Source organism: Agelaius tricolor, unplaced genomic scaffold (genome assembly GCF_023055355.1).
Source record: "Agelaius tricolor isolate 1412-34295 unplaced genomic scaffold, bAgeTri1.0.p SCAF_18, whole genome shotgun sequence".
NCBI lineage: Eukaryota > Metazoa > Chordata > Aves > Passeriformes > Icteridae > Agelaius > Agelaius tricolor.
The window spans coordinates 9786947-9859035 of record NW_027269278.1 but is presented as its reverse complement, the minus strand read 5'-3'; the positions used below and the strand labels follow the sequence as shown (position 1 = coordinate 9859035).

Sequence of the window (72089 nt, the reverse complement as noted above, 5' to 3'; positions counted from 1 at the left end):
GTAACTTGTTTTCATTGCCATTTGTCCTGGAGCTTTAGACTTGGATGGGTTCAGAACTTTGAGTCCAGCTGAGATCCACCTCTCAGTCAGCACATCTGGCCAGTCACTAAGATTTGTTAGCATCCATTTAGACACATGCAAACCCTTCATGTTGTTCTGGTTTCTTTCTCACTTGTTTCCAATATTTAATGTAAACCTTGGCGTGTTTTGAGTTCAGGTTTTTTAATTGTCTTTCTGGAGGGACAAATTTGGTCTGACTTACTTTGGTTTACTTTAGTCTTCCTGAGCCCAAACTGGAAAAACACTGTGATTTGGCAAGGCTGTCAAGCCACAGTGATTAAAAAGGATGTGTCTTGAAACCATTGCTTCCTGAAAGGTGGAACTGCAACGTGTCCCCTCAGATTCACTCTCTCATTAGGAAAATGCAGTCTGGTTTCCCTCCTGCCATCAGAGAAAGGCTGATTCTGAAAGCCAGTGCTCACAAAAGTATGAGAAGAAGACTTGGATTCATTCTGCTTCTTTAACAAACCAGTATGTCCCTGTATTTTCCTGACACCTATCTGAAAATCTTTGCTGCACATTCATTATCCTGCTATCAGCTGCACTGAAACCCTAACAAGTGTCTCTGGCACGAGCTCTGTCTCCTACCCAAAACTCTTTGATGAAAACTTTAGATGCACAGGCTGGAATTGAGTTGGCTCATGAGGAAAGGCTGATACTTCCCAGAAATAAAAATCCCAGCTCTGTTAGTCACCAGCTGGATGTGGATAGAATTTGCTCATATTCCTAATAATTTCATATATGGGCATCAACCAAACCATGAGATGGTTGAAACTTGAAACCTCCTGCAGTGAAGCCTCTCTGGATTGAAAAAGAAAAAGAGCTGAGTGGGTCTCAAGTATTTAAGCTCTTGATCAAACCAGGGAGCCCCTGGCATGCTGGATGTGCCTGGCACATGACCTTCTGTCGTGCCACTCTCCCCCTCATCCACCCTTAAACTTGCAGTAAAATATTCAATATATTCATAATTTCTCTAACCCTCTTACTATTTATTGCCAGACCCTGAGGAAACTGTTCCAGCATCTCTTCATTTCCATTTCCCTGGCAGCTCTGTAACTACATTCAGGATTTATTTCTTGAAAGTACAGACTAAGTCCTAGACACAATCACACTACATCACTGCCCTGTGCAGAAGTTGTCTTCACATTCTGCTACATTCCCTGCAATTTTCTCTATTATCTTAACACTGAATTTTTATTTAATTACATTAATTCTTCTTTTATAGCTGAAAGCTTCTCTGATAACCAAAACAGAGATATTTGGGTTGTACATTCAAATGTTTTAATATAGTTCCATGTCTCCTGTATGCCTTCTGGAGAAATAGATTTAGACCAGCTAATACTGTCTGGATAATGGAGTCCAGAAGCCAGGGGAAATGAGCTCCTTCAGCATGTTTTACACAATCCAGAGCACGGACAAATAGCATTATAAGGCAAAATAATAAATACCTCATGTGATGCACTGCAAGTACTGCCTAAAGAGAAATACACATCTTTAGGATGTACATCTGACAGAGGCCTTTATTTGACAAAATCACCAAACTCTTTTCTGATGAACCCTCTTGCAGCCTCAACAGCTCAAATCTGCTGTTCCAGCTGCAGTGTTCAATTCCTTTGCTTCCCATGCTATAATCCCCTCCTTGAAACAGTCAATAGCAATTCCTACACACTGCAAACTGACCATAACCTCCTCATTTTAATTCAGTAATTACCTCAGTCAGAGAGCAAAACCAGGGTGCCCTTTGCCTTCTCAAAAACTGCTTTCACAGCCATGGAGCTGATTTAAAGAAAGGAGTGTGCAAAGCAGAGCTGTGTGTGTTTCACAGCAGCCTCCAGCACAGCCATCTGCAGGGGAGCTGCACTGGGGCATGGCACAGCCACAGGGACCACACCATTTGCAGCAGGAGGGGGACATTTCAGCCTGAGGAAAACGCCCTAAAAAAAGCAATAGACCTTGGGAGCTACCATAGGTATTCTGAATGCTTAAAGCTACATGATACGAGAGCAGACTGCACAGAAACAATGGTCCTTTAACAAGAAATAGTGAGTTTCCTACAAACCAAGGTGATGATCTCCTATAATCCTCTTCCACTACCATTTCCCCACCTTAGATTCCTCCTTCCTTATTCCCTCTGACTGCTAGAAGTCAGCAAAGACCTGATAATAAGAAAACCCCTGCTTTGTCTGCTTTGTCTTCGGACTGAGGTGATGGCAAAGATCCCTGCAGAAAACAAAGCCTTGCTGCTGATGAAGTCATTTTAAAACCATCTGTCGTAATTTACTGACTAATGAAGTGAAGGCTTGCTCTCCCCAGCCTCACTGCAATTTGCCATTTTTTGGCACATGTATAAAACAACACTTGCCTCCTCTAGCAGTCTCTGTGACAGTCTCGAGGTGACTGTCCAAATATTCCTCAACCCTGGCAAATGTAAAATCACCAAACTTTGTTTGACCCTCACTGAAAGACATTTCAATAGAGTTAGTTTTGCAATACTCTAACAGCAATTTTTCTCCCAGAGGCTGTGTGTTGGCAGTAAAGGACAAGATCACACAGAATACACAGCAAATCCAAGTAAAACTGGAGTTCATTGCAGAATTGATTGACTGAGGTTCAGATGCAACTCAAAAGGTGAAACTATGTGTTACCTCACCATCACCTCTTTTATCTTGTACAGCAATTCACTGTCCTTGACTTTGAATCCTTTCCTTCTTCTCTCTCTTTTTTCTTTTCTTTTTTTTTTAATGCTTGTTCATTTCTTTTGATGTCTGAAATAAAATCATTCTGCTGGAAATACTGCAGTAAATATGTGGGAATCCAAGCAGCATATTACTTGTAGAATCCCATCTGATTCAGGTACATCCCACTGACCTCATACCCCATACACTGGCAGTTAGATTTTGTTTAGAAACTTAAGAAAGAAAAATAATACAGAATCATAGAATGGTTTAGGTTGGAAAAGACCACTAAGATCATTGCGTCCAACAGAAATATGAGAAGAGTTTATTTAATTAAAAAAGAAATAGACTGATCTTGCCAGAATTTTCCACTTCTAGTTCAGGGAGGCTTATAGCTTGCCAGTAGCTCAGTCTTCATCCTTTGCATATTTTTCTTCCCTTATGTCTGTAGCTCCCTTCGATCCTGGCAGGTAAAATGATGTTGGGACTGTAAGCACTGAGGTACACAAGTATGCTGACATCAGGCATGAAGCATTGCACCAGGAGGCTGAAAAGCCTGTTTATAGTGTATCATTTCAAGAGTGGAATGCCATATATTTTCTTTGCTTTTTGTAGCTTTCTTCAAAAAGTCCTCATGGAGTGAGCTGCTGATTCAGCACTGCCTCCTGGTGAGCCGTGAGAGGGTGATGATGTGAAACTGAAACCCGAGATCCAGCGCTGGAACAGATCCTTAGATCAGCAGAGTCAGCCTTCTGCTATGGCAGAAAGCACATCCCGCAGGCCTTTGGATTGCTGAGGTTTTCTAAGGTGGCAAGCAGAACGCTGTTAATTTTCGCAGTTGGCGAGACAGCAGGAATAAGGCAGGGCAGGCTGTCTGAGCCCACCCAGGCAGGGCTGACCTGCCCTGGAACGCTTCCCGCCGTTATTTACGACAGCCCCCGTGGCCACGGCCGCCTCCTTCTCCAGCATCAGCTGCCAACTTTCCTCTTCTTGGCACTTAGTAAGGAGAAAATTCTTTTTTTTTTTTTTTTTGCCAGGTGAAATGTATTCACTGAACTCAGGGTATTTGGTAGTAAATTCTGGCTCTGGCTTTGTTTAATGCTACTTTGGTCTAGTGCAGTTTGTCCATCTGCTCCCGAGTGCTGCATCCATTATGGGTGCTGAGATGCTCGTTTTGCAGCTCCTGTTACTCCCTTCTCTCTCCTGAGGCGTTCTGCTGACTGATTTCAGAATACAAGCATGTTTTCAGATGCAAGGATCTGAAAATAGTTTCAATTCTTCCAAACATTGTCTGGACATTTTCTAGAAGGTTTTTCCAGCCTGTGTCATCTGCTTTGAACATGATTTTGGGGTGCTTTGCACCTCTGCTTTGAGTCCTTTGTCACAGGTTTAGTGTCACTAGTTCAGGACAAACCTGGTTTAGATGAAAGCAGTAGTTTTTCTGTATCCTCTACAACTGAAATTTCAGTCTGTATAATTTGCTTCAGTGTTTTGCCTGTAATTCACATTGTCTCTGCAGCAATGGAGCTGTGTCATCATGTGCTTTCAATGGCTGCCAACTCTCTTTCTTCTCCTGCATAGCTAAGAGGAAGTCAAGGTAACCTGGCAGTCCCTGATCTGCCCATCTGGTTTGCTTTCCCTTTCCTCTTTGCATGCTCCTGCCTGATTTGTGTCCAGTAGTACTCTAGATTTTATAGACTCCATTTAAATGAGGTTCTGCAAACCACTTCTGGCCAAAAGGATGCAACCTTTAAATCACCACAGCACACTGTAGCCATTTTTTTTCCCTAAAAATTGTGACATAAGGTCTTCCCTGGATGCCAGGACCACTCACAACTCTATTAACCAAAGCAAATGCCCACATTGTTTTTCTTCACAGTCTCACACACCTCTTCCTGAATAACAGCAAAAGCTGCCTCCAGAACAGAGTAGCTTATCATAGCAGCCTTTACTAAGGAGTTCCTATCTTTAACCTCAAACCAGAACTCACAGTGCAAGATAAAGTGATGCCAGACCGCACAGTTCATTTCTAAGATTGAGGTATAAGCTCTGGAGCCTGGCTCCATTCCCAGGCAGATGCCAGCCATAGCCATATCCTGCTCAGAAGGGTTGGCCAGCTCCAGTCTCTCTTGCTTTGGCTCTTGTTCAGCATTAGGTTCATAATAAAGCTCAGTGACAGATGCAACAAACCTCGCTCTCATCTACCTCCCATTGCTACCAGTGCAGTGTTATGATTTTTGTCAGATACTTCTTGACTCTTCCATCTCTTTCAGTGCTTAATGCAGCTTCTAGTGAAGCACTGCCATCAAATCCTACACTGACCCTATTCTAATCCTATTTTTTGTCATTAAGGCAAAAAATAAAACAGTTTAAATTGGGAATTCAGTTCATCTGAGTGCTCCTTCTCCCCTCATGTCTGTTCACATATACATAAAAATGACAGATGATTTTTTTTTTTATTTACACATAATGACAATTATTTAGCACTCCTCCACATTACTCCAAATTTGAGGCAAGCAAGTCAATAAACTGCCCATGCCACCTTCACAGCAGCAATGTGGTCTACACTTAAACAGTCTGGCAGGCGACAAAACATTCCCGACCCAACTCTCTTCCAGAAGTGTCCCTAAGAGGCATTTCCAGTAGCACAGTTTCAGATAAACCTTAACCAAAGTCTAAAACTGCTGTTTAAATGCAATTTAAACTCCACCTGCTGGCTGAGCTCCTTAATGGCATCATGTCTGCCCATACAGATGGTAAAGGGGCTTAAGGATGCTCCCCTTCCAGTGCTAAGGGGCTTAAGGAAGATCTATGATACATCCCATTAAGAAAAATACCAGGCAAGACTTTCTAAAGTGATTAATGGTCTCTATAGCTCTGTTTAATAGAAACATGTCTAAAAGATCTGATTTGTAAAATCACTAATCACATTTGGCAAAACCAACCCTGAAATACTCTGAAACACAAATAGGTCTAAGGAGAAGCAACAAATGTCCTCTGAGTCAAAAAAATGGAATGTATTTCACGAAGAAGGTTTGAAATAGGGGTTTGATGACCAGATGTTTTGTTTCTCATATCCAGTTTCCAGAGATACATTTTGAGTAACTGTAGAACACTAACTGTCCATACATACACACAGACAATACAATGCACACATGTGACAATAAGGGATTTGTGCAGAGTTCACTTTTAATTCCATTGGGACTCCTATATGCCTGTGTTTTCACAAAACTATACATTGAAAGAAAATTAGGATTTTGTTTTCATTTTTTTATTTCATTATCTTAAAATCAACTTAAGTGGAAAAACAATCTGTAGGGCAGTTTAAGAATATGAGGTGCATTCAGGAAAAATGTTGGGTGTTAGTAAAAAAAATCCATGTGTGATAGGGGTAATTTAGAATAAAACTATGCATCTTCTATTTTCTTAAAGCTAGCCAGACTTTAGAAAAATGTTATGGTATACTAATGAGACAGAAATCTCTGAGAATTCAGTGTATGGCATTCAGGGAAATCAAAAATTCATTTAAGAGGCATATTTCTAAGCTATGAGGGTTATTGACAATAATCAGTACAACCAGGAAGTCATCAAACACTGACTAGACTCTTTTCAAAACAGTGCATAAAAAGATATTTATTTTGTTTCATGTTCATATTTCATAATAATTTATTATCCAATAAACAGTTTATGTGACTGTATTTATATTACATGAATTGTTTGGAAAGTATTCACCACAAATATCACCCAGAGAACATTTTACTTTCCATAGCTCAATTTGTGGGGCAGGTCAACTGACACTTGAGACTAATTCAGCTTGCCTGGTTAATCCACAAGCTTCAGAATGACCCTCTAAGCACTTCCAAACAAATACCCTGGCCCATTTCTCTCTGATATTCACCCCAGTGCTTTCCATAAGCCATTTTTATGGATAGAAATGTCATCAGATGAATTAGCAAGAAGCAAGTAGACAAGAATAACATATCCTGACATGATTTGCAGGGCTTTATGTAAACACACATACATAACAAGAATATATATGTCACAGGCACCTGCTGATTCCTACTGTGCTTAGTGACAGAATCTGAACATGACAGAAAGATGGACCTGCTCAGTTGGTAATACCCTTTTAGCTTGATGCTGCTTACCTCTTCAAAAGTAGCATGGGAGGACAACCATAGTGCAAAGTTTGTTAGGGAAGAAAATAAAGAAAAGCAAAACCCAGCAATAATCATAGGGTTTCTCATTAACATGTGTACTCTTTAAAAGCTCAGGTTCTGAGTTGCTGTCAAGAAACCAAGAGTTTAGTTAGAAATAATTAGTTATGGTTCATACCCTCAGCATCTGCACCCCATCAGCCCGCCCAGCCTGTCTGGAATTAGCAGGAGCAGCAGAGGTTGGCCAGACAGGTAAGGCACTGCAGGGGATTTCAGCTGCCCAGAGCCTGGGGCTGCAGTACAGGTGATTCCCATAGAGGGAGATGTTGCTTTGTTTCTTCCTCACTTCAAAGTTTTTCAGTCCATGTCATGGGAAAAACTCCATATGCTCCAGTCACTGCACAAACACTTCCAATATGTAGATTTTTAAGATGAGCAAAGCATTCACCAGAATGTGTCAGTTATGTCTATTACTGAATTAAATTTTTCCATTCTCCTGCCATGTGGCTTTTTTGAGCCAGCATTACTGAATTTACAATTCCTGACTGTTTTCTTAACCTGTCCAAAGAAGCCCATGAGGATGCTCAGAAGGCTGGAACTGCTACAGACACAGGCTGAGAGAGCTGGGGGTGTTTAACCTGGAGGAGAAGGCTCCAGGGAGACCCATTGTGGACTCTCAGGACTTAAAGAGAGCTTATAAAAAATGGATAGAAACTTATTCCAAGGGCAGATGTCCTATCCTTAGTGACAGGACAAGGGAGAATGATTTTAAACTAAAGGAGGGGAGACTTAGATTAGATGCTAGGAGGAAATTTTTTTGAGACTTAGATTGGATGTTAGGGTGGTGAGGCCATGGCTCAGGTTGCCCAGAGAAACTGGGATTGCCCCATCCATGGAAGTGTTCATCTGGGCTGGATGGGATTTTGAGCAACCTGGTCCTAGTGGCAGGTGATTTGGAACGAGATGAGTTTTCAAGTTCCTTCCAACCCAAACCATTCTGGGATTCTGGGATTCCTAAAGAGGGATGGAAATGGAAACTGTTCTTACAAAGCAATGAAGCAGCTACTGCATTCCCAGGACTCTTTGGATCCTTCAGCAATAGCCAGGCTGACCACATCACTTGGCACTTTTGACATGAACATACTTTTGTGTCCATCACAAATAGCTGGCACCATCACTTCCTCATTCTGTACCTCCACACAGAGAACTTCAAAATAAACAGAATGTCTCTGATATAATAAATTTATGAAACTCAGGTTAAACTGAGGACATCACCCTCTGGTAACCTATGGTTTGCTATGACAGCCAGTGATCTTTGCATCTGCAAGAGAAGTTTTGTTTAATTTAAGGAGTAGGGTTTGTCTGATGAGATGGATGTGAAAGCACCTGATTTCACTGCTGTCTGGTATTATGGTGGACTCTAGTTCTCTTGCCTCCTTCATGAACCATATTCTATATAATGTCTGCTGTCCAGCACAGGACCTTTTTTAATTAATATTCCTCAGAGAGGTGATCTGATTTTGCTTTTGCAAGCAGAGAAATGGGTCTGCTTTAAAAATAACCTCTTATATGAAATGATGCATCATAGCAATCCCATGCAGAACAGCAGCTAGGAAATTATTCCATAGCAACGGCCACATCTTAATAGAAGATCATCTCCTGGACATCTCCCTCTGCATTTCTGCAATTACCAACTATGTCTCCTACCATCTGCAATTATATAAAATCCCTCTGGCAAATACAGCTATTGCTTACATGGAAAATTAATGTAGTGGAGCAATGAGACCTAATAACTAAATATAAGAAATGTGAGTTATTACTACATTACTATCTGCCAAGCTTTACACCAGCTACCAGGAACCATTGAGCTGATCATTATGTGAAGTAATTTTGAATTCTTTGACTTAATAATATAAATCATAGCTCCTGGATTTAATATTTTCTTTGCACAGTAATGCAGAACTTTCCCCTGCCACTTGCCATTAAAAATGTAGCAATGCAAGAGGCTGTTTTCAAAATCAGAAAGGCATAAATTGATTTGCTCAAAGGACAATGTGGGAGTCAGGTTATGTTGGCAGCAGCTGTGACCACAGGAGCAATGGACAAGTGTGGCTGTTCCCTGGGTACTCCAGGGTGCATCAGCCTTGTTTCAAAACACACTTCTACCATATTGCTCAGAAAGAGGTATTTAAGTTTCCTGATGCCCCTGTGTCATACTGCTGCTGGGTTATTTGCTTTGTAAATCAAAAAGCACTTAGATTCTATTTAGAAGAAGCAGGTTTTGAGGTGTGTCATATTGCAGGTTAATATTACACCTAATCTACAGATTAATAATGATTTTACAAACTTTGGCTTTTTCTTTTGTCCCAGCATTCAATAACTGTATGAATGACTTCCCAATCTTAAAAAGGTGCTAAGTTATCATAGTAGCTCTCATTTTCATTTTAAAAATGTAAGACATTTGCCTTCTTTTTTAAAAAAGTGACATTTTATTTAAAGTATTTTGAAAGCAATTAAACATTTTCTGACAGTGGGTATAAACATTGATAAAAAATTTCCGTAACTGACATTTTTCTAGAAGAAAGCAATGACAAATGGCATACATGTTTGAAAATTTGCACAAATATCATCTTGGGGAAAACAGTAATAGATCACCTGCCTAAAAAGATTTGGAACAAAGTAAATTATTGGTACTAACTTAACTCTGTCTACCAGCCTAGGAAAGAAATCCTAGACATCCACTTTTTGTGCCCTGGAAGTATTAATCTCACCATAACATATCAGCACCAGTCAGCACTTCTGCTACAGAACAACATGCCTGGCAAATTAATAGAGTCACCAGTGCCTTGACAATGTCGAGGCAGGAGGAAATGTTCTGAAGAGGGAGGATATCCCAATTGTCATGACTTGGATGTCAAAACAAAGATTGACTGTTTGAAAATGGAATTAATCCTGTTCACCTGTGGCAGATAAAGAAAGGCTGAGTGTAAAACAGCAGCTTAGTTCAACAGTCAGATCTCAGGTTTTGAACTGTGCTGAAACCAAACTGCAATACTTCAGTGGTCTAGATAGAGGAGATAAAAAGGGATCACAAAGATCAATGGCTCTGACTGAACCAAACAGGTAGCAAACATACCATGCTTCCAGCACCAATTTGTGGGCAACCTTAGTTTGCAGAACTTCCTGATCTTGACGGGCTAATTTTGAATAAGAGGGAAGCTGAGTTTCCTCAGAGTGGCTGGGAAATAGAGGGAAGTGAAAGCAAAGGCCTGGCCCACACACATTCAAGCCCTGTGATGTGTCACTCCTCGGGATGGTAACACCACCAGTGGATTACAGTGATCTGCTGGAAGGCCAGGGTCAGCCCTCTGGCAGTCACAGCTAACACTCCCCAGGGAGTAGGGGAGCTACTCTGGCAGTCACAGCTAACACTCCCCAGGGAGTAGGGTCCCCTGTGGGTCACATCAGGAGTGTGAGCACTGAGTGGATTCAGTACAAAGTGACTGTGCCCCTCTGATGGTGAAGGCAAGAATGGCACTAGCATGATGCACAGTACAGGTATATTTATCTCTGTCACTGTAACCTGAAGTTAAGATACATGGATTAGTCACACGGTCTGCAAAGAGAGAGGAGGCTGAGCAGCTGAAGGAGGTTCAGATAACCCTTTCTGAGAAGCAGGTCATGTCTGAGGAATCTGTACTTTCTTTTCACCATGTGAAGGTTGAAGGAAAACAGCAGGGATCCGCTGGTTAGGCACATAACACCCTGAAGGGATATTTCAGCAACCTGCAGTAACCTAGGACATGCATTCTCACCAACCAACAACCAATAGCAGTGCCAAAAGAGGTGACACATTTAGAATTAGGATAGCTATCCCAAAGTGAAAATGCTTACCTAAATTTAAGAGGATTACCCCCAACCACAGCCCTTCCTACGCTGGTCTACCCCCTCCCAGGTGATATTTCCTTCTCCACACCTCTGCTGCATAAACAAGTTAAGTGTTTGTATTCTCAATCACTCAGAACTGCAAATACTCCCTTGAGGTTCTTAGAATTGATTATCAAATCAGAGTGTCAAAATAAAATAAGAGTAAATAAATGTAAGAACATGAACTGTTTATATTAGAAATAAAGGCAGTGGAACTCCAGAAAGGTGCTTTTTATCATTCTATAGATAAATAAATAGATCACAACTGACAAAGAGAACAAAATCTAAGCCAAGGTTTATTTTAGTGATATAGTTCATGTAGAGTAGTTTCACAGGCTTTTGTAGAAACTTCTAGACAGTCATGATACATTGTGTGCCTTCAAAATAGGCACTCTTTGTAGATCCAGCAGATGTTCCATATAATAAATCTGTGTTTTGGTGGGAGGTGAGCCAGTCAATGCTAACATTACACATTATCAACAGCAGTCTTCATGCTAGCATCCTATTCCACAGACAAATTGTTCAGGCCCTCTGCAAACTCAGGCAGCTCCCACTCCCGAAATTCTCCCCAATGAGAAGGTTTTGAAAGATAAAATTGAAAGTTCTGAAGGCTTTCTTCAAAAGCGTAAAATCCATAGGCTCCCTTTCAAACCAGACTAGATGAACAATGATAGTAGAAGAGCATAGAAAGCAACCTTTGGGTTGTAAGGGACCTTAAAGATCATCTAGTTATAACCCACAAGTCCCTGCTCCTTGCAGCCTTCCATCAGTCCCATTAGACAATGTTGTGTGTTCTTTAATTTTACACAGGCCTTTGCAGCTCATATCAACAGAGGTATTTGGGGGAGGGTCGGTTGTGTGGTTTGGGTTTGTTTTTTGTTTTGTTGGATTTTTCTTTATTTAAATAAAGCTTGTGTGGGTGCCAGGAAAACAAAATGTGAAGAGCCAAGCACTGGAGGAACAGCTCTGTTGGGTGCTCTGCACAGCATAGGGAAAGGTTACTGTGTGGGCAGCACTACCAGCAAGAGAAAAGGGAGCAGGGCAGCATGGGGGAGGAAGAGGAGGAGGAGGGGGAGGTGGGAAGGAGATGATGTGTGTGGATAGAACACAGGGAAAGCAGAGTGTGTCCTCAGCTTCCTAAGAAGAGCCATGGCAGATGGCCTAGTAAGGACTGTATCCATATCCTTGGGTTAAGGGCAATCAGGCTCCTCACCCAGCAGGGAGCCTTTGTTAGGCAAAACTGCCCCACTGCAGGACAGGCAGGGGACAATCAGCACTCAGGGAGTGCAGGCAGGACTAGGCTGCATTTGACCGTGTGGTGCACTGAGAGGGAATGAGAGATGGCTCAGGAGACACTGAGTTTAGCTATGTTAAAAACCAGACCAGGCCTGGCCATTTGGATAGATGAGAGTGCTGCAATTATAATTTTTTTGATTTTTTGAAAGGATTTTCTCAGACCAACCACACATTTTACATAGGCTGTTCCCACTCTCCTGTTTTTTCTTTTTAACTCCCTTCTTCCTTTCTGCTTTCTATTTTGTATGACAAAGGCCCTGTGATGATATGCTGATATTCAGCAAAATAAGGAGAGCTGGAGCTCAGACTGGTTGATGAGAAGAGCAGGGGAGAAACTCCTTGTAATTTAGTAGTAATGGCATTATGCCACTTGTCACCTAGTACAGCTCTACCCATGAAAGAACAGCAAGGGACACTGGGGAGGAGGCTAGGGGCTGGCATTCTGCTTTATTCAGGGTACTGAAGAAATAGGATGCTCCATTCAAATGGCAGTGGCACAAGAGTCTGGGAGCATTAGCAAGCCAAGAATCTTCCGGGACATTCAAAACTCCAGCTGCTTCTAGTCCCACCATTGTAAACACAGAGGCAGTCTGTTGTGACTTGTCTGTCCTGCAGCCAAGATCCGCTGTGGCAGCTCCTCTTTTCCACTGGCAGCCGCTGGGCGAGGCAACTGGGGGAGGCAGGAGCAGAGAGGTGGAAAAGGGAATGCACCCTCGGTCTGGCACAGGACATGGGGGCAAGGGGCAGCAGCCACCCAGTGACAGCAATCCGACAAGGTGAGCTCAAGGACATCCGTGTGGCCCATGCACAAAGGCCTCCAAAGGCTCCATCTGGGGCCTTGCTAAAATGGCACTGAGCCATTTTTGTATAGCATGAGGAAGAAGATGCGTGCCCCTCACAGAACAACCCAGCTGCTCATTCGCTTCCCTCCATAAACTTCATTCTTCGGAGAACACAACGCGAGTCCCTCGTTCTGACTTTCTCGTCCTGAAAATTTGGGAGCGAACACGTTTGTACACAATGGCTCGGCCGGCAACAGCTGCGAGGGACCGGGCTTTACAACAGCCGGGCCGGGCCAGCGGCGCCTGGGGCCGTGCGGGCGGGAGGAGAGCCAGGAGAGCCCCGGCAACCTCCGGGATCGCGGCACCCGTGACCCAGCCGTGAAGGATCGTGAGGGGATCCATGAGGGGATCGTGAAGGATTGTGAGTGGAGCGTGGGGAGACGGCGAGGGGCCGGGGAGGGAGCGCGCTGGATCGTGCAGCATCGTGAGGCGGCCCCGCCGCGAGGGGCGGGCGGTGGATGTGACGCGCGGGCGCGCGGGGCATTGTGGGAGCTCCGCCAGCCCGTCCAGCCGATCCCGGTGGCCCCGCGGGCGGAGCGGAGCAGCGGGAGCGGCAGCGGGGACGGCAGCGGGAACGGGAGCGGGGCCGCCGCCGGCCGACCGGAGACATCTTGCCCGCGCCGTAAGTCACCGCCGTGGTGCGCCCGCCGTGCGGGAAGGAGGGGGCGCGGGGGGCTCTGTCGCGGCGCGGTGACACCCGGCGGCGGCGGCGGGGGGGCCGCGAGCCGGCCGGGCGCGCCGTGGGACGGAGGGGTGCCGGTCCCCTCCCCTGAGAGAAACCGGGAGTCGGTTCAGCTGCTCCTTGCTGTGCCTCGGGTGAAGCCGGGGGATCCACCCGCGCCCCGCGAAATGGTGGCAGCGGGGCTGTATTTCCCTGGAATCCGCTATGGAATGACGGTGTGGGGCTGGAAGGAGCCCGGCGGGGGTGCAGGAGCGGCCGGGGGTGTGGAGCCGCGGTCCCCCGTGTCCCCGCTGTTACACGCACGGACGGGCTCCGTCCTTGTCGTTCCCGCCGCGGGTCGCCGAGCAGGGGAGGATAATCGAGGGAGACTGCGAAAAGCACAAGGCAAAAAACAGCAGGACTCGTTTTCCGTGTGTTTCACTTCGGGATGAGGAACCCGCGGTGTAAAAGTTACCTGCCTCGTGTGAATGACTTGATTTAAAAAAGTCTAATGATGTGTTTTAAACCGTAAGCAGAGGCTGCTGAGAGTAGTAAAAATAAATGTTTGTCTGGAAACAGGGCTCCTTATTCTTTTAGGACTGTCACTTCTTGTAGAGGCTGCAATATGTCTGCCTGCGGGATTTGAGCAGCCCATACGGACTGGCTGGGTGTGGGTGTTCTCCAAGGGGACTGCGAGTGCTGCAGGTGAATGCAGGTTCCTGGGGCTCCGCACCGGCTCCAGCACAGCAGCGCTGGGACTCAGGCTCGAGGCTGACGTGTTTGTGCGTGCAGGAGACGGTGAGGGCAACGGACCCATTCTGTGACTCGCATCTCCCTCTAATCCTTTTGTTTCTTCTGTAATCTTTAAAAGTAAGTTGTAGGAGGCCCATGAAATTGTGTCTGAAGCCAGCAGTTGGATCTAGCTCCTATGCAAGCAGGATGGTGTGAAGCTGAGGTTGCTTCATTTGTAGAGATGGAAAGAGACTTGTTTTTGAAATATACTTGGATGAGACTTGCTATTTATCTCTTGACCATGCAAGTGAACAACCATTTTTTCCCCAGGACTGTGTGTGGCTGTCACTTAGCAACAGGTCTGTAGAGAACTTGGCAGATCCACTGCCTCCCCCATTCTGAAGAGTAAAAGAAATAAATTAGCGAAGGATCAAGAGTGCCATTAATAAAAACAGTACCTGGGTTCTCAGGGACAGCCCAGAGTTGAAAGACTTATGTTGGAACAAGACAATTACAGTTGCTTTGAAAATTATGTTTCAATGCAGTTGGGTATGAAAGATTTTGTATCATTAGAAAACTACCCAGTGTATTTGGGAGTTTGGGGCTTTTTTTTTTTTAAGTGTTGTGAAAGAAAGGCATTACATTGTTTACTTAGTAATGGTTGCAGGTTATTTTGCTACATTATGTTTTGTAACCTTTCACACTGAAATCTAGGCCTTCTGGGTTTCTGAAGAGGAACTTTGTTTTGCTGTGTTACCCTTCTGATTGCCAGTAAAGCCAAATGTTGACAGTGTAGATTAAGCCATAACTGATATAAAACCTAGTGGCAGGACTAGAACTTGGCTTAATGACAGTAAAGTCAGTAAAGTGCTTAAGCACTGCTTATTTTGTAGATCAGCATGAACAAAAAGAGAAGTCCACCACTGCAAGCTTAGTCTTAAAAGAAACCAGTGTGTTTAAATTTGTTCTTAGGAGTTGCCTAGTTCTGCCAATACATAGCAATGAGCTTTGATAAAAGATACTCTCTTGATAAGGTAGGTGATATAATCACAGTCTGGAAGAATAATCATGTACCTTTGCTCTCAGAGAAGTACAGACATATTTTTGTGCAACTCTGCCAGCTAGGATCAAAGCCTGCTGTCTGTTGCACAGAAAAGGTAGTCCTACCCCAGCAAGGTTATAAAGTAGGAATAAAGGAGCAGAAATCTGTAACTGATGCCACAAGTGGAGAAAAGAGCCTGCAGATAGATCCTCCATTGGGAGAGGAAATGTTGGCCCCGTGGGTAGTGCTGAGCATTAGGTTTTGTCATCTCAAGAGGTAAAACTGGAAAAGAAAAATGCAGTAGAAAGACTGCAGGGCTGGCTTGTTTGCTTGCTTGGGAAGGATGCTGAGAACACACAAAGAAGCCATAGTTCCTTACCCAGGCCCATTCTAAAGACAGGATGGTCAGGATTCAGCTCATGGTCCTTGTTCCAGGAGTGATGCAAGAATCACACCATTCATGACCTCCTTGATGGATCAAGTTCTTGCAATCCCTTCTCTCAGCAGTATATTATCTATTTTAAATTGTGTTCTGCATCTGAATTTTGCCTTGGAAGCATCCACATGAATTCTTTATTATGTTTTTATTTTCTTACAAAAATGTTAAGGGACAAAGTTGTTTTCAAAGTGTTATTTAAAGCAGTTTTTCTGCATTGATTTCACAAATGGTCCCATGACTTAAGGCCCTCTAAATTTGTATGCTTTCTATCTAGCATACAAAAACCTGTAGTGTATAATGCTTATTTCAGGCCAGTTCTCCCAGCAGTGGTCAGTGAAGACAATTGTATTTACGTTTTTCTGGCTATTGGTGGCAGGATGCCCAGCAGAAACTCTTGTCACACTCCCAGCACTGTTCTTAGTGGAAGTTTGCACATTAAGGGGTATTTGTTTTGGTGTTTCAGACCCACTGTGGGAGGGAGGGACTTCTGCCAGTTGAATACAATTGTGCAGCAGTATTTTGTTTAGCAGACACATTTTGTGAAAACGTTATTCCTCTTTGTTCCATCCTTTATGTTACTGCTATAGGAATTTCAATTGTCTTAATCTTCAACAGAAAGTAACACCTATTGTGCATCCCTAGATTGGGAGTGTTCTCTTGGTTTTCCAAATGAAAATAAATGTATGGTGCTACCTTCTCAGATGAGAAGTTAATGGAGTTTTGGAACAACTGTTTTACAGGTGTTTTTCACTCTCCTGTCTGTTTCAGACCTCAAAGAGTTACTGCTTTGATAAAGAGCTTGAGCTAAAGTTTGAAATCACATCAGATCAAGTAATAACTGAATGATTGGCTCTTTTTAGTTCTGTTGTACCTAGAAACCACTGGCAGAGACACTGTTGTGCCAGGCAAGTACTATTAGAGACCATTCTATACCATTTTATAACCATGCCAGAGTAGCTTCTGATTAGCTAAGAACAGAGCAAGTTCATTGTCAGAGCAAAGTCAAATGCACGTTTTCAGCACGAGTTCAGTGAGTGGCTATTATTATGGGACACAAATAGATTTAAGAGAGAATGGCAGCACTTACATTGTTAATCTTTTGAAACAATGGAAAGAAAATAGTATTGCAGTTAATCTCTTGTGATACAAAAATGAACTTTCCAGTCTAGTCTTTGTACTGAAAGAAAAATAATTATTACATCTTAGTATTATTCCTATTGTAGTAATGATCTTCTGGATTCCACTACTTACTGATATGAAGATGTAGACCTAAATTGAATCATCTCTTTGCTAAGTGCAGTTAATACACCAGTGTAAGCCCACAATCAGAACAGTCTCTATCTGACAGCAGTAAGAGTCATAGTAATTTGTTTAGTCATTAAGAACCAGTACCTGAAAACTGTTAATAACAGACTGGGTTTATTACTGCTGTTCAATCAAGGTGTCAAATCAACTGAACTAATGAAGTGCTGGTATTTGGAATTTGGGTATCACTTTACCAGGATCTTCAGGCTGTACTTTAAAAATTATGTGATGTTAAACCTTTCAGAAAAGCAGATGCCTTTGTGCAATTGAAGAAGATGGTACTTGAAAGTGTGGTTCTGCAGAGTATCTGTCTTCACACAGAAAAATATGGCCAACCAGAGTTACTCCAGCCAGTTTCAAAGACAAAAATGCTAATGATGATTTCACCGCTGCACCTTAAGGTTGTTTCTTAGGAAATGAATTTCTGGCTCGCAAAGATGTGACAGCAGAGGAGCCTTGTAGCTTGAATCCTTGCTGTGACCAAATTAATACATCATCAAATCTTATTTTTGCATTTGGAGATCTTAGAAAGCAGTGTGAATCTTGCCACAGTCTTTAAGGAGTTTCAAAAGGCTGTGAATCAAGTGCTAAATTCTGGATGTAGGGTGATCTGCATCCAAGCATGGCAGAGCACTGAAGAATGTATTATTAAATTTGATTTGAAGTCAAAGGTGAACTCAGATACTTGGCTCCTCAATGATATCCCCTAATTATCACAGTGATAATTTTGTGAACTCTCACATTGAAACAAAATCATTTTATCATCAAATATTTGGAGAGACTTTGCAACCTATTTGGTAAAATTCTCAAAAATTCCATTACAAAGGCAGGAGAGAAGAAAGAAAGGAAAGTACTGGTCCATTGACTGTGATTTATTTAAAAATATATTTACTTACTTTTATTATACTGCTCAAATCTTGTCTGAACTATGATGCATGTGATAAGGTTGCCTTCGGTTGCCTCTCTGATCTGTGGGCTCCCAGTGACTCAGCAAACAGCTCTAGTTCATTAGTGCTGGCAGCATTCCAGAGTTCCTGGTGTTACAAAGATAAACCATTTCAGAACATGTAAGGCATATAGCTTTCTTTGGGTTTTGATCTGTTGCCATGCTCTTTGCATTTCACCTCAATACATTTTCTTGTGGCTTTTGCAAGTGAAATCTCTTTCTGTTCTCTTTTTTGGTGGAGAGCTGGAAATGGGGAAGAGGCATTTGAGAGTTGGTTGGGCCATCCTGCAGCTCAAAGGCAGGACAAACAGGTTCTGCAAAGTAATGATCCTGAATACACAATTAAGCTCTGGAAAAGGTTTCCACGCCAGGCTCTCACTTTCACCTTCCAAATGGTTACATGGTTGGTAACAGTAAAAGTGGTACTTGAAACCTAATTGCAGTTTTCCTCCCTCCACCCCCCAACATCTAAGCAATCTGAACATACATGTAGCAATGGGATCCTTGAGATGGGAAGGTCTGAAACTCATCTGTATCACATTTTACCTTTAATACTGAAAGTTTCAGAAGTTCTTGGTTTTTTTCATTATGCAGCCCTATGCACCAGCACCTTTCAGATTCAGGTAAAGTTTCTCCTCAGAAATAAACTTACAGCTAGAAAGATCTTTAATATTCAATATAAGGGCATCAGGTGAATTGTCAAGATGGTCACATTACTCACATTAATATTTAGGATACCCTGGACCTAAGTGCATAAAATAAAGAGAGAAATTAGCTGTAGAATTTGCAGAGGTGATAAAGTAAGTTTATGAAAGAAAAAAAAATATATCATTTTATATATGGGTTGGTGTTATTCTGTATTACTGCCTACTTTACTAATGCTTTGGTGCAATTGTTGCAGCAGCTGATAGCTAAAATTATATTCTCCCAAAGAAAGAAAACATTAGGAAGTAAGGATTTCCATATTCTCTTCCAGCTGTTCTGATATCCCATAAACTCACTAAATGATTAATAGAAATTTACTGCTTAAAGCTTGCAGGCTTTCTCTAGAAAAATTACGGTTTTCATCACTAACCTCTCAGTTACAAACCAAATATCTTGCAGGGCAGCACAGATATTTCTTATGCCACTTTCCATGGTGTTTGATTCAATGAACCTCTTAACATTTGAGGTTAAACATCTCTAGTACTGTTGATGACAATGGATTATGAAATGTGAAAATAATTGCTGGCAGAAGGTCTATAGACAAGTCAAAGCCCCACCCAGCCTTCCTGCTAACAAAGACAGAGCTAGCTAGATGAGAAAATGCAGTTAAATGGATGTTTTTTAAATCATTGGTGAGCTGCATTTGGGTCATTTCTCAAGGCAAGAAAATTGGCTTTTGTCCTCTTCTTCACAGAATAATGGCTGTTACAGAGCTGAGTCCACAGCAGATGAGAGGAGAAGGAGCCCTTTTGATGGCTTCCCCTTTCCAAAGATTCCTATCTGTTTCTGGACATGAGTTTCCTAACATAGTGTGACTTTCATCTGATCTATGAAGATGGGATTGTTTTGTTTAGCTTTAAAAACCAGTAAACTCATTGCATTTAATTGACTTAATGTGCCATGCAGGTGTAGATTCTGATGAATGGAATGTGGGAGTGGAAAGGAGAAGAAACCTCTGATACTCATATTCCTTTAGCTATCCTGACTGGTATTTCTTTGGCAGTTATGTAGCCTGAATCTTACTGGCTCATTGAGAATTGAAGGCCTGCAGGATGTATCAGCACAGAACAGAAATTGCAAAACCTAGAAGTGGGGTTGATGAACCTGTTTTGCCTAATTCTGAGATCACTTCATTGTGGATTCAGGCATGTGAGAAATACAGTTAGGTTCACGAGGGCAAGAAGAGAATTCAGGATAAAGAAGTGAAAAATAGAGGAAGTAGAGAAATGGTGTGATGGGAAATGGTGTGAAAGGACTAAAGGGAGTTTCATTGTGGAGTGTATAAACACATCAGTGAATTTGCCATGTGTGTTAGGTAGGAATTGTGCAGTGAGGGAAGAAGTGGGGTGCACAGAGGTGTGTCTGTATCACTGATGCATTCTGTTGGTTTCCCTGGAGTTCAGATCTGAGGGAGGGGAGAGATGGGGAGATGGGCTCTGTCTCCTTTCCTCTGAGGTAATTTCAAAACCCAGTGAGTTGCCTAAACCTTCAAAGACACCTTGAGAGCCTGTGAACCCTCCACCTCTTTGGATTTGTCAGTTTCTATTTACAGCCGGAGCAGAAATCAAAGAGAGGACAGAATATGTTTGACAGCTGTATCAGCAGTAGGTTCCCTCAGCGAGATAAACTGAGATACAGTTGTCAGATACGTGCTGGGTGTTCAGAGCACTATGCTGTCAGGGAAAGGTGGCAGATAGAAGATTGTCAGGTTCCTGGAGGGAATGTTGAAGCAATATGGTCTTCAATGTAAAGATGGCTGAGTTTTCTAGGTTCAAATCTCAAGGGGGTTATTTCAGATCTTTCTAAAAATAGAGCATCTACTGTACAGGAGATGTATTTTGCCATCCATAGGCCTTTGTTCTGTTAATTCTCACACATATGGAAAATCGAGTTTTTTAAAGGAAGTGAATACACTTTATGAAAGCTTTAGTGGATGTGGTTTCTCCTAGTTTGGAATGTAATTATGCATGAACCTAACTGCCCTACCACAGCTGTTCAAATGCCCTACCAAAAGGTTTTCATGGAGATAAGGGGGCTGTGTCAGTCTCCTTGCAGAAAGCATCCTCTGCTTCAATGCAGGAGTTCTATTTTAAATCCAGTACCTATCACTGTCTGCTCCATTAGTGGTACTGGGTTTAATCTGTTAGGAATTTCACAAAAGTAGATTCTTAGGAAATAACTTGTTTTATATATTTTCTGTATAAAGTTACACCAAATTACAATGGGAAGTAAACATTCTGAGGGAAATTATTTTAGATTCTTGTTGTGTATACTCTAAAAAGTCTTGTCTGTATGTTTTAGACACTGTAATGCATTGCCTACCCCAGAATGCTGATTTGCCTTGGAATTCAGTGTGTAGTCTTATAGTATCAGTCCTTACTAATAACCTTTTATCTTTTGTTCCTTTTTTTATTTCATTCTAAATATAGAGTGCTGTTTCAGACCTGATACAGACAAGATGTCCAGCAGGGGTGGAAAGAAGAAGTCAACCAAGACTTCGCGCTCCGCAAAGGCTGGGGTCATATTCCCTGTTGGAAGAATGCTCCGCTACATTAAGAAAGGCCACCCAAAATACAGAATTGGTGTTGGTGCTCCTGTGTACATGGCTGCTGTACTGGAATATCTAACTGGTAGGTTTTGCTGAATGATGTGAAATAGTAGCAGTAAAAGTTAAAGACAAACTGAATTTAAACAGAAAAGAACCCAAACAAGCAGAAAAAGTTACAGCTGAAGTGTGTGTTTTGCATCACACATCTAAGCCAAAATCAAGGTACCCTCACCCCTGCCTCAGAGCTTTGATGACTTGTTCATTCTAGCATAGAATTTGCTTTCACCACTTGTAAACATACCCTTTCCACATAGTCAGAGTTCCCACTACCATCAGTGTGTGTGGACTACATTGTTGCACTTCTCCTTGCTTTGATTTTGTGCCTGATGAATTTGTTTGGGTTATAATTGTCTGTTAAGCATATACATTAATTTTAAATAGAGAGTTTCTCCATGTTTACACAGGGCTGAGACTGCTTACAGCCTTGTTTAAACATTTTTGTTCAATTTGCAGATTTCTTTTCAGACTGTTTGCAATTGCAATTTGTTTGATTGAGTCTGTGTATACATGCAAACTCTTCATCTGCCCTGGATCTGTGTAGCTTGTTTGCATACAGTTGTAGTTCTTGTTCTGTTCCCTTCATCATATCAGAATAAGAATACCTTAAATAACTATCTCATCTTCTCACAGGACAAAAGTATTGTTTTTCCTCCATTTAGAAATAAGCTTCAAAGGAATAAAATGTTTTGCCCAATGACACAAACAGACATGCAAGTAAAGATCTTTACATAGCTGTTTTGTCTCAAACAAAACTTAAGACATTGCAAGTTTACCCACTCCAAACAACATTGCAAAAGCAGTCTTTTGACAGAAAACCCCAGCTGTAATAGCATCAATATATGGGCTTTTTGCAATAATGGTTTTCTTAAAATAAAATTGCATAAGAAGGTTCAGTCACCTTCACGTGGCCAGACTGATGTCTAAGTATATACCTGTAGTGTAGGGATCTAGCAAAAAGCACAAGTGCCAGATAGATGAGTGTTTGGAGCCAGATTCTATTAGCATGACTAAGGAAAAGTTTAAATTGGATCTTATTTCTCAAAGCAGTGTTTCTTTTTCCAGTGCATCTGCTTGTGTCGGTGTTCTTGCCATAGGTTCAAGTGTTTCAATGGACAGGAGACTTTAAGCTGTATTGGTGTGCTGAGCCTCTAAAAGGTACAGGTTTTTCTTTGACTCAAGCACAAACTTATAAAGCATTGACTTTTCTGGGAGTATTTAAAACTGAAGCAGCCTGACCTTACCACAACATTAGATATGTTTTATAATGGCTCTTGATGTTGAAGGACAGAAGATTTCTTCCTATAAAGTTTCTTCTTCCCTTAAAGATGAAGAAGATTGGTAATATTACCAAATAATTAATAGAGTGCTTGTTTTCTGTAGGGTATTCATACCATCAAATATATTTTTTTTTCACCTTCACTTGTCAACATTCAGTATTATTTATTTGGGCCTTTTCTTTAAAAGAATGCTTTTAAACTTCATAGATGGCCTTAAAAATTAATATTTCCTTTAGCCAGGTTGCTGCTTACAGCAATAACAATTCAAATAAAAGGCTTCTTAGGGTGAAGGGTGCTTTGAATGCTGTCCTTTTAAAGAAACAGAGCAATACAGGTGAGCTTAAGGCTCTGCTAATGAGCAGCACATGTTATGGGTTAAATGATTTAAAGTGTTGACTGAGGCAGTGATAGTTTAGGCAGTTAAGAATTGGCTGGGGAAATAAAGTTGTTTTTTTAACTGCTGTGCATCTTGGGAACTTGTCTGAGGACATTACCAACAATAAGAAAAAAAAAACCCAAGAAAAATAACATATATCACTTTAGGAAAAGCAAAAGGCAGGAGGAAAGATTAGCTAAAGGAAAAAGTACTTTCCTTCTTTATCCCTTTAACTATTTTTAGGCAGTTTTGCTGTTGTTTTTCTGTCTCCTTTGGAAGGCTAGGTAGATAATCCTAGTAACCTGTCAGGTATCTCATAGCTTTCTCTCATTCCTGTACATGGATGTGTCTCAAAAGCACAGAGTCACCTTTCTTTCCACAGTTGGTACTGGTTTTATCATAGAATTATTTGGGTTGGAAGGAACCTTGAAGTTCATCTTTTTCTAATCCCTTTTCCATGGACAGAGATACCTCCCACTACACCAGGTTGCTCCAAACCACATCCAGGCTTTGAACCATCTTGGCCATTTCTAGGGATGGGGCAGCCACAGCTGCTCTAGGCAAATGTGCCAGAGCCTCAGCACACTCACAGGGAAGAATTTCTTCCTAATATCTAATCTAAATCTATCCTGTTTCAGTTTGAAGTTATTCCTCCTTGTAGTCCCATCACTACAAGTCCTTCCCTCTCCAGCTTTCTTGTAGACCCCTTACTGTTTCAGTCTGGTGAGTATTTTTTTTTCCTTTCTCTAAGTTTTTCACACAATGTATAGTATAATTTTTAAGCCTTTAGTGCTCAGTATGTTTTCTGAACTTCAGGTCATTCATCTTTTTCAGTGTAATTCAGAAACAGCCCCTTGAAATGGAATGCTTGGAGATTTTTGATTTGTGTTCTTTTTACCTCTTGGCAGTTATTACTTCACAAAACCAGAGAAATCCTGACTTCTCTCCAGGAGAGTTTTTAAAGATCCTTATGTTAGCACATGGTCTGAGACCAAAGCATTTCAACCATTTCAAAGTAAAACCAGGAACGTGACATAATAGGAAGGAGACCATGTGAACTGGCATGCTAATAAATTGGCTAAATCAAAAAGCAATCCTGTGTATCCAGGAAGAAGTATAAAATATCAAAAGGAGTCATAGGAAAGAGAAACTTCAGAAACAAAAACAGGAGTGGAAATGACAGAGACATGACCTAATAGAAAGGAACCTACGAAGGTTTAAAAACTGGTTCATCAGTGTGCAGAATATGGAACCAACTGTATTTGTTTAGAAGGTGAGGTGCTAAATTTTGCTGGCCTTTTCTGAGGTTTAACTTCAATGTAAATCTGAAATTAGCCCATAATGTGGTCAGATCTGGGATTTTTTGATTTGAAATTCTGAAATGCTTCCAGCTGTTCAGACTTGAAGGTCTGTTCTGGATTCATCTGGAGTTATGACTTACCATTTTGTACTTTGAAAGTAGCTTATTTTTATCATTTATCTACAACTCCTCATCAGAAAGTAAGAGTGAACATTCTGTGATTTTGTATGTCCTTACATTTCAATACACTTCACATTTAAACAAGTTGCACAGTGAGTATCCTCCTTTTCTTACTTACTCACTAAAGGTTCTTGTTACCTAGAAGTAACATCAGAAAATAATTCTCTCATTAGCACAAGCAGTGTATCCACTTTGGTTTCTTAAGCCAAGTTGCTTATTGTTTCCTGTTTTTATCTATGGAAATAATGTGTTATGTCCACTGCAAATAGAATGCAAGTGTGTCTTTCATGAGTAAAAGTGCAGAAAGTACCTTTGAGTGTTACCAATACTGAAGTAGGTAGCTGTGCTTCCGTTCTTTACACTGGAGGAATAGAGTGGATGCCAAAGAACTATAAATGCACAGTTCTTTCTTTTCCTTCTTTGAAGCAGCAGTTGAGGCAGTGCTTCTTGCCTTGCAGGGAATAGTCAGAATAGTGGACCAGTTCTGCAGCATAAGCAGAAATTAATTTTAACCATTATCAACAGTTTTCAGTGGGCACATTCTGTGTTGGTGATTCCTATTGTCCTCTTTCCTTATTGCACTTATTTTCTAGTGGTTCCTTGCCTATTTGTCTTTCCAAATGTGGACTTCAGAAAACTGCAATCCCCCCCATAATTTCTCTGCGAAGTAGTGCATCAGTATCAGTTTATGTCAAAAAAGAGCTCTAGGTCAGTCAAGAGAATGGCCACAGACTTCATCTGGGGCATTGCAGCCACTCCCATGAATTTCAGTGGTTTGTATTTGTCAGAACTGGTCCTGCCATACATCTCATCAAGTGTGGTCTTTGCAGGTGTAGAGCTTGCACAAGTTACAATACATTATTCAAGCTTTCTTACTAATGGAAAAAGATACTCCTTTGCCCTTGAAAAACAGAAATCTCTTGAGCATATTTAAAGGCAGAAAGAGCCAGGCCTGTAAGTGATTTCTGCTCCCCCCTCCCCCATCATCTGTTCTACACTGTAAATAATTTTCAATTGCCAAAATGTCATAGCAAATGAGGAGAAGGAGAAGTTTATAAAACAGCAGGAGCACAGGAATACAGAAGAAATGAGACTGATTTATACTTGTTACCTACATATGAAGGTAGGAGAAAATGTTAAATACCTGTTTTCTCCATTAGATCTTTTTCTCAGCTGTGTTTTTGGGTTTTTTTTTGCACAGGGGTACTGTTGATCTTATATTTTCCTGAAATGTAAAATAAGCACTTCTTGAACCCCGTGGTTAGAATTGCATCTGAGGCATTCCCATGTTTACCCGAATTTTAGTTTTCAATCTTTCTGATGTCACCAGAATCAAATAATGGGAGTTCATGTGCTGGAGCTCAATTCATTGCATTTTTATCTTGATGAAATTTCAATGTGGGAGACATTTTTGATCCAGTTGCTGATTGGCTGCAAAAGAAAAGTCCTTCCTGAGAGCAGTAGGTGTAACTGCTCACTTCAGATGCTCGCTTTGCAATGTCCAAGCTGAGCAGATTGAACTGCTTTTCACCTCTTGTGTTCTGCTCACTGACCAAAATCTTCACAGGGTCACAGAGGAAAACAATGATTTGCCCTTTCTGTCAAAGCAGATGTTCCACTGAACTCCTGCTTGGAAGCAGAGGGGAGCTCAGGGGTCCACAGTAAAAAAGCTTTAGGTTAAAAGCAGATTCAAGTTCCAGGCAGACTGAGACTCCCGTAAATAACCATCCTTGGAGAGTAATGAAATTTAAGAGGATAATTAATTGACCATGTCTTTTTGATACCATTGAAATGTGCATTCCCTACCAAGATACATTTCTTCTATTTAAACAGGCAGCTTTAGAAACACTACTTCATTTTATGGTGGTGTACCACAAACTCTGTCCCAAAGACACCAGAGATAAGTTAGGGGCTCATAGGACCTGTGCCTTCCCTGAGCAAGCATGAAAATACCTCTTTGTATGTAGTGTGCTTTCAGTATGGATTAATACTGCACCTAAAATACAGCAGGGTTGTTTATGGCAATAACCTCACAAGCAGAGACCTTTTGACTGTATCAGCATAGGAAAACTCCTTTGTGACATTATTTCTAGATAAGATTTGTGTCATGCTCTCAAGTGTCATTATCACAATCTAAAATTGCTCTACCTGTAAGAAGTGCAACTTCAGATATAAAACTTTGCACTGTTATCTACTGAATGACCAACTTTCTGAAATATAAATGCATGAATCAGTGTCTTTTGAATGTATATTAATTAAGAGTTTTCTTTCACTGATAAGCAGCCTTATAAGCACTTAGGTATGTGTGTCTGTCTTATTGTGTAGTCCCATAAACTTCCATGGATCTCTGAGTTACAAAAGCTTACTCAGTACAAAATTCCTCACCTGATTACAGTCCTGATGTATTCTCCAAGCTGCACAGGTCAGGTTTGATGAAAAATTATAAGAACCACCAAGTGTGTTTTCTTGTAATAAAAGCTCTAACAGTGCATACTGCTATGTCAGCATAGTTCAAAGGGTAAATATGCAACATTGTGACATGTGTCACAAATTTTTTTTATTTTATTTTTATTGCAAGAATGTACAAAATGCTGAATGGGGCTGGTTTAGTTTTTATGGCATGGTCAGTGAATATTTTCTCCTTTGAAAATGTTAAATTTTTTGCAATATTTCAGTTATATTTTAACTAGCATGAAATACTTCTTATTCTAGTAAGTAATTTCATCTGTTTATGTGGCTAAGTTACAACAGAGTAGTGACTCTGTCTATATATTGCTGCTCAATTTAATACTGCTATCAGCCTTGTTTGGAGGAATGGAGTGTAAGAGTAGTGTAAAACAAAACTGTGGCTGATTTTGTTACACAGTTTTTTCCTACCCATACCTTTGTCTTACATGGAAATCCTTGTTGAGAAGAATAAAAGAATCTATAAAGCTGAAGTTTTTTATTCTTTGGCCCTTTATTCTTCGAATGACAGTTGTAGGACAACTGGGTAGAAGCAGGAAGACATTCTGACTCTACAGTGTATTTACCAAGTAGTTTCTTTCCTCAGATATTCTCAAATTTTAGAAGTTCTTGCATCAAGTATTGTAAGCGTGATTTTTTTTTCACCTTTTTTCCATTAGGATTATTTAGAATGCCTGAGTTCAGATAATGTTCTGTCTTTGGTCTTCAGTATTTTTCCAAAGTGTATTTTTCCCTGAATTACCTTTAGAAATGAAATTCCATGTGGATTCTTTGGTGCTGTCAGATGAAATGCTCCATTCTCAGTATAAACTTCGCTGGGGAAATATAAATTTAGGGGATATACAGAGAAATACAATATTTCTAAACCATACAGGAGATACTTTTCTCCCAAATTGCAAAAATGTCTGTGATATAGTAGGCTTTGTTAGTGCATGATGTTATGGTTACTAAAAATGGTGCTAAACCTTTCTGAATGGGTTCAGAAAACAATTAGACACATCCATAGAAGTAAAATCTGTTGGGGAACTAAACAAAAAGACAGCATTTCTAACTTGGGCAACCACTCAGCTGCACATGGCTGAAATCAGAGCGAATGTTCTGGAAAATTCACTTTCTCCTTTAGTGCTCCAGCCCACTTGCAATTGGGCACTTGGCTGAGGACTGGAGATCAGGCTGGATGTGGGCTTTGCTCCAAGGAAGTTACAGCAAGTCCTCTTGATTTCTTTAATGTTTAGAAATGCAGCATTAAAGACTAAGCCAGGACCCGGTCTCAGGATGTGAGTAGTCTCTTGTATTCTTTAACAGCCAGACCAAAGCATACATGGAATCATTTAGATTGGAAAAGCCCTCCAAGATCATCAAGTCCAACTGTTAACCTGGTGCTGCCAAGTCCAGCACTAAACCATGTCCCCAAGTGCCACATGCTGCACTTGATCAGGTAACGTCTGGCAGCAGTTACTTTAATCATGTTTGAGTGCATTTCTAAAACATATGTAAGCTGTTATGAGGAACAGCAAAGTGTGCTGCCAGGTAGAGGAAGCTCCACTGAAAAAGAATAAAGGCTGATTTGAGTTACATCAAGGTTCTTGTGATTCTTGTGGAGAAGAGCTAGGCTATCTCTTTAAATTAGTACTCAGGGTGTGGCCATTGTTATAAATAACAGCTGAGTTGAAATTCAGGTTTCCCTGAATATCTTTTACAGATCAATAATAAACAAGAACTTAAAATCTAAGAAAAAATAAAAAAGGCAGTTAAATAACATTGGACTCCTACAAAAAAAATAATGGATGGTATTAAAGTGTAGAAAAAAACTGAGGAGACATGTAAGTCAGATCAGAAGGCTCTAAGTGGAAGTGGCTTTTGTGGCCTGAATTTGTGTTTTATGTAAACAGCAGTCTGTCATCTGCCTCACAGAAATGCAAAACTTATAATAACTTGGCAAAGTTAACAGTTTTTCCTTTAAGAGTCCTAGTTTTGATACAGCACAGACACTCAAGACTGAAAGGATTGGGGTTTTTATCACATCCTAAGAGAACGATTGCCCTGCTGGGAGTTAAGGTTTCATCAAGGCTTGTTCAAAGCAGTAAAGTTTCTTGAACTGATTTTCACTGCATCAGATTTCCACGACTTTGAACCAAGGCTGAGAACTGTTTTATTGGAATGCATAAGAGGGAAAGTGTTGTTAAATGATTCTACCTTCAATCTTGCAACTGCAGATTCCAGGGGGATTGGGTGGAATACATGGAGAGAAGAATGCAGGAAACTCTTAACAGCCTTGGTTGATTGGGGTTGATTGGGTTAAAACCTTATGAAATCATGTAGAATTAATCTCAAGTCAATAAAATGCTGATGGGAAAGATGATTAGTTTGAAGTACAATAAGCAGACTCTTTGTCATTTGGTTGAATCTGTAGCAAATATGTATTTTTCTCAGTGGAATTATATCAGCATTCATTTTTCTTTGATTTCTGGATATTGTTTTTAATTTTCTTTTGAGGAGTGGCTTCACAATTTTTTAAGAAATCCCTGACTTGTTCCTGTTGGAATTTGCATGTTCAGAAATTGGCCTTGTATCAGCACATCACCTGTTAGTTGTTAAGAGTTTAATTTTCAAAGATATGATTTCATCTCCCTGAAGACAAGGTGGACAAAGAGATTCGGTGCAACAGCAATGATTTAGCTTGCAATGTAAATCAAAAAAAAGAAAAAAGAGAAAAAAACATGTTGAGGATGAAGTCAGACCAATTAAATTTACTGTTTACATTGAGAAAGATTACAGCATGGAATGCATGATAAACTAAAGGCTTTGTTATTTAGGCTTGAGAGGAGTTTTAGTCAATAATGACCAGTAATATTTTGTTTGAAAACTAGTGATAAATGAACTAGAGCACTCTCCAGGAGTGGGAGGAGAATGCATTTGCTTTTGTAGCTTCCAGGTCTGCAGTTTCTACTGTGCCTCTGTTCTGGCCTAATAGTAATTAGTTTCATTTTAACCATGTGTTGTGTTCTATTCCAGAATAGAGAATAGAATTTGGAAGTGTTGTGAAATACCAATGTAACAATACTCAGGGCAGAGAGCAGCCCCCTGTGAAACAGGGAAATGCAAGTGGTGAAATTGGGAAGTTAGTAGGGCATCCAAGAGATGACCAGGGTCTCTGAAAGTAAAGGATGAAGAAAACTGAAATCTGAGTCCTGAATCCTGAGTCCTTCATCCAGGGTGAGGTTTCTGTGGAGACTTCTGACACTTTTTGGTTGTGTTTGAGTAGGAAATGTCTTGAGAACAGCTTTTCCTGTGGTCTTATCTCAAGCTTAAATATGAAGATATACAACCGGTTTGCTTTTCTCCTTTAAAAATATTTAACTGAACTTAAAAACCTCAGCTGAAGAAACACAGTTTTGTCCAAGTGCTGAGAACAAGCTTAGACCAGTTTTCACTACCCATATCCCAGTTCTAACTATTACCAAGAAGTTTTTCAGGTGATCTAAATAAAAACTGCCTTGGTGATAAATTTTAGATAAAATTTCTTAACTTTTAGGGTTTCCCACTCAACACTTCTACTTTAATAATGACTGAAAAGAAGAAAAATATTAATCAATTAATCATAACTATGTCTTTGAAATCAAATTGATGTGCTCACAGTATAGTCAGATTTCTGAGGCATCTTTTTTTGCTATCAAACAGCTGTCCATACATGAATGTATCACATGCTGGCATTGCATTCCTAATTAATTTTCTTCTCCTAATTACACAGCTCTCATACCTTTTTCTGTTTTTTTTTTTTTTAATATCCATACTTAAAGCAGTAAATGTTGGTTTGCAATTTTGTTTGAAATTATTCAAAAGCACAGTAAAAGTCATTTGTGCAGATGGAGTTTCTCTTCATATTAAGCTGATTTCAGTATGTAGTAGTTGAAGGATACCTTACAAACCCTATATTGAAAAACTTGGGATTTTTCTTCATTTTTTAAAAACTAGAGCTCTTCATGTTCTGTAGTTCAGTAAAGTGAGCCTTGCAGTTGCCTGCTGCCTGAGTGGTAGTGATGTAATTATTCTCTAGGGGGGAAATGCCTTGAGTAAATATATGAAACGAATGGAATAGACATTATGCAACTTCCATCCTTTTTGTGAGGCCTCATTTTTGTAAAACAGTTTTGTTTTGGTCTTCTGGCTGGATAAATACAAGCTGAGTGAAACCTGATGTCATGGAAGCTCTTAACACTTTCATTTACCTCAACAATTCTAAGCAAAGCTTTCTCTCTTGACCCTGCTTGGTTGCTGGAGTTGATTTTTAAATATCTGTTTTCTCCCACTGTGGGAAGATGGCTTTTAATGAAACAGAACTCCTCAATGACTCAGACCTTTGAACCTGGTAGAATGACACTTCCAAAGTGATGGGTTGACCTAAGAGTTCAAGTCCAGCATCAATTTTAAATACTTTTTCCCACCTACTCATTTTTCCAGGTAAATCCACAGTTACTCTTCTGAAAATTGGAGAGAGATAGATTTTCCTCTAATTTAAAATTGTTTTTAAAAATGGGCAAAACACCATTTAAATCTCCAGAATTAAACCAGCATTAAACAGATGTGAAAGTAGTGCTGTCTGCAAGAAAAATCCAGGCAAGTAGTCTGAATCCTGTCTGCATCCAGAAAGTCTTCATTTCCAGCTTTTCTAAGTGCTCTGATCTGTTGGATTTGGATTAGGTTTGTCTCTTGTCAGTTCTAAATCAAAAAGATGTTGCCTATGTTGGCTTCAGTTTGAATACCTCCTAATCCTGTTTTTAGATGGGAGAGTCCCCCTCTGACCAGACTTGTGTACATAGCTGAGTTTGGCAGTTCTCAGTGCTGTGGGTCCCTCTGCATGTACAAGCAATACTTGATTGTTGTTGGAGCGCTGAGGAGAAGGCCAGAAGAGAAATTCCACCCTCCATGGCCTCCTCCTCTCTCCCTCTCCCCAGGCTCCTCTTTTGTGGTCCTCAACACCAGTGCAAAGCGTTCTCTTCCTGAAGAGGAAGTGGGGTACCTCAACTTCCCTAAAGGACCATTAGAAAACTGTAATTTCAAAACGAGTTTCCTGTCCAAGGAAGAGGGCTTAGCACTTACAAGAACAGTTCTCCACTGTACGAGGCAGACATTTTAGTTTTATGAGGAACAAATAAAACATTCCTGTGTGCTTTACAGGCATAACACTTTCTTAGAGTCTTTAGTTCCAGAATGCCCTGTCTGCATAGCTGTGCTGATCAGTCACAGAGAGTAACACGGCCTGACTGTTCTGCAGGGCTGGAAAGCAGCAGAGGGGGGGGAGCAGAGACAAACCAAAAAACAGCAAAGCCTTCCCTTGCTTTTCAGCTGGGATTAGGTCTGAGGTACAAACAGTTGCATTCCTGGTGCGAAGAGGTGGAGGTGGTGGTGTTACTCGGTGACAGAGCCTTGCTGAGGTCAGTGGGGGTGCCTGGGGTGCACCCAGGGTTTCACTGTGTCCACTGTGAGGTGATGCAGGGCTTTGCCACCACAGGCTGCAGGCAGCAAAACCTCACATGTCTGAGCTGGGCTTGCCAGAAGTATGTGAAAGGGATTATGCCAGCCTAATTCACTTCTTTGGAGGTGTGGAAAGCATGGGCAGGTTGACCTTACCCTGCTAATCCGGCTTTAAAAATAAATTAAAGCATTTGTTGTCAGCATGAAATGTTGAGTTACTTTGGGATTTAGATTTAATATTCTGCCTCATGCTATAATAAAGTTAATTGTGTGCTTTGAAGAACACAAAAATGGTGAAAACACACCAAAATCCTCAATGAAGTTGAACTGTAGAATATCCAGAAGCAGCTGAAAGTTTTCCAGTAAGCATCATAGCTTACTTGTTATGGGACTTAGGATGAAAAATAATTGGTGAATCATGTTAAATTCAGTCAAATGAGAGGCTAAAATAGTCTAAGCTGTATATTATTACTGAAGATTTAGTGTATCCTATGGTAAAGGCATGTGGTCACATGAACTTTGATTTTAGTCTTTTTTGTTTCCAGGTTAATGCCTTAATTCAGCTCTCTTTGCCTCTAAATCAAGTTTACAGGAGAGCTCTCATGGTGTAGTCAGTTCTTAAATGTAAAATCAAGCTCATATATTACTCTAATGTTACATTTTAATATTAGTGTGTAATAGATGTAAAAAAAGACATTTCCCTTTTTTTTTTCCTCTTTTTCTCCACACGTTACCAGATATGCAAAAGGAAATCTACCAAGTGCAACAGTGAGATGCAGATTGTAGAGAGGGAGATGAAAGGTTAGGTGTAATGGAGACAGCAGTAGCACATAATTGCTGAGTCTGATAAACATGTTATGTCATTTTTTTTAATTGTTCCCTAGACTTTCTTGTAATTAATTGCATCCTTGCCCAAGGTTTGTTGAGCTGCAGATAAATCAGTTAGCGGGTAATGCTCTAGTCTTTCTCTTCAAAGATCCTTGCATGGTGAGCAAGTTCATCTTTCTGAATTCAATAAAAGCCATTAAATGCCTGGCTGTTAAACATTATTTTGTCAGCATTGGAAATATCTTCTAAGGAATAATTTATGAGAAGCAAACAAACATGATTCATCAATTACTTTTTCTGGTTCAAAACTTCTTCTCAGATAGAGAAAAAATCTTTAAATGAGTGTAGCAGCAGAATTTGTATTTTTAGTGTCCTAACTTGGATGTGTGCTTACATGGTTCCCTAATGCTAAAAATGAGTCATTGAGAATAGTGTTTTTTCCAGTAATAAAAAAGTAGAAGTGATACAAGCCAGAACTCACATTTGACAGATTTGAGAAAAAGACCTATAGAATTTGTGTTTATGCTGTATTCTGTCCTCTGATAGGAGAGGGGTCCTAAGAGATGAGCACACAGAAGCCTTGAGAAGAACACTGAAAAGTGAGGAATCTAGGGAAACTGCTTCAAAAGAATAAAGAAAATAATTCTAGTTTAAAGCACAGGACTTAAGTGTGCATTTGTTCTTCAGTGATTAGACATATAAAAACAAAATGATCATTTTAGAGTTAATCTATTGCAGGTATCTACAGCAGTTAGGAGTAACATGATGTAATTCCCATGCCTTTTTGCATGGATGCTGAATAACACATTGACTTTTCTTAATGACCACACTGTAATTAAAAGGAGTTTCCTTTTTCCCCAGCGGAAATTCTGGAATTGGCTGGAAATGCTGCAAGGGACAACAAGAAGGGTCGAGTCACTCCTAGACACATCCTGTTGGCTGTAGCAAACGATGAAGAATTAAATCAGGTGAGAAAAACCTCTGCCATGTGAAGGCCAGGATTTCCTTTTCAGGCTTCTTAAATTGTCTTTTCATATAGCTGACTTGTAACTCAAGACCTCTGCTTATTGAGCAGCACACTAGGAAACACTCACTAGCATGCTGGCTGTGTAACTAACTACAGCACTAAGCTTAATTATGTATTTCAGCACTCCTAAAATGTGTAAAAATGCAATGGAGATGTAAAATGGTGTTTGCTAACACTATTACAACCACTTCTGTTGGACTGGGGTGTTGTCATAAATTCTTCAAGGATGCAGAAAAAATCCTGCAGATGCTGATTTTTTGTTTGTTTTTAGTTTCCCCCTTAGACAGCTGAGGACTCAGTGGGACCTATCCTGTTCTCACTGAAGTCTGTTATTGTGACCACAGAAGAGCTCTAAACTCTTGCAAGTCTGTGTCCTTTGCAGACTTAAAGATGCCTTTAACCTGGCCATAAAATATTTGGCATTCTTATTACAGTGCTGTGGTGTCAGCCAGAGGCAGTGGCTGGGATTAATGTACCTTTGTGTGAGGTGCTGTAAAAACCCCTCTGAAAAGATACTTTTTCCAAATCTGTGTATCATGATGGAGCAGGAAAAAATGATATTTCCCCAACCACCCTCCTTCTGGTTCTGTCTGAAATTTGGTAATACTTTCCATTCATTATCCCTTTGTAAGCTTGGAGTCTCACTGAGTTGAGATTGGGGAGCAGTAAACACGAATCAGAAGGTGGGACTTTGATGTCACTGTCTGTATTCTCCTGAATTGTGAATTAGTCCCAGTTAGATGTATAAAAATGAGTTAAAGGGGTTTTAAATACAGAATATGATGTATTTCACTTCTGCTTTTAAAGGCTGGAATAAACTGCACACTTTTGAATATTGACCTTCAACTGCATATTTTTTGAAGAAAGACAGGTATAGAGATTTGTATAAATGTTGACCTCCATTTTGAAGTTTCTTTTTCTAAGGAAAAAAAACTTTTTCATGATACAGTTGCAGGAAAATGCAGCACTTGGGACATATACTGGGTTCTTCACAGTGTGGCACTGATGTAGTCTCACACCCTGGACTTTGGGGTCCCATTTTTCTCTGACAGACTGCCCTGCTGGGCCCTCAGGTGTGTGCCTGGGACTGTCTTGTCTTTCCTCATTGGGTAACAGCCTTCATGGCATGGATTCAGAGAAACAGATCTCAGGTGAGCCCTAGGGATGCTGACAGTGACAAGCATGTGTGCAAGAAGAACACATGCTCCATTTATAGTTAGAATCAAGTACGTGGTCAGCTCCATTTCATGCATTTCTCATCTCTTCCTCAAGGATAATGGTGGAGAAATTGAAGGCAGTATACAAAATTTACAGTAAATCCTATTTTCTATTTGTCAGTGAGTAAATACTGGAATTTGTCATGTACAATTTTTTTTTATTTATTTTTGATTAGCTATTGAAAGGGGTCACCATAGCCAGTGGTGGAGTGTTACCCAATATTCACCCAGAGCTGTTGGCAAAGAAGCGGGGATCAAAAGGAAAACTGGAAGCCATCATCACTCCACCCCCAGCAAAGAAGGCAAAGTCTCCATCACAGAAAAAAACTGTATCAAAGAAAACAGGTGGCAAGAAAGGAGCAAGGAAATCCAAGGTAATGTGTTTATTTTAAACCCAAAGCTTGTCAGCAGTAGCTGCAGGGAGCTTCACCCTGGGTCATCTCTCCATTGCATGTGTTGTTACCAATGGTGATTTCAGTCACAGTGTGAGCAGGGGAGGACGAGCTCTGCCCTCACCCTGGTGCACCTGGAGCCTGAACACCCTCAGGAATGGCCCAGGTGTGCAGCACAGACATAAATACTCTGTTCTTTGTAAGAAACATTCTGAGGTGGGCAGAGGGTGTTCCAGGAGACAAGAGGAAAGGGTCTGGGGGCCGTGCTGGTCATGCCTTACAGGTTTCAGTTTGTAGGAGTAGGAGATCTTTCTAATGTGTACATGTGTAGCCAAGGATGTTTTTTCTTTTGCAAAGCAACTACAGTTAAGCAATAAATTTGGCAAGTAGGAAGAAAAGTACAGGAATTTCACATGAAATGGACAAGGAATGTGAAAGTTCCCTCTAGGTCAAGCAAAGCTTCTTTATTTATCCTGTTACTGTTTACTTGGTCTCTCTTCCGATTATTTTACTCTTTTGGTTTTTTTGAGCTGTTGAATTTAGTTTTCTCCCTCAGAACACCTATTAGTGGACATTTCAAATGCAGTGCTTCCAATAACCATGCACTAATAATTCCCCTAAATCTGGAATTTTTTTGCCCTGCTTGATTACAAAAGCAGGAAGTCTGTTGTGGGGTTCTGTTTTTCTTCCACACAATAAACTGTATTGTCTGCTTACTATATTGGTATTTGGCTAACAGTAAACTCCTAGGGAATTGAAATAAGACCCATGAAAATCTAATTTTCAAAACACTTGTGTAAAGTAAAGCGTGGTTACAGCTTCTAAAAGCACAATGTACCCTTGCATCAAAGTCTTTTTTAGTTGTTCAGCCTCAGACTTAGTTTATATACTTTGGAAAGGGACACTAGGAGAACAGTGTCTTGTTCAGTGTTCCAGGTGTCCTTTTTCTGCTTCAACATAGATATTGCTGAGGCACCAAATATTTATATGAAATTGTAAGCAATAATTTTATTGAAAATGCAATTGGTACCAATTGAGTTTATGACCATAGCCTTTGTGAATAGATTTCCTTTTCAAAATGTTTGAATCCTTCTTTTTGTTCAGTAAGCCAATTAATTCCTGAAACCTGTTATTTCACTGCAGTAATAAAGTTGAAAAAAGAAATGGTGGTTGAGGGGAACTCCTCTCTCCTCCAGCAGTTTCACTGGGAATGAAAGTAGGTAATGATGGAAAAATGTTCAGCCCATTTCCTACAAGCAGGCAGATAGAAACTAGATGTATTCTCTTGACACTACTTCTAAGGACAGCCACATTACAAAGGAGAATTTCTAAAAATAAGTCTGTGAAATCTGGGAGCACCTCCCTTCACAGATAAAATTTATTCTCTGACAAGTCAGTTTCTTGCTTACAATGAGTGTCTGCCCACACGTACAGATCTGTAAGCTTTGTCCACACAAGCCATTAGAAAGCTGTTAAAAGTTTGGGCCTGTTTATATGTTTTCCTGCAACATTTAAGACAACTGTCATCTCAAGTGTGTGCTGTTGTGGGCAAGAGGAGGCGCCTGGAGATCTGCAGACGTTGAGGTCGTTTTTCCTATTGATCCCTTCAGCTCTTATCAGGCACTTTGGTTGGACTACAGGAGAAAATCCAACACCACTGTTTGTACAGGCATTTTATTGCCTGCTAAGCATTTAGTGCATGTCATATATCTCAGTGTCAATTAACTGTTTTTCTCAGAGCCTTGAGTTAACTAATTAACTATATTTCTGGAAGAAGAAGCAGGGAGAAGTGAGCAAATCAGCCAGTGCTGACAGTACAACAGAGGGAACTCCTGCAGATGGTTTCACAGTCCTGTCCACCAAAAGCCTGTTTCTTGGCCAGAAGGTATGATCCTGCATTTTTATAAATTAATACCTATTTTTCTGTGCTGCTTAGGGAACAGCCCCCTCCTCCTCCCCCCTTTTCCACAAAACATCTAGGTACAATGGACATTTCCCCACTGAGCAATCGAGGAGATGTGTGATATCAGTTTTCTCATCAAAGAAATTCTCTGAAACAACTTCTAGAGCATTTTAAACAGTACATAAATAAGTCTTCATGTGGCTACATAATTAAATACTTAATTAGAAGGAAAGCCTGTGTGCTTGTAATCTATCTCTTTCATAAACAACATAATTGTTACAGATAAGGATCTGCCAAAGAGATTATTCTAAGCATAAAATGTATTTTTTCCAACAGTCAGCCCACTTCATTGCTGATGTAAATGATTTACAGGTTTTTATCAAAACCTATTTTAGACATTTGTTCATAATAATGTTCTTATGCTGTGTTCTGCTTTGTGATTTACAGAAGTTAATGTTGTGTAATAATGAATGATGCTTTTATGAAAAGCTAGAGATCAACAATTCTTTTTTTCCCTGTGAATATGATTTGGGATGTGGGTTGGTTTAATACAAATACATATCTGCTTAAAGAGGATCCATTTAAAGAGATGAGTCATTAAATTAATTTGGTCTTTTATCCTGATACCTGCCTTTAATATGTGATGCAAAATTTTCTTAAGTAAAACTGCATCTTTCTGCTGTCATTCAATAATCCAATCATTGTGTTGTAAGCCATAAAAGATGAGCCATTGTCCATTGTGGAATGTAACTCCTCTGACTCATTTTTATTTCATAATGAGGTTGTTCTCCATTTATCCTCCTGTTTGTTTGCCAAGTAACATGCATGAGAGTAACATTCTTTTCAATACCTCTGATTTTCCACATTTAATTTTACAGCTACAGCTAGGTGGCTGGTTTGGTAGGGTTGGTTTTTATTTTACTCCTATTAAGGGGGTGGTTTTTCAAAAACATTTTGATGACTAAATTAGAACCCAAAATTTATAGTCTGCATTACTGTTTCAAGAAAGCAAGTAATGTCAGACCTCTGGAGCTGATTTTGAGCTCATTTTAGTTACCAAACCTGTAATAAGACCTAGTGTTGTGTTCCAGCAAGACTGACCCAGCAAATCAGTGGGGCTTTGCTGTTGGGCTCAGTGGAAGAAAATCATGAACTCCAGGACTGCTTTAAGCTGTGGTGGGCAAAGCCAGTGTCTGTTGTACAGCTTCCCAGTGAGTCCCAATACTGGGGAATGGACTTTCTGCCTTTCTCATTCACTTGAGTCCAGCCTCCTGAGAAAATTGCTGGTGTGACACTTCCATCCCTGCACTGGGTCCTTGTCCATTAGCCCTGCACATGAGAGGGACCAGGTGTCAGCATTTTGTTGTAACACATAATGAAAAGAGAAATTAAAAGAAAATGCAAACCTGTTTGTCTCCTGTGAGGGAACACTCCAAATCAAACAGATCATGTTCTGAGGGTTAGAGAAGGCATTTGAAGAATTGCTGCTGAGATAAATCAATCAGGATCTTTCAAACCTTCTGTGTCATTCTTGAACACCTTTCCAGTACATCTGTTTGGTTTGCAAAACCATTATCTGCCAGATCAGAAAATCCTTTGCTAAGTGCAGAGAAGAAAGAAAACAATCTTGGTTTTGATATCACACCATTCATAAGTGTTTAATGGAAAAAATGTTGTTCTTAGCTCCATGTTTATGGAAGGTAAGGAACTTATTTGCAAGAGCAGCTCTTCATCCTTCTAATAACCCTAAATTTAATTTGATGCAAAAACCACAATGAGAATGTTGCAAATCTGGGTATTGTTCAGTTTTTAAAATTACAGTTATTGCATTAAATGTTTAGGTAACTGCTGACATTCAGCTGGAAATTCTTAGAGGTCATGAAATGGCAAAGAATCCTTCAGTTATACCTGTAAAAGTTTATTAGTGCCACATTAATTATTAAGATCTAGTTAATAAATATGTAAATGATTGCACATCCACAAGTGACATCCCAGTGGAAATGTGGCATTGTGCACATTGAGTAGTTTGTTTTTCCTGAGAGTATTACAAAGTAGAGGCAGAGTTGTAGGAACTCAAACCTAAGCTTTAAGGTTTGGACTTTCCAAAAGACCTCAGCTTTTGGTTTGCACTAGGTATCTTCAGTTTTCAGTATGAGACTCATACCAGAAAAAGCTTCAAGGCTTTTAAGGTAGTTTTGTCTGAAATTAGAAATGCCAGGCTTAGCTTAGAAAATATTCGTGGATGTGCTAAGTGCCATCTGCATTTTATCTAATTAATATTTAATTGAAATGTTACCTCAAGTTATGTCCATTCTTTGTTGCACATGTATATGCAAGTTGTGTCTATTTATTTTTTTTCAAAGTGGCCCTTTAGGGGATCACTTCTCCCTAATACAATCTTCATACTGTTGGGTAGTGAAATTGAGCAATTACTCATTGGTGGATTTAATTCCACAGGAAAAATTCTGATTAATTTTTTATTTGTTTTTGGCAATTGAATAGCTAACAGTGCATTGAGCAGTAAATGCAGAATTTAGTAAAATAATACTTAGCTGCCAACACATGCTATCAGTCATGGGCAGCTTTTTAAGCATTTTCTTGTTGTTGCTAAATTGAAACTTTAATTACCAGCTGGCTGTTATGTAAATCCCATATATGAATAGGCTCAGGGATAGATTTAAGGTCCAAAACAAAAACAGTCTGCAGCTGATAGATCTGGGGTAAAAACTTGTAAAGCACAGAATTAGGAATCAAAAAAATCACTTAAAGAATGAGCAAAATATGTTTAGGAACATACATTAATCTCCACAAAACAGTCATGGTGTGTGCATGTGTTTTGCTGTTGTTTTTTTTTAATTTAAAAATTCATTAAGTTTTTTTAACATTTTGGTTTGATTTGATTTGACTGTTTTTTTAAACAGCAGTTGCTTGTAGTCAAACTCAAGACTCAAACTCCAGTATGAATAACTCACCATGTGTGAAGTATTAAAGGATTCCAAGCTATTTGGAAAGGAAGCTTTCTTAGATTTTATTACAAATTCCTGAACAGACACATACTTAAAACAGGGCTGAATTACACTCATTTTTAGTCAGTCACCCTAGTTTGAGGTAACATAGTTTACTCAAGCAACATATGCAAATTATATGAAATTGCAGGCTTTTAAAAAGAGAAAGAAGGTCAATTCATAGAATCAAATGAATGAAATGGAAATATTTTTTTCAGAAAATTTAAATATAGGGATGGTGGCCTCCTTAAATGTCCCATTCACTTGTATGGGTTTCATGGACTGGCTCATATTCCCTGTTAATAAATTAACATACACAAAGAAATGATTTGAAGAGTTAACTTTAAGAATGTGGGCTACAACAAACAAGAGATAAAATTCTGATATGGATGATCTAAAGTGCCATGCCTGAAGATGAATATTATGCTTTGTAGGCTGAGGGCTTTGGATTAAAAGGCAAGCCTGGCCTAACTGCAGCTGGTTGCAGGAATTGCATAAATAAATGAGAGCTTTCTCCTTCATGGTTGCTCTCTGTATCACCCAAACAGCTACTGGAAAAATAACTTAAAATACATATTGTAAACTCAGGCATTGATTATGCTGTAGCTAATGTATTTCCCCAAATGAAAAAGTCTGGAAAATCTTTTGCACTTTTAAAGTATTTAAAGTTTGTCAGTAGTAAACTGGTTCCTGTGAAATCAGACTTCCAACAGAAGCTATGAAGCAGTGTCAAACCTGCTCAAACCCTGGTTAGAAACTTCCCATACCTGCAGTTTTGACCGTTGCCAAGTTTAGCATTCCCATTAGGTTGCATCAAATTGTAGAGTTGGTTTTGTGTTGTGGGTTACATCCTATGAGGAGACCCCCAAACTCTCTTAAGAACAGATAGTGCAGATGTGAGGTCAGTCCCTAGAGCTCTGTGCTGCCTTCTGCAGTTCCCTGTGTGCCTCAGGAGAGAGGAGCAATCTTCCTGTGACTTCAGGAGAAATCCTCCTGATTTAGAACAAGAAAGAAATTGAAAGACATGCTTGAAATATATGGGGATACTTAGAGGAGTAAATGAGCATTAATGGCTGGGTTTAAAAATCTCTGCTTTCATAAGGGACAAAAGGAAGTAAAGCAAACAAAATAAAAACTAGAAGCAATAAGCACGTAATATCATGTGCCTGCTTCTGGTACCTCACCAGACATTGCCAAAGGCTGCAGAACTGTAATGAGGACTGAAGTGCTGTAATACAGAACATGGTGACCACTGATAAGGAAAGAAAAAAAAAACCACATCCCCTTGTTGGGATGGAGGAATTGCTGGAGACAAGTGTCTGCTTTCTCAGAGATAGGCTCGTGTTTGCTGGCTTAAAGAAGGAGCAGCAGCAGCTTTGATCCTGTTTCAGTGCAGAATAGTCCCAGCACATCCCTGTAATTGATGCTTAAGGGATGCTTAGGGTGTCCTTCATCTCTATACTTGGGGAAGAAACAAATACCCTCATTTGATGGCAAAATTAGAATCACAGAATAGTTTGGAAGGGACCTTAAAGCTCATCTCAATCCACCCCCCTGCCATGGGCAGGGACACCTTCCACCAGACCAGGTTGCCCCAAGCCCCATCCAACCTGGCCTTGGACACTTCCAGGGATGTGGCACCCACAGCTTCTCTGGGCAATCTGTGCCAGGGCCTCAGCACCCTCACAGGGAAGAATTTCTTCCTAATATCTAATCTTAACCTCCCCTCCTTCAGTTTAAGGCCATTCCCTTTGTCCTGTCACTAAATGCCCTCATGAAAAGTCCCTATTCAGACTTCTTGTAAGCCCTCTTAGATACTGGATAATAATAAGAATCCCAAATAGTGATCAGTGTAAAACCAAAATAGAGCTTACTAGTTGGTACATTCATATTCTCCCAGTATGAACAATGTTTGAGTCTTGTGTTTGAATGTGTTTGGGCTAATACCCCTTGATGACCTGCCTTTTATTTTGCATATTTGTTTGCAGTGATGCTATCTCCATCTGTGTTGCAAAGCTCACTTTTCTGCAGCTTCTCTGTGATTTCCCAGCTGTCCTGTTATTTCCCACCTCATGCTTTTCTTTTCAGCTGAACCTTATTCACAGTGAAATCAGTAATTTAGCCGGCTTCGAGGTGGAGGCCATTATCAATCCTACCAATGCTGACATTGACCTTAAAGATGACCTAGGTAAATGGGGCATGGGTTGACACAACTAACGGTCACATGGAAATTATGGAACCCAGAATTTACTCTCTAGGGCTTCATACCTTTAATCAGAGCAGAAATTCAAATCTTGCAGGTCCTGCTTTGTTGAAGAACTATATTCAAAACACTTTTTGACCAATTCTGAACACTTGCAGCTATTGCTAGTCTTCAAGCTGATTTCAGTTCAAAAATTTTAAATTCTTTTCCATAATGATCATATGTGACTGTTAGCTATTTTGGGGGGTTTCTTATTTGGATACTTTGAGGACTAAAATACTTTTTTGTCAGGTTTTTCTCAAAATAAGCAGTTTCTCCATTCTACCTGCAATCCGAGGGGTTTTATTTCAATACTTAGAGTAGGCTTAAAAATTTTGGAAAGGGCTTATTACTTTATTAGTTGTCCCCAAATCTTACATACCTTGATTTGATATTTAATTTAGTCAAGAATTTGTTTCCATTATGTTTCAATTCTTCCCTGTCACTTTTACATTCAGCTGGAAACAAATACTGATATTATACCAAGAGTTAACTATCATGGGTGGAGAATCACTTTTGAAGCTTTTCTCTTGTTTCAGATTGATAAGAAATCAAAAAATCCTTCTTTAATAGAAGTTTTTTCTTCAACAAAACAAAAATTGTCTTTCATGCATTATGTCTGCATTCCCTTCTTATTTGAGTAGACTTGTTGCTGTCTTTTTTTGAAACTTTCTTAATGAAATACAACCCATAATTCTAATACTGCTGCATTTCCTATGGGAATGTAGAGAAGTAACTTCACAAGAAAAAAGGTCTAAGAAGGCTAATTTTTATATCAGTCTTTCTTAGAAATACATATATTTCTGCAAGTATCTTAGCCATTCCAGCACATAATTAAAAATATGCCTTACTTTTAAACTCTAACAAACAATTATTTGTATTCTTAAAGCAAATTCTGTACAACCCTGGCTGCAAATACATGTGAAGGAAACTGGCATTTTTAGAAACAAAATGATGAATGGCTTTACATATGAAAATCAATGGCTGTCAGCTTATTAGTGCTGACAAAATGGAGAAACTAATTATTTTGTCTTGATGATCCTGAATTTCTCTTTTTGAAACAGATTCCATATTTTAATGTCATGCTCTGTGGGGAACTGGTTGTTCTAGGTTTCTGCAAAGTGAAATGGGGCATTAGCTGATTTTAAAACTTTGGAAATGATCTCATGTGATTGCTCTGACCTGTCATTTTAACATTTATTTGATCATGTCATACTCAATATTCCTCCTCCTGCTCCCTACACCCCTTTCTCTACACACACCTGCACACACAACTCAGCATACTCCTTTGGCGCAAGGTTTGGAGATGGAAAGGTAGGAAAATATGGACGTTGGTACATGTGTAAATGTAGAGCCTGTGCTGGGTCTCTGTCCAACGTGGTTGATATACATCTGTTTACCTGTTGTAGTTGCAAGTTGTACAGGCTGACATTGCCACGATCGACAGTGATGCTGTCGTTCACCCGACAAACTCTGACTTCTACACCGGTGGTGAAGTAGGTAATGGCAAGTTCAGTGCTGCAGTTCGTATGTGTGTGCATGGTCAGCAGCCACCAGCTTGTTGTAGCTATGCAGATCTGCATTCATTTCTCACTTCCAGCAGTCCCCACTGATCCTAACAAGAAATGAATTTTTACAAACCTAGTGGGCATTTTTGGTTTTTGTTGCCAAATCAGCCTTTCAGAAGTAATCATGGAGTGCACCACCAAAATTGAAGTGCAGGAACAGTGCGTTAAATGCAGGCACGTGACCAAGGAAAAGGAATTACAACATTGTTGGTCTGACAAGTGCCTGGTTTGAATGTGGTTTGATTCTTGATCTTTAGATTTTAACCAGTTCCAGTGCACCCTCTATGCCAAGTTTCAGATGTTCATATCTGGATCCACAGGCTGGATCTAACCTATTTGTATTTTCCAAACTCTTAAGTTTATCCTTACGGACCGATGACCTTCCTAGCCCTGCTCCACGGTCCTCACACCCACAAGCCCGGGCTCGGGCCGCACACACATCGGTCACCTGAGCTACAAGGATGAGAGAAGGCATGACAGGAAACAGGACAGACCTCTTAATTCAGCCATCTTAACTGTCCCTTGAGTAACTCTTCTCCTAGCCCTTCTCTTACCCCTCTCATATACAGAATTTTGAAGGATTTTATAAAAGGATAGAAGTACTTTGATTGAACTGCCTTGGTAATTTGAGAAGGCAAATCAGAACTTGGGCCAAATGTAGAAGCTGCTGGCTGGCAGTGCTTAAGAACAAGTCAGCTGATCCCAGCCTCTGTTCTGCATCTCGTCTTGACCTCACCATCGCTGTGAGAATGGACTCCCCCCATGCCTGAGGCCTTGTTTTCAGTACTGACTTGGAGGAACACATGTCCTGCACCACCTGTTTTTTCTGAAAGGGCTGTATTCTGAGTAACAAGCAGAGAAATATAGCTCTGGTTGACCTGCTGGGGCAGAAGCACTGTGACTTTGCTGGCTAAATAATATGCAGAGTGTCATAGTAGCCTGTACCTGAAGAATATGCTTCCAAAGTCTGTCAGACCCATTTAGCCAATGTGCCTGTCTCCTACCCTGTGACAAAGAAATGCTTTGCTACTCTGCAAAGAAAATTGTCTCTTGAAGTTGGACTGCTCATTCCTTAGTGTAGGTTCCTGTTGCCTCTGACTGCTGTAAGAAAGAATAGAAGTGCACAAATGCTTAGCTTCCAATGATTAACTTTTACCCATCTAAATTTTTTTTTAATTTTTTGTTGGTTTTTTTCCCTAACAATTTAAGTGTATTGGGGGCTTATCCTGAGAATTTTAGAGCCTAAATTTCTGCTAACGCTGTTTTCAACACTGATACCAATGCCTGCTTGGAAAGCATGAGATAATGATCTTATTCTCATGGGAGTGACACATATTTATGCTTGTGAGCAAAAAAGCTACTAACCTTGAAGCTGTGAAGCAAGACTTCCCTCAAGAAACTTGCTAGTGTAGTGGAAAATAGTTAAATACAGTCTGTCCTTTGCCAGATTAAGCTAATTTACAACATAGATGTCAAGTATGATTTCAATATAAACCCTCACTATTAATCAGAAAAAGAGCATAATTGAGGAGTAAATGCAGAATATTTCACTCATTCATACCAAATATTACTTTTTCTCTTCTTTGTACCAGATCTGCAAGAAGAGAGCTCAGTGGAATAAACTGACATGGTTGTTCATTGCTTTTAATTATAAATTAATTCCCACTAGAAGGGAAAAAGCTGATCCTTCTGGATTGAATTAAACCAAACTAGGCTAAATTCCATTAAATGTACAACAGCTTTGCAATGGCAAAGAAATGACCTACTTAATAGAAGTTTGCTGTTCCTAGGTTCTGCACAAGGCTTAATTATGTTTCCCCTTGAAACAAGAGAAATTAAGGATTATGAATGTCATGGTTTTAGGACTGATCAGAGTCCATGGACTCATGGGGAATATAACTGGCATATATATAAATATAAATAGGAATGATATGGAAATATATGCAACAAAAACATAACTAGAATGGAAGGCTGTTCATTCCCTCCCCATCCCCTCTCAGTCAGAGTGATTTTATAAGACCCTGAAGTCAGCCACATCTGCTGGATGGGCTCAGCAAAGGGCACAGGCTGTTGTGCTTTACTCACTGCCTTTGAAGGGCAGAGTGCTTCCATGCACCTGAGTGCTGCTCTGGATCTCCTTTCCCAGCACTCTCCTAAGACACCTTGCTGCTACCAATAAAGCCATTACTGTCTTTTCTAAGAGATTTGTAAGGTGATCCTCCCACTCAGTTGCACTGGGATAGGCAACTTGAAGTTCAGGAAATCCTTAGGAGTTTGGCTGAAGTATTTATATTTAAAAGCTTAAATGAGCACAAACAGCAAATTACACTCTGACCTACACAGTGTGACCTTGCAATCCAGTTTTTGGCAAACCCTGTTGTGAACTGGTTATGAAAAAGCCAAAGAAAAGGCATAGCTTTTTTAATTGTCCTCAGCTTTTGTACCCCAAAAGCAATAAACTCCCACAAACAAAATAGACTCAGGGTCACAGAGTCAGTTTTTGAATGGAAAACAAATGCATTGTTTTCAGCTTTTCAGTTTGGAAGAAATTTAGCAAAACCAAACAAAAGCATCTTGCAGTCTTCTTGGTTCCTAGAGCTATATAACCTGATTTAGTAACTGGAATCTTGGAGGAGGGACTCTGCTTCCTAGAGCATATAGTATGTGCACTTCCATCAGAAATTGCATTTTTTTCTTTCTTCATCAGTGGAAGTAAGGGGTGTCACCAAATAAATGTCTAGATCTTTAGAGATCCTAGTTCTGAACTTTTGGAAATCAGTTTTCAAAGCAATATCTCAAATCAGAGCCTTTATGATATCACTGCTTTTTATTTATCTACCTTTATAATTAATATGCACAGTGCAAAATTATGTGGGATGCTTATGTAGTTAGGAAAATGCTTTCTTGGGCTGTTTTTTCTTTCATTAATATTTAAAACTAGAGCTGCAAAATAAGATCTAAACCATTTAGTGATGGACTGCCTTTGTAAACAGCATACCTTTTGGTTGCCCTGACACACTGCACAGCTCTTCTCCTCCCAGAATAACTTTGTCCAGCTCCTTAGTTGTAGTTAGAGAAGTTCATTGGAGGAATGTGTTCCTTAGAGATTCTCCTTATTTCTGAGGCTCTTCCTCTTGGTTAAAGGTGGCTCAACAAGCTGGGCAGTTACCAAGTAAAGCAGCCCGCTGCACTCACGAGACTGTTTCATTCCTGGGGCCACCTGTTGGGGTCAGGGACCAAGATCAGGTGAGTTTCAAATTCTTATTGTGGCAAATGGCTCTTTAAAACAATTTGTAAGAGAAGAGGGGAAATGAATCCTAGGGGAAGGAATTACAAACCTTCAACCACTGTTGAGCTAGCACATTCTTCTGGAACATTTCACACTAAGAGATGCTCATGAAAAGGAAGGAGGTAGGGATGTCATGTCAGATGTTTCTTGACAGTAAATTCAAGTCTGAGAATGTTAGCAAGGGATACCAGTGTGAGGTTTTTGGGTTGTTAGGGTTGTCTTTTTGTTCTTTCTGTTGTTGTTGTTGTTGTTTTTAATGACTAGCTAATTCTCAAGTCCCAAAAGGTTTAGATCTTACTTTGCAGTCCCCAAAAAATGTTTGGGCAGAAAACTCTAGAGTGATGTAACAAAAGCGAATGATGAGTCACGTGTCTGCTGAAATCAGAGGAGTAAACTAACAATTCTCTGTTCAGGGAGCACTTTGGAAAAGAAAGGTGGCAAGGAGTTTGTGGAAGCCGTCATTGAGCTCCGCAAAAAGAACGGGCCGCTGGACATAGCCGGAGGTGAGGCTGCGCTTCGGGACCCCCACCCAGAGCCCTGTGGCAGCTCAGCCAGCCCAGCTCCCCCTGCAGCACTGCTGGGCTCTGCTGCCTGCAGGCAGCTCCCAAGGGCTGTGTGTTTGTATTCTCCACAGTTAAACTGCACACACTGCATCTTAAGTAACCTTTACCTAAGCACCTGGGAAATGGGCAGTGCTGTAGTGTTACAGTAGAGCCAGGCTGTTCACAGGTATGTGCATGCACACTCAGTGTTGATCATTAAGGGCACAGTTCAGAAAAGCAATTAATGAGATGCTTATTTTTGAGTCCAACTCTGTTAAACATCTGCTTTGCTGAAATGCCGCTGACTTTCACTGAACTTAAGCATGTGCCTAAAGTTCAGCATCTGCTTGGGTACTTAGTTCAATCAGTGCCAAAATCATCACTATAAAAGCTTATGACTTTTTGATGCCTAGTTATCAAAATTTATGTAATCTCAGAGAAAAATCTACTATGTGAGTAATAAAGTTTGATAATGGCAATATATAATTTTACACCATCTGTGAAATTGCTGATCCATGTTGTTCATATAGAAGGCTGATTCTGCCATCTGTGTTTATGCTATAAAAATAAATACAGTGTGCACAGTTTTGTAAACGAATCCTAACTACAGCCGAAGGGGAGATGTAAGAATTCAGCTCTGACAGGAAAAATTACAACTGTTTACTTCTGGAGCTTAATACTTTGGGGGTTTCTCCCTCACTTTTTAAAAATTTTAATAAGTTTTTCTTGGAATTTTTGCTCTGCGAAAATATGCAGAATCAATTACTCACTTTTTTCTTTTTACTAACTTCTGTACAAGATTGCTTACCAGCCCAGACCAAACTGCTCCAAATAGGTGGGAAGTTGAAAAGAAAAGTTTCTTTTTCTCAGCTGTTAGTGCATCCCTCAGATCTGGGGGTTGCTCCAGTCTTACTCCAGGGCAGCTCTGCACTGCACTGGGATAAACTCGCTGTTAGGGACTTGTTGAAGGACTCTAGAAGAGAGCTAATACATCAGTTTTTCAATCCTAAATGTAGCCAGGGTTCAGATTTCTCAATTCTATTGGCATCCCTTTAATCTCCCCATAACCAGAATGCTTACCTGGAACGTGACACAGGCTAAGTCCATAGTTGGCTTTATCGTTCTTACTTCCCATTTCAGTGCATTTGCATTTGAAGTAAAGGACAGCTGCTCTTGGTAATGAACAGTTGTCCTCATCAGAATCCTAATGAGTTAATTAATGACTACCCTGGAAAACACTCCCTGAGAAATATTGAAGTTGGCCATGTGTATCAATACAGTATTTTATTCTCTCAGGGTGAGGATGATATCCACATTTCACATCTGACTAGAGATATGTCAGCTGCTCTTAATAGATTTTTCTTGGATTTATGATGCATTCTGAATCTGCCAACATTTTAGTTGCACATTATGACAAATTAACATTGCCTAACACTGAGGCTATTCAACATGTTGGGACTCTGCAAAGTCATAAGAACATAAATGCTTGTGCTTCCATTGTCCTTCAAAATGTTCTGGTCAAGCCCTGGTCAGGATCCATATGACAAAGTCTATTTTCTCTTTCCTGCAGGAGCCATGAGATAGTATCCACATGTGATGATCATGTGCCAAGAGTTACCTCTACTATACTTAAATAGCAAAATGCCTCATAAACATTCCAGAATGGAATAGAGGTTTTCTATAAGCGTCTCTGTAAACCTGATTTTTTAATTTTTTTTTAAAAACTTGCTGGTATTTTTATTATGGTTTTGTGAAGCCATAAGTTACCATTTTATACTGACACTTTTGTGGGGTATTTTAGGGGCTGACTCTCTGTGAAGGCTCACTGCATGTTCTTGTGAGATTTCAGATAGATGTTTTTCTTCCCTCAGCTTGTGATTAGGGTGGCTTGCTTCCCCCCACCTTTTTTTTTTTTTTTTTTTTAAACAAACCAAAGTTACAACTTTTTATTTGCAACCACAGCCCAGTGAGTTCGGAAGTGACAGAGATCCTCCTCCCCTGGCTTCTGGCAGGCAGAGCACAGTCTGTTGTTGCTCTGTGATGGGGAGTGGTGAACCCAGAGTGTGTTCTCCTGCAGAGACTGAGGCCTCTCATCTGGAGAATCCCTGCCTGTCAGCAGTTTGTAGGCAGGGTCTGCTGCATCTTCTTAGTCCCCACATGTCCATGGTAATATTGTGGTGATAAGATATGATTAGCATAGTAAAATTCTTTTTCATTTCTTTGTACATACAAGGCTTGGCCTGTTGTTACACAAACAATGTGAATCAAACATGGCAAATCTGTAAATGCATCCTCTACACCCCTCTCTGTCAAGAATGTGATGAAAGAGGGAAACTAAGCCCAGCATTGTTCAAGTGATCTTGTATGACCCATACACAGAAAAGCTAAAATAAGGCCAGGCCCGAAGTCTTGAAATCACACAAAATGTCTTCATTATAGTTATTCAGAGACAAAGCTGGAAATAATGCCAGAATCTTAATTCACCTCTTTTCCCTCCTTCCTTTGGGGTTTGCAGAGCACTAGGAGCTCTGAGCTGCTCCACTTTGGGCTGGGGTATGATCAGAAGCCAGCTGAACTCTCTGTACATTTAGCAGGAGTAGCTGAAGGTCACCAGAGTGTAACTCCTTGTGCCTGTCCAGCATCCTGGTATTTACTCTATCTCTGCAGTAAACCCAACCAAAGCAAGACCATCCCTTGTTTGGGTTTGGGTTCCATCAGATACTGCCCTTCTCCTTACCCAATCCTAAGTATAAATGTGCTTCCTTTGATGTCAGCCACGAATTCTTGCTCTCTCTCAAATAAGCTTGATCCTAGCTATGATTTATAAATTATCACAGCAAAATGCAGCTGGAAATGAAAAACACAAAGTCTCTGTAATCATGTTATATTTTAAGGCTGTGTGATTTGTGATTTATAATCTAAAACATTCTCGAGGGCTAAGGGAATGTCTGTTGATTGTTTGCTGTTGTAATCACATGTACACTCCTTTAATCCTAAAGAGAGGAAGGTAATGATGTTTCATTTTCAATTCTTCCTAGCTGTTGTCAGTGCTGGCCATGGACTGCCTGCAAAATTTGTGATCCACTGTAATAGCCCAGGCTGGGGCTCAGACAAATGTGAGGAGCTGCTGGAGAAGACAGTGAAGAACTGCCTGGCTCTGGCTGATGAAAAGAAGCTGAAATCAATTGCATTTCCTTCCATTGGCAGTGGCAGGTAAGGTTGTCAGGCAAACCTGATGCCAAATAGGTCCCATTCTCTAAGTGCCATCTGGTATTCCAGTCCCTTCCCATGTACAAAACACATTGCTGCAATGCTGGCTTTTTTCTTCCTTGTTTGAATCAGTTCCCTAAAAGAAGAGTTTCTTCTAGGTTTGTTCAGGCAGTGCTTGGAGCCTGCAGTGTTTTCCTGAGTACCAGTTGAGTGTTGGCAGATCTCATAGTGATCCCTGCAAATCTTAAAGCATTCAAATGGGATAAAGAGCATAAAATGAACTTTCAAGAGAATGTTAAAAGACTTCTTTCAGACAATCAATTCATTCATATAAATTGGAGATGTGGAAAAGAACATGAAGAAAAGGGGTCTCTTTTGTCTGATTTTAGTGCATAATGAAACTTACCTGTCTTACAATGGCCTGAAGACATGGCTTAGTGTTTGTTTAAGCAGCAAACCTAAAGTGCCTTGATTCTCAGGATTTGCAGAGTCACTTCAAGCTTTTATCCAAAATCCATAAGCTGAATTCCATAGAGTTTACATCATGGGACTATTTCATTAAAAAAAAGGACCTTAAAAACCCTTGCCAAGGTCTTTGAAAGCCTCAATCTAAAGTTCAGGTCCTCTGGCTCTGTGTGCTCAGTGCCTTTGAAAGTCAGATCATGTTCTTAAGGGTCTCAGAGTCTCAGTCCAGACTGACTGCACCTTTAGTCTGAGGCTCCTGGGTTTGGGGTGCAGAGGGAGGTTGGGAACACCTGGCCCTCATTGATGGCTCCGTAGGAAGGCCAAGGGCCAAATCTAGGCTGAATTACACAGTTGTGTCTCTTAACCCTGAGCAACTGACCCTCTTGAGTTTGCCACAAAAGAAGTTGGCTGGTGTACAACAAGAATATTCTTCCCATTGTGCTGTGTTGCAACACTAAATTAATTCTTGCATATTCTGTGGGCTAAGGCAGAAAACAGTGTTTGAGGTTTTGGGTGAATGACAAGAAATAAAAGTTTCATGAGGATGCTAAATTTAAGCAACTTGCATCATAGAACTCTCTAGCTAAGGTTAATTTGCATAGATATCATTTTAGGGAGATAACTTGAGCAAACTTTGCAGAACAGTAGAGAAATACAGCAGGGGGTTCATATTAACTTACTAGATTAGCTGTCAGGGTCACAGGCTGGTCAGTACAAAGAGAAGCTCTGAATCACTCTCTAAGAGAAACTCTATTCCTCCATGGAATAATGTGGAGAGTGCAGAGTGTCTGTGGAATTGGTTATGTAAAAGTGGGACCTTGTAAAGTATCTTCCACACAGCCCTGTCTTTTCTGGATAGCTCCCAGCAAAGAACCATTCCCAGCCCTTGTTGTGAAGTAGATGATTGGTACTGGAAGATGATGAAGTCTTAAACAATCCTCAGGATTCATATTCTGTTCTGAAATTTGGTTACTGACAGGCAGGATCTGGGGCAAGCCCTCCCTTTGGCATATACATGTCATTCTTACTTGAGCCAGTTAAAGTGGTGCTTTTAAAACATGGAGAGGAATCAAAAGGCCTTGAGTAATATATGAGGTTATGTATTTTTCCTTTTTTTTTCCCCCTTAATTAGAGATACTCCAAGTGTAAGTTAATTTTGGAGAGAACATAATATATTCTGACAATACTCTCTACTTGTTTTTATGAAGTCAAAAGCATTAAAAAAGAAAAAAGTAAAGCTTTAAAAGATAACAAATGCCAAAGACACCACATGTATGCAGCTGTTCTAGTACAGGCATCTGTCAAGCAGACATCACCCAATAAACCCACATAAACAGTTTCATTCTCTTTTATAGTTGAGGAATGGGATTACATGAGGGCAGTTCAAATAAATCACGAGGGGAAATAAAATAGCATACTTGTAGCATTCATTGGGCCAGATGCTCAGCTACAGCCAACTTATGGAAAGCACAACTTGGGTTCTGTTCAGAGGTAGCCTGGAGTTCAGTCTGGTAGGGCCAGCAGGAGAAAAGGGAAAGGAGAGTTGGGGATTGAACATGAACTCATCCTCTGAGAAGGGATTTCATTCTGATGCTCTGACTTTGATCTGAATTGACACTGGTTTGGCTAAAGTCCCAAACTGCCTTTTCACAAGAATTTAACTCAGACCCATAGATCAATGCATCAGGCTTCTGTTTCTTGCAGCCCACACATGGCCAGCAGGCCAGCACCTTCCTGCTGATTTTTCTGCTCTCTCTTGTTCCTTTTGGGAGAGGTGTCCTGAGCAATAGATTGTTATCAGCTTGCCTGGCACTGTGCCTTCCTTTCACCTGGCCACTCTTCTTTCCTGTGCCCTGGTGTGACCACCCTGCCAGAACACTTGGAAGTTGTGTGACTTCAGAGGCCCCTGAGAACAGTTCAGAAGCTGTGTGTGTCCCTGGTTTGATCTGCCCTGCATGACAGTTCAGGAGCAAAGTTCCTGGGAGATTTCTGCACTGTATGCCAGGATGCAGCTCTCAAAAGTAACCTGCAAGTACCCAGGTGTGGAAGCTGCTCACTCCTAAGCAGCTCCTGTGTCAAAACTGCTCTCAGATGATTAACTTCCCACACAGCTGATTATCCCTGACCAGCTCATTTGGCTTTGGAATAGTACAGGCTTTGCTTATGATGCTTTTTCCTTTTTTTTTCTCCTTCTTCAATAGAAGAAAAAATCAGGCATTTTCAAAAAAGAAAAAACAGTGTGAGCTATTTCATGCTATCGTTTTTGAAATACCACAAACATTATCTTCAAGACAGCACATACAATATCACATTACAGGCAGGACTGGCATAGAATTGCTCTCTGAAAATGTTTTTTTGATAAGGCAATGTGCAGCAAGTGGGCCAGGACACAGGCAGTTGCCCTTCACATTTGGTGTGTTGCAGCACAAAACAAGAGAGAGATTACAACAGCATTTTACTACCAGTGTGGTGCTTCAGTGAGCGAGTGCTGAGAAATGTTCACCTGTTAGTGCCAGAGGTGGATTTAGCCCAGCTTCCTTGAACTGCTCAGGAAATGCTGAGAAACTCATCTATCTGTGTAATCTGTAAATTATTTGTAGTATTAATAGTGCACACTTCATAATGGGGAGTATTAACTACCAGGGATCTGTAAGTGCACATCAAGGAACCAGGTGATGTTCACCAGGCTCTTTCAGGTTCCTTTTGGCTGCTACCCCTAAGAGAGTGGTCACGTCCCATCACCTTCAGACTGACTGTGGAGTGCACATCACGAGGCTGGGGGAGGGCTCAGGATTTGGCAGGGTAAAGCCATGGTCTGGGTGAGTAGCAGTACTGCAGGAGTAACACAGCAACAAAGTTCAGGTCAGGTTCCAAGCAGTTACCAGCTGTAATTCCAGGAGTTTGCCTTGGTGTATAAAATTCAGATCATAAAGTTCAGGTCATAGTTTTGTTCATACCATTCTACTTGTGCTTGACTTGTTTTAAGAATAGATGAATCTTTCAGACAAAGATTCCTAGATAAAAATGTGAAGAAGTTTTAAGAAAGGTTGTCAGGTTAGGTCCTGTAAAATCCTGTGCTTAGTTACCTTTAGTAGTGGTAAGACCATATTGTACTTTGGGGTTTTTTTATATTTAATATTCTATATCAAGTTCTCTGTCCCTTTTTACTTTTCTTTAACAGTTGCTTTGCTTTCAGGACATGTTTAATTTTGCAGCTCCAACACATACACTGCTTTCTAGAACACAGCAGGCTCTTGGTTTACTTACCTGTTAAATAAGAATAATTGACCCATCAGGTATCATGAGGTTCAACCCAACAGTGTGTGTAGTAGACTCTGTATTCATATTTTAGGAATGCTTCTCTTCTGTTTGAGCATTTTAAGTCTTGCCTAAATCAACAACTTCTAATTCACACTGTAAACACTGGCTTTGCAGCTTTATTTGCTGTGAGGTGTTGGAGAAAAGCTGGAGCCTTCCCTGGGAGGTTAAACCATCAAAAGTTGGTTCAGCAAGTCTTGATTTTCTTTTTTTTTTTTTTTTCTCTCTCTCCTTCTAGAAATGGCTTCCCAAAGCAAACAGCTGCTCAGCTGATCCTGAAAGCCATCTCCAGCTATTTTGTGTCTACAATGTCCTCTTCAATCAAGACTGTGTACTTCGTGCTCTTCGACAGCGAGAGTATAGGGATATACGTGCAGGAAATGGCCAAGCTAGATGCCAACTAAGCCTAGAAAGCTACAGTACCAGCCCCCTCTTCCACCCATCAGCATCCCCAAATCCTTAAATCATTGTGAGGCAGAGCATCCCTTATTTTAAATTTTGCTCATCTAGGAAAAATAAAGGTGGGGGTTTTGTTGTTTTATTTTGGATTTTTTTGTTTGTTTTGTTTTTCCTCTCTAAACTGTTTTATGTTGGCACTGATAGTTGGCATTACTGCTGTTAATGCACTGTTATACCAGGCATTGTCTGAAGTTAGTGTAATCTAGAAGATTTTATAGTTTTATTTTAATGAAGTATGAATTGAAGCAGGAAGCTGTTAGGAGTATGTAGTCTTTTACTTGTGAAAGAAACAGGCCAACCCTATTTTGTAACTGTGTTGTGGTGCTTTATCAATACATCAAGTGGCGTTCCTTTCATTTTTTAAAAGAACAGATGCTATAAACCTAATTTGTGTTTGTTTATTGTCTTAATGATTCTGGAAGAAAAAAATACAGAAACCCTGTTGTCCTTAATTATATTTACAATTTTGAAACTGTGTGAATTGATTTAGTAAAATGTTTGAACTGTTGCTCTTGGTGTACTTGGATTGATTTTTCCTTTAAATCTTTATTTTTTAAGTTCTGAAAAGTTAGCTGTGAGAGGGATGAGAGCAGACCAGAATCAGTGACCTGGAAGCTTGTTTGGAGATGCTGGGCATCTTCCCTGTGCTGGCTGCATGTGAGTGTGCTCAGTGACACTCACACCTGGGATTTTTCCAGACAGTGTTCACCCTTTCCAGTTGCTACTTCAGATCCCGTTCAGAATCTGCTCTAATTGCCTTTTTAGTTTGGGAGGTTGAAGCCTTTTAGATCAAGCAAGGCACAAGATTTTTTGAACTCTTTCCAGTCATCTAATGCTGGCCTGTTTGAAGCTACTTTGTATTTTTTCCAAATATTTATGAGCCCTGTTTGTAGTGGTGGCCCTGTCCTTTGCACAGCTGAAATCCATACCAACATACACTTTATGGAAGCCACTTGGGTTTGTACTTTGAGAAAAAGTTACACTGTTAAAAGCTATTGCATGTGGATGCTGCTCTGAGGGAGGCAGCTCTTCCTTTGAAGTTTTTAGCTGATTTCTAGGTAGGAGGCATACGTTTTCCATCTCTGTTGAAAACTTCATTTACTGATGAAAGAGTATTTCACATCCAGTCTGGATTGGCCCAGAACAACAAGCAGACCAAATCTGACTTTTCAATAAATTCAGAAATACCAAATATTGAAAATGTGTAGCTTGAACTCCTGCAAAAGTTTGGGGTGTTTTTTGTAGAAGCCTTCATGTGTAGAGGAGCAATGGCACCAATAACAAAAGGCAAAATTAAAAAATATAAAATAAAAGTTATATTAAATACATACCCAAATTTAAAAGGAACATAGTAAATTATTTTTGTGCTTCAAATGCATAAAGTGTTTGATCAGAATATGAGCTCAAACTTTAACATTTTTAATGGCCAAAATGCACTTTGTGCATTTCTTAGACAGCAGCTAAAGGGACAGTAAATGAAATAAGGTGCAGTACTTTGGGCATTTAATTGTGAAGCATCTGCTACTGCAGTTGGATCGATCCCAGAGTTCAGCTGAACTTGCACTTTCCCCAAGATTCACTAGATGTCACTAAAAGAATTGAAAAATATCAAAAAACTCTCATGAGCAGCTAACTTGGAAGTGAAATGGGCCTTGATTTTTTTCAGTACAGGAAGGGATTTTTAACACAGGAGAGCACACATCACACTGACCATTCAGATAACAAAAATCCTGAGCTGGTAGCAGTGTAGAATTTACTATACTGTATAAGATCTCACTATTTTAAACTCTGAAGGTTTTAATGTCAACTAAAGTGTTTATCTAATTTATTTTCTAGGTGGTTGAAAGTACAACCTCCAGTGGCATTTAACAGATCTCACTCACACTGCACCAGGCCATGAGGGCCAACTTTTGCCTTTCAACTAGAAAATCCTAAAGGAAACCGAATTGTAATTCAAATCACATGGACTTGCTTCTTCTGTTCTCACATCTCAGCTCCTTATTTAGGTGTGGGCTCCATAAGAAGCTTGGCTGACTTCATTGGGCTCACCTGTGATGTGCCATCTTTATTTGCTGGGATTTTGGTGCCTTTGTAAGGAAAAAGCAAAACCAGAATCATTTGCAGTGCTGGAGCTGGTCTCATGTGGGGCATTGCCATATTCTCTCTCCATACAAACACCAGAGCATCCTCTTCTTCCTCCTCCAAGAGCCCAGAGCCATCTGTGTTCACCCACCTCTCCCACAGCCCAAGGGGTGCTGCTCCAAGGTCCCAAAATCCAGCAGGCTCTATCAGGAGAGCCAGAGATCCCAGAACAGTCTTGACCTCAGGCAGCCTGAGTAGATTATGGCACCTATTCAAGAACCTAAAAAGTAACATATCAGGTTACATTCATAACAAGGAAAACAAGAGGAGAAATTCCTGCTAACATGTGCACTGGGGCCAGGACTTTACTTTGGGAATCTCTGTGGCATTTTGCTTGTTGGAGCTAAACACGCAAGCTTCCCTTGCCAAAAAAAACCAAAAAAAAACCCCAAAATAAAAATCTCACTTTGGGAAGATGACACATGGAAAAAGTGTCAGTGAGGTGCCTTTACAGCTTCTTCTCTTACTGGTAAGTTCATTCTGTGTTTTACCTGAGCACATCAGTTAAAATAGACATTCTCTAACTTTCCAGTACTTTCAAAGTAAAAAGGTAAAAGAGTTTAAAGCATTTTGTGGCCAATAGCATTTTCAATTCATGTCAGTAGAAGGCAGGTGGCTGAGCAAGGATGCCCTGACAGGAGGTACAGACACATGGCAGAGACTTTGCCTGTCCTGAGCCCTGTTGCATCCTGGAGATCCCACTGCTCCCTGTTTTCAGGCAATCAGGCAAAGAATAGGTGGGACTCCATTGCTTCCATGTGCTTGACTCAGAGGTTTCAGGTCTGACACTACATTTTATCATCAGCGCTTAAACTTACAGCATAGCTGAGAACAAATAATTGTTCTAATTGTTTAATGAGTGATGGATTAAAAAAATAGTTTTAGATTAATAACTGAAGCCCTCATAACCATAATATTGGAGAAGTAGTTTGCAGCAGGGTAAACAAATGCACCAATGGGACAACATCACGACATCTCCAGAGATTTGTCACCAAAAATGTTTCCATGTACAAGATTTTATCACAACTGGGAAATGCAATTTAAGAGTCCATTGGGAGCAGTATCATAGTCATACAACATAATCATAAGGATAATATGGAAATACAAAAAGATAGGTGTTAATAGCTAGATAGGATTGTGCAATCCTTCAGCCACCAAGCGTACTAAGGACGAGTCACTGAAGTGACTGTAGTTCTGTAAAAATGTGAGGAAGACTGGAAATGGAGTCATTAGGTGTAAGCAAAGCACTTTTAGAAATGCTTTTTTCAGTAAGAAGAGGAATCAGAAACCTTCCTGTTTGTATAAACTCCAAAAACCAGAGTAGAATCAGAGTCCTAGGATGGGACTAACGTCCTAAGAGGGACCTTAAAGATCATCTCTTTCCAACTCTCTGCGCTGGGGAGGGACACTTTGCACTAGACCAGGTTGCTGAGCCCAATCTGGCCTTAAACATCTCCAGAGAATTCAGTGAAAGCAGTCCAAAAGGGAAAACAATTACACACAGACAAGACATCAGAACCATACTCAGACTGAAACAACCAGAGAGGCAAAAGTTTACAGAAAAATAAGGCTCTAGGTTTCCAGCATTCATTAGCACCAAGTTTTTGTGAGCTCCCTTCCCCTTGATCCTAGCTAAAATCAGGGTTTCTAGCCTGAGAAACAGCACTGGCAGGAGCTGCAGGTGCTGGTTCTCAAAGATGAGGTCTGCAGCCTGTGCTAACCAGTCACACACTCTGCTCTGTGCTGGTTTTACAGAGGACAGTAATACCTCAAGTTGTAACTGCAACTCAGAAGGAGCAGCATAATTGATAGGCCTGAAGAGTGCAGGTAAGTAGGAGGATTGTATTTATATCCCTGGCATGAAACCCAAAGGGAGCCAGGCTATTGCACACTGGCTAAAGCGCTTGAAAATTGCCACCGATCCCTTTTTGTGTCGAGTTCTTCAGAGATTTAGTTTGCTCCTCCATAGAATCCCACTTAATGCCTCCACAATTCATGTTTAACCATTATCACTAGCAACCTCCTCATAAATGCTTCTTCCTTGTTAGATTCCACAAGCAGGAATCAAGGGGAGATGATGCTGCTGTTTCCTAATACAAAGGAAGGAGCGACGACGTTTCACAGCACAGCCCATAAAATCCCAACTCTTCCCCACTTTTTCACCAGCCTGGTTAACGGAAGAAATTTGATATTTTTGTACCTTGAAATGACTAACCTTCTTAGGCTTAGGAGAATAAATTAAAGTTGAGTCAAAGTATGCCTCAGCTGCAGCAATGGGCAGATTGATTTGCTTTCCATCTGGGAGATTAAATTCCACTGCCAAAAAAATGGCACCAGCATAATTAGCTGTCAGTCAAGTTGCAAAGAGACAGACTATGTGGGATAATTGAAAGCCCTGCAGCTTCTCATTACATACTACAGTAGCCCTATTTGCAAATTTCCACCTTGAGGAGGTTCTCCCAATGTGGTCAGGATTGCACTCCTTCCTCCTGGCACATTCTTGTGAAGGGAAACAGGAGTGTTGTGCAGGGATGGATTAATTTTAAGTAACTCGCTTAACCTAAGTTGGTTATAATATATTTGTCAACAGCCCCTGACAGCTCCACTAGACTTTAATTGCAAACAAATCCAAACAGCTAGAAGGAAATGCTATATCTTCCACTCTGGGTACGCCCAGGAGACACCTTTACAGGCATAAAGATCACCTCCCTCCCTTTGCCTTTCTTTTTTTGTTGTGCACTGTCCCTCCCGCAGGAATCCTCCTATTCAGCAAATTGCAATTCATAATGCACCCATCAGTATGCAATATTACAAACATGTACCTTTCATACAATAATGAACTCTCTTTTTTCCTCCCCTGTTTCCCGAGGCTTGAGCATGCTTCAGCGATTGCTGGGTGCACAGGAAAGTTTAGAATCATAGAGGAGAATCACAGAATGGTTTGTGTTGGAAGGGACTTGGAAGATGACCTGGTTCCAACCCCCTGCCATGGGCAGGGACACCTTTCACTAGACCAGGTTGTTCAGAGCCCATCCAGCCTGGCCCTGAGAAACAAGTGGCTCTGATGATCAGTCCAAGCCTTACTGAAGGGTCTCTAGTAATCTTGGTGATGAGGCAGGAGGCAAAAAGAGTAAAATATGTTACAGCTGTCATCCTAAAACCATAGGGAATATGTAATCCAGATTTTTCCTCTGACTATAATGGGAGTCAGCACTGCCTGCACTCTCCTTTTAGGGTGAGATGTAATTTCTGCCCCTCTTCCCCAATAAACGAGGGGGAATTGGGTCCATCACAGTCACCAAGCTCCCAGTTTTGAACAAGGCACAGCTCCCTGGCCATCCTTCCCTCCCCAGGGTAGGAGGCAGCCGCGCCCAGCCTCACAGCTGATCACATCTGCAATAATGTGATTTATAGCAATGTCCCGAGGTGGGAGGGATGGGGGAGGTTTGGGGGCTTCATCTGCTTTTGGCGGCTCCGAAGTTCTCCAACCCAGAAAAGTTTCTGGTTCCCACAGAAGAGGGAGCCAGTGTCACACCTCCGGCACGGCTGCCAGCCCTCCCAGCTAATAAAGCCCGGACTAATGCACTAATAACTCTTCTTAAACCAGAGCTTTCATTATAAATGTAATTTATGCTCACCTTTAAGAGCACCGCAAACCTGAGCCCTCTCACAGGCACAGATTTGCCTCTTGCCTCCCTGCAGCACTTCCTCAGCACTGGGAGCAATGAGCCTTCCTCACTGGTGTGAACTGGGAGCCAAACTGGGAGCAGAGCAGGTGGTTCCTAAAAGAGTAAAGCCAAAGTAATGAGTTTGCTGCTGTGATGTGGGAGCAGACTGGGTTGGCACGACAGAAACTCAGAAAACAGTGTGAAACTATTCCTGATTATTCAGGCTCCATCAGAAATATAAACACGCCAATCTACTCCTGTGTCTAGAGGGAGAAAGTCAGGATTTAGCTCACAGACAGGTCTCACACTGGCTTATCCTCATGTATGCTAGGAATGGGAAAATTGCCCCTCTTGTCTGTGCACAATGCCCCTTTATGATTTATTAGACAGTCCTCTTTTTTTGCCTCAATTACTCACTTCAAAAGAGGGTGGAAATGGGACATTCCTAGCCCTAATACTAAATGCATGTAGTCAATAAAAAAGAAAAAACACTGAAAAATGTTTAAAGGGAGGGTGCTTAAGTTATTGCAGCCCTTGGGAGCATTAATGTATGTGCCAACAAGTTACTGTATGTGGCTTTAACATGCTTATTTATTCTGCTGTGCAATAAAACTCTCTCTTAAATAGTGCCAAAACCTGTTTGCCATGGCAACCCCTCATCACACATGTGCTCCAGTAGTACTTACAAGCACCTTCTTAAAGAGAAATACACAGCAGGATGAATGTCTTGTGACCTTCGGGGCATTTTACAAAGTTTTAAGCACCCAAGTAAATATTGCTTTGGACTGAAATATTTATTCCAGGTATTTTTTTTCTTTTTGAGCAACATTAAGCAGTGAAGCAAAGCTTGTTTCTTGCTCACTTCTCTCCAAGTGGAGCTCTAATGAGTTGGACAAAGCACAGAGCCTGGTTTTTACCTGGCAGGGCTCAGGTGTTGCCAGTTGGCTGGGGAAGCATGGTAGGGATCAGCTGATCTTCTGTAGTTTCAAGTGCACTGCAGCTGTTCCTGGTGTAATTAGTCATCCTTTGTACTGTCACAAGAAAATAGATGTTTTCCCTGCTCCCACCCACACCAATGTTTGCTCAGTGCAGCCACTGGCCTGGAATCCAAGCATGCACATGTCCATGACAAAGTCACTAACACTGGTGTTACACTTCCAGTCCTGCAAGCACCCAGGAAGGGGTCAACCCTGGTTCCTTTTACCACTGTTTAATTTACTGCTGTGCCTTAACACAGCTGGCAATCCCAGCTCATTTCTGCATTTCCTGGGTGATACATCCGTGGAGCAGGTCTGGGTTATCCTGCTGAGCCATGGCAGCATGCTCCCTGTTCCCTGTCCAGCCAGCCCCTCTCAGCTGCAGGCAGCACTGAGCAGAGGAGGCTCCTCAGCCCTTCCAGACACAAATTCCCGGTGACTCAACAAGCAAAACCTGATTGATGGTGACCTTTTCTTATCATCATTGGCTGTTTGTCCTGTTGTGCACAAGCAGGAGCAGTGGAAGGAGCAAGCCAGGCAGGTTCTGCCCAGAGAGTGGGGCTGCCCCCAGGAAGGCTTCATTGCCAGGAGTTACCCTCTCTGCTCCCCCCTCCCTCCTCACCTGCTTCCCTTTGAGGGGTTCCCACTCCTTTCCTTCCCTTTTCTTTTCAAATAACATTATTTAATATTTCCCAAACCCATTATTTAATATTTCCCAAACCCATTATTTAATATTTCCCAATCACAGGGCTGTGCAGGATGAGGAAGCACCTTTATTGCCCAGGTGTGGAGAGGGCAAGGCTGGCTCACTGAGCATCAGAAATGGCTGCTGGGGCCTCCTGAGGAGCCACTCCCCAGCAGCTGCAAGGACCCTGCATAACAGCACCTCCTGAAAAGCCCCCACAGCCCCCAAGGATTCCCAGTGCCCTCCATCCTGAAGGTGGAACTGCCCAGGTGTGAGTTAATGCTTGGGGCACCCCTCAGGGCATGTTCACTCTGCTGAATTCTGCTAATAAGATTGTTAGGGTGGAAAATAAGAGATATTTTAGTCCTCTGGCATCTTACAGAACCACAGAATATTATAAGTTTGAAAAAAAAAGTAAGATGATCAAGTCCAACCATTAACCTAACACTGCCAGGCCCACCACTAAATATCATGAATTTTTCCATAATAAAGTTCAGTTTACTCTTTACAGAAAAAAATCCATGAATATGATCAACCTCTCCTGGGCCATGCACTTTCCTCAGAGCTGACAAACCTTGCCCACTGCACTGCTCACCTAAATTCCCTGTGCCAGGCCCTGCTGCAGACCGTGGAGGGAAAGGGCTGGTCCCAGTAAGCACAGGAACATTACCAGATATGGCTGCACAGACATTCCTTCTTGCAGCCAGCTCCAGGGAAATGCTCCCTCCAGCACCCAGGAAAGAAATCCTAGAAAGCACCAGAAAACAGTTGTTTTAAAAATAAATAGATGTATATAAAGCAAGAAAAGAAAACAGTGTATTCTTAATGCTCCATTATTAACGGTGCTCAGGAAGGGATTTTCTGCTTTACTGGAGCATGTAACAGGCTTAAATAAGAATCCCTACCAGAATATAATTTTGTAATTATGCAGATAAAATTTTGTTCTTGTAATGACAACATGAACACTCACAAGCTGCATTACTTACACATTTCTGTCCATAGCAGGGATGTCTCTCAGGTTGCACTTCCATGAAGACCACAAGTGTGTCACCCTGACAAACCACAAATCATTTAAGACTCCAGGCATTTAATAGTGTTGTCCTGTTGGTTTTAGTGAGGCTTTCAGCTACTGGCTCCTGGCAGCATTCCTGAAGCAGTTGTGCCAGGCAGAAAGCTGATTTCCCAGCCCTGTGCTATTAATTAACCATTTCAGCATCAACTCAGGTGCATCCTTCAATGCAGTGAAGCCTGGAAAGAGCCAACCATCCTGAGGGCTGTTTGGAAATGCCTCAGTTTTACTCTTTATCTCCCAAAATAACAACACACCTAGAAAGAAATAAATCATAGAATGGCTTGGGTTGGAAAGGCCCTTAAAGATATCCCATTCCACAGCCTGCCATGGGCAGGGACCCTTCCACCAGACCAGGCTGCTCCAATCCCTGCCCAGCCTGGCCTTGAACACTGCCAGGGATGGGGCAGCCCCAGCTTCTCTGGGGACCCTGTGCCAGGGCCTCAGCACCCTCATGCTGAAGAAATACCCTCTTTTTTTCTTCTTTATTTTCTCAGTGACTAACACAGAATATAAACACAGCACTTGCACGCCTGCAGCTGTGACAGGACATAACTCAAAAATTCCAAATGTACAGAAATAAAGTCTAACAGCTCTGTAGAGTAAGTGATTCCTTCTGGTAAACTGTGACCCACTTCTGTGCTATCACAGCAAATCTGTGTTTTACTGCTCTGGCAGCGGGATCGATCCCTTCCACAGTAAGTGTTTAAACAGAGACATGCTTTGCTGGAGAACTGGTTTTGGATCAACTCCATGAGAATTCAAATTTGTGCTGAAATGTCTAATTATGAACACTTCTGTCATGTCTTACAGCTTCCTAAATCCCAACTGGAAAATATCTTTATTTTATACTGGTGTCATCAGTTTAGACAAACATATAAAGTTCCATTTATTGAGCTGCAATTTTGCAGTGCATTTGCAAAATGCAGAAAATATGTTAATGTGTGATTCCTCCAAAAGGCAGGCACAGAATACACACACTGATCTACTTGTGCATGTGTTTATAATTATTTTTGTACATTACTGTGTCCAAATAGCTGCTAGAAAAAATTCCAGGCTAGTGTGGATATGTTTAGTTTTACCCCAGTGTCCATAAATGCATAAGAAATCTCTGCTGCCTAGAGACTTCTGAAAGCCTCCTTCTAGCTGGAATCAAATATCAGGAATGATACCTATGACTGCATCCCCCTTGCCTGTCCCATTATAACTTGGAGGCACTGCAATATTTTGTGTCATTACATAGTGCTGGAGGCATGAAAATTCTCCAGGCTGATTAGCATCCTAGAATTTCTCACACAAGCACCTAATCCATTGGAAAGCACTGCTGGGTCTCAGCTGATCACTCATTTGTCTCATTGAAACACTATGAGTCCGTTTTTAAGAGCTTTTTTATAGACTCGTATAAAGGAGAAAGTGAACTTTTTAACATGTTTGCACTTCACTAAGTCAATACACATAAAAAGAAGTACAACTGGGGTTCCTACATGGATATGCAGCCCAGAAGTGCTAAGCTGGTAAAGAGATACAGCTACTAGCTAGGCAAGAGATTAACTTTATTTATTTCCCTTCCTTCTTCCTAGAGATGCAAGGGACATCCAGGAATGTGACAGCAGGATGAGTCAGATCCCAGACTCCCCAGACAGATGTTTTATCCAGAACATTTACATGTGAATTATTTTTTCCCTTAAATCATTTTCCTGGAGTAGTCTGTGTTACTCTCTGAGTTGTTTTGCTGTTGCTTTTCTGTCCTTTGAATACCAAATCCAAAAGCAGGGCAGGATTCCCAGAGCACTGTCATTCCTGTCTCTACAGAACCTCACAGACAGCCCAACACACACAATCTCTGTCCCAGCCAGCTTTCCTGGGAGCTCTTTGCCCATTACCCGACAGGAGGGTCATGGAGCAGCAGTGAGGATTAAGGGTCTGTTTCTCCTACATGAAAAACTGCTGCACTTGTCCATCCTGCTGCCTAAATATCTAACAAGAGCTTATAAAGCATGGTGGGGTGTTCGACCATCCCAATTTACTGAGAGCATCTCCTTGTCCCCAGCATCCCTTCTCGTTGTCCAGATTGTCCCCACACCAACACAAAGGTCTGAGTCACACAAGAGAGAAGGAAATCAAGCTCTCTGCAATGGCAGTGTTGGAGGCACTTTCCCCGTCTCTGATGCCTGTGAGATGCCAAGAGAAAGACTTAGAGGAAGCAAGACAAAGAATCTCAGCAGCTGCAAGATGCAGCAAACAAAAGAGACGTGTTTTTTAAATAGAAACCATCAGTACCAATGCAGTTCTCTACTGTGCTTTGCCCAAGCAAATTTTTATTAAGCTCTGTAAAAGCTTCCAAATCTGAAACTTTAAAAACGTTTTTTTTCTGCTCAAAATGAAATTTAAAGTGGCAAGTTTTATTAAAAACTAATGTTAAAGCAAGAGCATAGCCAAGAGAATCGCTGAGATGAATAATGTTATCAATTATCATTTAAACATCTCCATCTTCAACAGCCATCCAAAACCTGTCAAAGGAAGACAATCAGGATCTCCCAGCCAGATGGCTGAAACAGCACCAGCCAGCCTTTCCCATGGATAAATGCCTCCTTCACTAACTTCCAAAACATTCACATCTCTGACAAAGTTTAAAGAAAAATGCTTGATCCAAAATCAATGACACTGGTGTAGCACCACTGATTGCTCAGTTTGCAAGAACCTGAGTGGCATTCAGGAAAGTACCAGAAGAAAGTATGAAAAAAGAAGAAAAGAAACTAAGCAAACAGAGATTCAGAAAGTCCAGTTATATTCAGAAAAGAACCCTCACATCAGCAACACAATCAAACACAGTCGAAGTGAAAGTTGCAAGTTATCTTGGATGATGTTTTAGTTAAAGCTTTTCCATGTTGGGGGTGGGGTTTTTTGTTTTCTTGAAAAGTACACACATTATCCCAAGCCCTCTGAAGGGAGGCGAAAGCCACAAAACTCCCAGCCATTGCCCAGCATTATCTTTTCCTAAAAATATTGTTCTAGGCTGTTGTTTGACCAAAAAGTTGAGAACTTTTAAACCATAGTGAACCACAGGCTAGAGACAATGCTTATTAGAAACAGCCTCAAATTATATATATATTTGTATACTGTGATCTTGAAGTTATATAACAATAATTCTCCTTGGAAGATAATCTTCCTGGAAACGAGGGCAGAAATTTATGCTGCCCTCTCCTTTCTGACACTACATTGAGAAATACCCTGGCAATTCATGGTTTATTACCATGAAATGAAAGTTTAAGGGATGAGATCTGCCAGGGCAAGCTGACCTGTAGCTGCTGGATCAAGATAAATACAATCAACAGAGGAAAAAGTGCTCACAGCTGAGTCTAAAACCTGAGGGACCCCAACTCTTTGCCCAGCTCCACAGGTTTAGTACAAGTAACTTATTGTAATAGCCATAAGTGTACCAAGGGCATAACTGCTGCTTAAAATAACCCAGAGAATCAGGCATTCATACTTGGACAAATCTGGAGCTTCATGATGCATTTCCATTTATAAAATGGGGATGTAAACCAACGGGGACCCACCAAAGCCATGGCTGGGCCCTGCCAACAGCAGAGGAGATTTCCGGTCCCAGGCCGGTTTAGGATCAGGGATGAGCAGGGCTGGGCCCCAGGAGCTGCATGACAAACATAGTGAGAGCAACCCTAACCCAGCCCCCAGTGCCCCCAGAGCATGTTCAAACACACCAACATCAGCTGTCAGATGGAAAAGGGGGTTGAGAGCGCTGGCATGCAGAGCATTTTCTCCAAGTCTACACCAAGCTACAGCATTGAAGGGAAATCTTGATTTATGTCTCTATATAGTCCATAATCGACCTCACGACCCAGGAATTAAGGGGATCTTGAAATAATTGCAAGCTTCTTATATAACTAGGGAATTTGTTTTTCATTCCTGCCGTCCAACAAAAAAAAAATTTGACTCCTGCTTCTACATGATCCCACACCCTTGCCAACAACAGGCTCATTAACTTTTGATCCCAAAAGGATGTGAAGAACAAAAGGACATCAAGGTCTTTGGGTGCATGAATGCAGGACAGCAAGCCATATGCAAGCAGTGTTTGAGTTTTCTACTGTTCCCCTGACTCCCAAAATTCTCTTAAAGACCTGGTGGAGCTCATGTTATGGTGGGCAATTTGACAACAATCTGAAATATGTCCTATCCAAAATACACTGTGACACAAGTGGTCTAGGCAGCAAAAACAATGTTTGCCCATATGCTATGATTCTGTGAACATGTGGAGTAGTATAAAATGAGATTTTGAAATGCCCTGGAGTTTAACTTCATTACCTCACTCAGTGCCTCGTTAACTAGGTCTAATTTTAATCAGCCAACAGTCCTAATTGAGCAGAGCTGTCTTCCAAGGGATAGTGGGAACAACATCACTGCCCCATCACATTTATTCAAGGCACAGCATTCCTGGAGTTCTTGTCATTCCACGGGCTTTGTTCCAGAAACCAGGGCAGCATGATTTTACCCAGCTCTGGTGAGTGTGGAGGTTCATTCCATCATAATTCTCACAACAGGACTGTGGGAGATCCCAGTTTCTAAGCAAGATCACCATGACTGCTTCCATCTCACAAAAAGGTGGGAAGAGAAAGACATCCCAGAGATTTTGGGGCAAAATACTCAGGCCTCTCAGTATTGGGACGGTTGATTGAAAGGTCTCTATTTTTTATTACCTCTAAGAGGTAATTTTTTAAAGCAGCTCCTTACTTTTTTATTCCTTTATTAAGACAACTTATTTCTTTTTAATTAAGAAGCCAGTGGTCTTCTGAGAGATAAACAAAAGGGAGGGAGACCCCCAGCCAAGTGAACAGGATCCACTCTCTGATATGCAGTTTGTGCATGGTTAATGGATGTTGGGCATTAATATTTCTTACCCTTTTGTCTGTGTTCTCTGTAATAGAAACCCCTGTCTAGACTGAGTGGCTACTACAAGTAATCCCAGTAATATCCAATAAAATCACTCTGAAATGTGATAGCTATAGTTATCAAGGAGCACCAGGATTAACTTGATTGATTGAACAATGGACTTCTGGTTTTTAACATGATCTATATGTGTCCCCAAAAAAATTCAAAAATATACATAAGGTTGTAAAACCTTCAATGCTGGGCAACTTATCATAGTCTGTAAGTGTACTGACACACCCTGAAAGGAGAGGGATTAGTGCTGCTCCAAAATTAAAGGGGAAATGGCAATGGTCATAAAAAAATACTTTCACTTAACCAACTTCTGCAAGGACAGGACACATTGCCTTCTCACTGACAGTCAGCAAACAAAAACATAAAAACTCAATCTTTGCTTGAAAATACTGCAAAACTCTTCATTTGTGATCCAGATCCAACCATGAGAACCACCTGCTTTTCCTAGAGTGGCCTCTGAAGTGTCTCAATAAATGCATCTTTCATTGAACAAGGAGAATTAGGCTTTTCCAAGAGGTGGGAGAGCACATGGAATGCATTTGCTGAATTTACATGAGTAGCAAAATAGCCAAGCCCAGGTGTGGAGCATCATCCCCTTGCATGAGCCCACAGTGGCTTTCCTGCTGGCCAGGTCTGCAACTGTGCATCCAATACCTTTCCTTTGGGCTTGGTTACCTTATACTGGGTATGGCTGATCTCTCTGGAAACTGAATCACATCAGTGCATAATTAATTAGTCAGAGGTACCTTGAACCAAAACTCCTGCACTCATTTCCAGCTCTGCTCAAAGTCCTCTTTTTGAATTTGTTCAAAACTTTTGCATGCGCTGGTATGAGCCTGGAAATGAAAAAAAAATGTTCTTGTCTAGTACAAAAGAGAGAACATTCAATAACTAAATGCATGCTTAAGTTGGAGATGAATTAGTCTCAAGCTAGAAAAGTATCAACCTTTAGGAAAGTTGCTCAATAAACCAGTTTGATCTAAGGAATCCCCTTCCAAAGAACTGCATTTTATTTCCAGAGTTCAGAATCAGTTCCCAGGAAATTGAAAGGAAACAATCCTGAGTTTGCAGCAGTACTGACACCAGGAATTTTGGTGAGGCACAATCTCTTAGGAATGGGTTTTGAATGACCTGGCAGCAAGAGGGGCTTTTTGCTCATCTGTGGTATACCAAAAAACAACATGTCTGCAAAGGAATAGAAAGCTACTAACCTTAACAAATCCTTCTGATGTTCAGGTTATTTCTGCACCAGATGTGCAATGACACAAAGCACTCAGGCACTGTCTCACACTGCAGAAAAAGGCAAGCTTCCTTCCCCAGCTCCTCTGCCTTCCCTTTTATAATGCACCTGTGGCTCACATTTCCCTTGCTTCCTGCATTAAAATGGCAGAACAGGGGGGTCAGGTTTGTTTGAAAAAACAATTAAAGGAGCTCTCCCTATACTGCCAGTTGTTAAGCAGCTCAGCCTCACTCACCTGGGACTGGTCTGCTGCAGCAGGGCTGCTTGTTCCCTTTGTTCCTGCAAGTAATCCAATTTGAGCAGGGAAGGAAAGGGAATTCCAACCAAAAGTCGTTCATTCACTAATAATTTTTGTTTTTCTGGTGGAAACATTCTTATTGCTGCAAGCTGAGGCTGTACCCACTGCCTAACTTTGCTCAAAACGAAATCCAACACTTAAAATAAGCAAGAGGTGCTTATTTTGTGTGAAAGAGTGCCTCTTTCAATCACTTCCCATCCACCAGCCCCTGTGGAGCTCTGACAGTTTCCTAGAGAAGGATATGGTCCATGTCTAGCAAAACATGGTTAAAGAGCTCCCTTTGCTGACCTGACATTGAACCTTTCCCTGAGCTGTTCCCAGTGCAGGAAAATATTTATTTTATTACAGCCCTGCAGAACTCATCCCAGTCCAGGCACTCAGATTAAGACCAAATGTGTTGAGCTTGCATTAGGTGAAGTTATGATATCTGTATTTGGGATTTTATCTTTTTTGTAGGTGCTGGTGGTGCTGAAAGGGCACAAACTAAAAGAATTGCAATAATAACAGTGCTCAGGGCAGCATGTGGGTTCTGGTGGGGACTTCATAAAGGGGATAGCCCTATCCTATGTCAAATCTTGTTTTCAAAGTCTTATGTAACACCAGTTTCCCTGAATCCTAAGAAATTCCTTTACAAGGAAGTTCACGAGGCTCTCCTGCCTGGCTGAGCAGCATCAACCCCTCAAGGCTTGGCTGAGATCAGCTCCCTGCACACCACAGACACCTCCAGAGCCAGCTCAGCAGCACCACAGGGCTGACAAAAACCACCAGCCACCCCAGCTCCAGCAGGGACAGGGAGGAGGGAACCTCTCCCCAGCCAAAAGGGAAAGGTGTCAAGGTGGGGAGAGGTCACAATGTGGCATTCACATTCTCTGAAAATCCCTTCACCCAGGATTTTGCTCCTGGGAAGCTGAGAAGTCTCAGAGGAAAAAAAAAAAAAAGAAAACAATAATTATCTGATTTGCTTCTCCTCTGTTGTGCTCATGTGGAATGTGTTTGGAGATTGTTTACCAAAGGTGATTGTTTCATTGGATTCTGCTGTGAGTTGTTTTCACTCATTGGCCAATCAGTGCCAGACTCTTTCCAGAGTCACAAGTTTTCATTATTATCTTTTTCGCATTCA

The 72089-nt window shown here is 40.9% G+C and overlaps 1 protein-coding gene across 4 annotated transcripts; it reads left to right on the top strand.

The window, feature by feature from the left end:
- Nucleotides 1-13417: 13417 nt before the first annotated feature.
- On the top strand, nucleotides 13418-56439 carry MACROH2A1 (macroH2A.1 histone). 4 transcript variants are annotated; one of them, XM_071443243.1, is made up of 9 exons: nucleotides 13418-13576; nucleotides 21214-21414; nucleotides 34156-34262; nucleotides 35715-35912; nucleotides 37708-37815; nucleotides 44490-44580; nucleotides 48351-48440; nucleotides 51518-51692; nucleotides 55711-56439. In XM_071443243.1, exons 2-9 carry the CDS (start codon nucleotides 21243-21245, stop codon nucleotides 55874-55876), a joined length of 1107 nt encoding a protein of 368 aa, XP_071299344.1. In that variant the 5' UTR covers nucleotides 13418-13576; nucleotides 21214-21242; the 3' UTR covers nucleotides 55877-56439. The 4 variants fall into 4 exon arrangements, with proteins under 4 accessions (XP_071299344.1, XP_071299342.1, XP_071299343.1 ...); XM_071443241.1 differs by lacking the exon at nucleotides 44490-44580 and adding an exon at nucleotides 42927-43026; XM_071443242.1 differs by having other exon boundaries at nucleotides 37705-37815.
- Nucleotides 56440-72089: the final 15650 nt, after the last annotated feature.

What these genes read in the sequence shown, in the direction of transcription:
- MACROH2A1 (XM_071443240.1), top strand. Translation starts at nt 21,243, where the DNA reads ATGTCCAGCAGGGGTGGAAAGAAGAAGTCAACCAAGACTTCGCGCTCC. An exon ending in AAGGAGCAAGGAAATCCAAG is followed by an intron (nt 35,913 to 37,704) that starts GTAATGTGTTTA and finishes TATTTCTGGAAG; the next exon opens with AAGAAGCAGGGAGAAGTGAG. An exon ending in GCCGCTGGACATAGCCGGAG is followed by an intron (nt 48,441 to 51,517) that starts GTGAGGCTGCGC and finishes AATTCTTCCTAG; the next exon opens with CTGTTGTCAGTGCTGGCCAT.